Here is a 70,993-nt window from a genome sequence, read left to right as displayed (position 1 = left end):
AATCTTAACAACATTTTTCAATTTAAATATATATATATATTTTTAGTGAAATAGTCTATCTTTTAAAATATTTATCAATAAAATAATGTACCTATTGTTCAAATTTTAGGATAAAACTTTACCTGTTCTTATTTAACAATAATGTATCCACAATGTTATTTTTGTATGAATATAATTTACCTACTTTTTGATTTTATATGAAACTAATTTACCTACTATGACAATAATGTATCTACAATACTACATAAAAGATTTACCTTTTTTAACAACAATAGTGTATCTACAATTTTGTTTTCGTATGAATATAATTTACCTACAATTTAACTTTTCAAAAAATGTATCTTCTATTTTATGTTTTACTATCATATGTATGTTTATGTGTTCGCAAAATAATTTATCTAAAGTTATGTAGTTAAGAGATATTTAATGCATTATATTAATCCATTATTACACTGGCAAAAGAAATTGTTAAAAACGTTAGCCATAATGGTTGTATGAGAACAGTTATAGAAAGTTGTGGCATAAATTGTAAATAACTTATATTAATAGGTTACTTGTTTTCTTATGTGGCAATTTATTTAAATTTTGGGTTTTTATTGGATGTTGATTCATAGGTGGGTTTTTATCCGAGATATATGAGTTGCATGGGCCTATATCTAAACAACCCTATTAATGTGACAGCCCGTCCCGGATTATTCGTACCGTAGGGGTAAAATGACAATTTTGCCCCTAGTGGTTTTGTTTCGTTGTGTGGTTATTTTGGTGTTTTGGTTGGCTGCATCTGGACCACACACACCCCTACACTCTCATTCTCATCTTCTGCCCTATCCCGTATCTCTCTCTCTCTCCCCCTCTTCTTCATCATTTACGTACGAACAAGAATCAAAACCTGTGAAAACGTTATGGATCAAAGTAGAAAACCATACCTTTGTGTTCATGAGGTTCTTATGAGTTCAACCATACTCATTTCAGGTAAGGAAACCTTTGTTTTCATGTCGAACTCGAGATCCCCGATTTGGTCACTGTTCATGCACACGTGAATTGTTGCATTTCAGGGAAAAAGCTTGTAAGAAGCTTGGTGAGGTCCTTAGGAAGCTCGGGGTGGTTCGTTTAAAGGTTTTGGATGTCGGGATCGTGAGTTGCAGGTTTGGCCGGAATTTGTGAAGTTTTTCCGGTGAGATTCCGTTGGTTTTAGGGCTCCAAAGTGGTAAGATTTTGTTCTACTTGTTGTAAGCTTCATTTTGGTACCAATTTCATGAAATTTGGTTGAAAAACGAGTGAGAAAAGAAGGTTTGAAGTTTTTCCAATTTTCCGGCGACAGCGACGCCCCTGGAGGTTGGCCGGAGAAGACCACAGAATATTCCGTCAGTTTAGACGGAATATTCCTAACGGCGTTAGGTTAACTTTAAAGAAATCTGTTAGTTTTAACGGAATATTCCTGACGACATTAACTGACACCGTTAGTGTGCCAGGCACGTGCCTGCGCGTGGGCGGCGAGTGTGGCCGTGCCTTGGCCGGCGTATGGGGGAGCGTGAGACGTCGAAAAATTATTTTGAAAATATGGGGATGTTCGTGAGGTTGAGTAGATCACGTTAATGTATTCAAACACCCCATTTGAGCATTGTATGAGAAGTTATTACTGATGCGATGATTATACGCACACAAATTAAACCCTCTTTTTGACAATTGTAGTAAAGATGTAAGTAGGGATCGTTCTGGACCGGGGATTAGGAGGGATTGTTAATCACTTGGATTTTGACTCAAAAACGTAAAAACAAGTTTAAAACACTATATTAAACTCGAAGAATGCAAAACTAAAAGTAAGAAAGATTAAGACTAAAACTTAAACAAAATATGGGAGGGGGGATTTAGGTTTGGACGAGATTAAACTAAAATGGATAGATTGCAAAGAAAACAAATTGTAAATACGAAATTGACGGAAATGAATGGATGGGAAGCTAGCTAAGGGGTTCATCTCCACACATGTTATACTTGCATACAAAATGGTTTCTAATTGCTTTTCAATAAACCATGAATTCTCAACGCCCCGGGTTAATTAGGTCCGCTTAAATTAACCGTCAAGTTTTCCTTAAGTTAATGAATTGGATGATTGCATACGACAACCCAAAGCATTCCTCACAAGTTCCCTACATGAATTGCATAATAGAGATACAAGCAAGAATCATTAAGCAACATGAAAACTATAAGTGTTGACGAGGCATTCGTTACTATGATTGCATGAAACTTATGTCAAGAATATGTTTAACGCGATTGTTTATAAGCAACCTCCACTACTTGTGAATATAAGTTCATAACTATTACGTGAAACTCACTTATATTCTAGCGTCAAATTCATGCATGAAAATTAAGCGTGCACTCTCAATAAACATACATAAATAGGTTATCAATCAAACAGTTAAACGAATTGAATTCACAACTTATGAAACGTAATTAGAAGTAATCAAATCATATTGCAAGCATAAACATATATTTCGAATCACCCCCTAGCTAAGGGGGGTTTAGTTCCTCATACTTACAAAACAAAGAGAATTGAAATTAAACATTGAAATCAAAGAAACACCTAAACATTCCAACAACTCAAACTTGAATTGTATGAACGTTTAGGCCCTCTTCTCTTCCTCTTTATTGTGGCACAAGGTCTAAGAACAGTTGGTTTGGGTTGGAATGGAAGTGTGGAATGGAGTGGAGAGGAATGGAAATGGAAGAGGATAGATAGAAAATGGAAAGAAACCCACGGCAAGGAAGGGAATTTGTTGTGTTGTGGTGTGTTGTGGATGGAATTAGATGATGTGAATTGAATGAAATGAGGTGTTTATTTATAGGTAAATAAGGGGGAACATGACAGCTAGGAGGTGGGTGGAAATGTGGCTGCAAGGTGAGTGAATGATTATGATTGAATGCATGTGGATGTGGCTAGGTTGGAAAGCTGGAATGGTGATGATTTGCACGGCAAAGGGTGGAGAAAAGGTGTGTGAATGTGGCTGATTTATGAAGGGAATGCATGTGCATTAAAGGGGGAAATGTTAGGTGGGAAATGCATGTGAAGGTGTTTGTATGTTGACAGATTTGAAAAGGAATGCACGGCATGGTTGATTTCTGGTGGTTGTGAGGTGGAAAGCTAGGTGGAAAGCTGGAAATGGCATGTGAAGGTGCTGGAAATGGGAATGAATGCCACGGCAAAGGTGTTTTCTTGCTGGAAATGCATGTGAATGCATGGCATTTGAAGTGATTGTTGTTTGGAAATGAATGTGATGCATGTGAAAGCTGGAAATGCATGTGTTTATGCTGGAAATGGGAGTGAATGCCACGACAAAGGTTGGAGAAAAGGTGTGTGAATGGGGTGATTGAATGATTAAAGTGCATATGGGTTAGAAATGTGGCTGAAATGATGAGAGATTATGCACGGCAAGGGAGAATATGAATGCATGTGGCTGATTTAAAAGTGACATGCAAAAGGGGAAATCTGCAAATGGGAGATGGAATGGGATGTACGTGAATTAGGTTGGAAAGGCTATGAATGTGCATGGCACAAAGGTGTGGATGGTTTATGAGTGCATGTGGGTGAATGATTTGTGGTGCAATGATGAAGAGTTGCATGTGAGTTGGTGGGAACAAAGGGGGAAACAAGGCACAAGGGTGCTTAAGTGAATGATTGAATGTGCATGTGGATTAATGAATGAATGGAATGCATGTGTTGATGAATGTGATTGTGGAGATGCACGGCATGGGGTGTTTGTTTGTCTGAAATGTTTGTGAATGCATGTGGATGACAACTAGGAAAGTGGGAATGCATGTGGAAGAAATTGCATGTGGAAAGGTTGGAAATGGGATGGGATAAAGGATGTATAAGCACGGCACAAGTGTTTTGTAAAGGGGAAGATGGTGTGTGTAATTGCATGTGTGTGCATGTGGGTGAATGTGAAGGGAAGACCATGTGCACGGCAAAGAATGATTTGTGGTCAAATGGATGAATGATTAAGAGTGCATGTGGGTGATTTGTGGTGCAATGATGAAGTGGATGGGAGTGATAAGTGATAAGTGATAAGTGAATGGTTTGATAAGTGATAAGTGAATGGAAGTGATAAGTGAATGGTTTGATCTTCAATTTCATCCAACACTTGGGCTCCAAGCATAAGCTATCCATCCTTAGCCCAATAGTGCTCCAAAAGGCCCCAAAACACTCCATAATGCATCCTTTCGTCAAACACGTCTTATGATCCTGAAAACACACAAAAGAAGCATAAAGGACTAAAATAACTAAAGAAACATAACGTAAATGTACGAGAACAAGCCATTTAAGTCGCATGAATATGCTCCTATCAATTACTTAGTTTTGGTTGTGTGCTTTAAATTAACGTTTTTATAGTTGTTTCGCATATAGGTGAGACCTATCCCGAGGATGAGCACAGTCACTCGAGACAAGGGGGTTACGACCCTTCCACATACCAGTGAGTGGGCTTTTGGTTTTCAATATATACCTATATACTTGTGGATTTTTCCCAGAAAATGAAATGGAATGTTTATATGTTTTGAATGCCATGCGTGCGTTTGCCTATTTATTTATGCATTAGTAGTTGCATATATGTATGTTTGGTGCTGCGGATGCACATGTAAGTGCTAGGTAAGTTATGGTTTATGTTTGTGATTAGTAATGATGTGAAATGCATAGAGAGCTCATAACCTGCACCTCAGGTGTTAGAGCTCATAACCTGCACCCTCGATGTTAGAGCTCATAACCTTCACCTCTCGCACCACACGCTCATCTTGGATCCAAGTTAGGTGCATAGTCCTGTCGTACAGACCACTTTAGGTGGTTCCGAATCGTAAGTGACCCGCGATTATTCCCCCAGTCTTCACGTGATCGTAGCACTTGAGCGTATTTATTTACACCCAGTCCTATCGTAGATACCACTTTAGGTGGTTCCGACTCGTGTGCAGGTATAGTTAGTGAGTTGGAGATTTGAGCTTTAGATTCAGCCGTACAGGTCACGTTAAGTGACTCCGGCTGACGGATTACATGGCATTGATTGATATTACTTGAGTACTTACATTTTATGTAGAGGCATTCGACATGGCATATTTCTGAGCATGTTTTCTATATATATGTGTATATTCTATTTTCTGGGAAACTATACAGGTTTTACGGCGAGGGGTTAGAACTTTTGTTAATGAAATGATTTTGAAAAGCTTTGCTTTTGCCCACTCATACTTTCTGTTTTGCACCCCTCTAGGTTCTAGTTTGGATTGCTCTTTTGATGGCTCTCGAGGAATTCACGGCATATCTGACAAATTATCACCAGTGTAGGACCACCTCTGGGTGTGTTTTAGTTGGTGTTTGTTCCTCAACTGCACTTGGTTTTCTATGCTCTGAGTATTGTTTTTCACACTTACGCTTGCACATGTATATTAATTACTCTGTGTGTAGTTTGATTTTTATTTGTTTGTACTTTTATTATTATTCTTAGCTTCCGCACTGTGCACATGGTTACGTCACCCTTGTATAACGGCCAGCATGCCCTGATTTCGGTCGGGATGTGTCAATTAATATAGTTAAAAATTAAATGTAATCTAGCAGAAAAATGGAACATCAGGAGTAGATAATAATCCAAGATACACTGCTAGAACAAATCAACAATTTTTGAGATAAATAGATGAATACTAAACAAAGAGGAATTTACCACATGATGTTATAGAGGACTATGGTTAAACCACCTAGAAAAAAATAGGATACCAAACTTAAGGAGAATTTAACAAAATTAATATAGCAGGTAATATATTAAATTTAGATAATATAGATTAAAAAATTAGGAGAAAACAATAGAGAGATGAGAAAAAAGTTGGGTTCATGCAATATTAATGTTAAATTTTAGTACTCACAAAACAGGCTAGATTATTTTGAGCATACTTTAGATGGCTTTATTTATTATTATTTCAACCATGAAAAGTTCAATATCTAGAACAACATCAGGTAACTAAAACAAATTTTGACATAGATGTTTTGTTGCTTTAATTAAACAAGAATTTTTAGATCATAATATTTAGAGGAAGTGAATAAAAACAAATAAGAGCTATTAGAAATTTAGAACTACAAATTTATGATTTACAGTAGATAGCTGATTATAATTTAGACTTCTTTAAATTTTTGGAAAGTACAAGAATTAGTGATATTAATTTATTACATAAGATAAATAGTATGATTAGGTTTGGTAAGGAGAAGCTATTAATATACAAGTCAAGTCCAACTACAATATCCCCATAAACAAAAATATGGACCTCAAAAGTAACCCAAAGTCCAAAACAAAGTTTGGCCCATGACAAAAAAAAACAGAAAACCTAAACCTAAATGCTTTCTTCTAGCTCTTTCGCCAAAAATCGTCATCGCAGTAGCACATCTTGACGATCTCGAACCATCACCACCAACTATTATCAGGAGCCATCACCTCATAGGTGGAAAGAAGATGGATTCCAACTTCCAAACGATAGCATCTCGTCAAACAACACCATCAAAGCAAAGAAGCTTGTGGGATTACCACAAGCAACACTACCAGAAAAGGCAGACATAGAGAATGAGGTGGTGTTGCCACCTGAGTCAGTGTGAACACTGGAACTCTACACACTTCTCAGTTGGTGACTGCAACAGTTCGTGGTCAAAATTGGTTAAAGGTCTGAATAGAGATGGAATCAGTGGAATCCTAAAGAAAGACTTGTAGATGGGTGAATGGATGAAAGGATCTGAGAGTTCGATGAGTGGATATGAGTGGATGGAGAGATTAGTGATTGTCAATGGTGAAAACAAAAGAAAAAGGTTGCAAAGGGAAAGAAGAAAGGGTTGCCACCAACCCTAATCAGAATTAGGATCAGTGGCAAAGGAAAATTCTAGGGTCTGTTGCTGCTCTCACTCACAGAGAGAAAAACTCTCACTTTCAAAGAGAAAGGCTCTCACATTTCGAGGTGAACCTTGAGACATCTAGAGATCTCTACACCGAAAAAAACAAAAAACATCGACAAAACAATGAAAGAAAATAATTCACTTTATTGATACACATGAAAGATAGAAAGTATTAGTAATTTTTTTCCATATATTAGTACTCGAAAGATTTGTCGTGTCAAGTTTTAATTGTCCTACGTTTCAAACAATAACTATCTCTTGTTTAACAATCACATTATTGGATCGTTTATGCATATTCGTATTTTTTTTATACAACGATATATCTATAAAGATGGGAAAATAAGTTAATAGCGAACTCGGTATTCACAAATGGAAATATATACCACTACACTGTAATGGTAAATGACTTAAACAAATTTGTGTTAAGTAATGATTAAAATCTACTAACTCATGTTTAAAATTGTCATCTTATTCAACAAATGTACAAGGAGTTTAGAAAATTTTTGTTACTCACATGAAAAGTATCTATAGTAAGAAACAAAGTGTAATGGTTTGAGGTTTCGGAACAACTTGCATGAAATAAGTTTATCGCTATATGACGTTTTAGTTTTATACACATGATCAACGGCAAATTCAGGATTGGAACTTTGGAAGTCCCAATGTTAATGGTCCAAGTTTTTTAGATAAAAGCATAGCGCAAATCGCTGCAAACAAATTTCAATTTATTCACGGAGACATTTCATCGAACACTTGATGGGTGTATTATTGGCAACTCAACCATGTTAAGCATATGTCAATGGAAACCGACATAAGATGAAGCAATATGATAAGTGCTATTAAGAGCATTTGTCGAGTGTTGTCGACGCAATCTGCCGAGTGGCTATCGATATATGCTAGCATGCATTACGTCAAACAATTAGTGGGCACAAGAGGTACCCGTACAAAACTTTGAGAGGGTCCCTGAAGATCTTCACATGCTTATTTCCTAGGCTCCAGATGGTCCTTGTGACCACTTTGGTCCCATAGTGCATCCGTCCTTGTACATAATGTTATGTTATTAGACCAAAACGTTAGTGTGCTAGTAACCCGTTCATGTAAGTCCAAGTTTTTACCTTTCCAAAATTTGTAATTTTCCTCAAAAACCGATTTAACCCAGTAGAAAACCCCACTTCCTACACACCAGATCACGTCATCCTTCAACTCCATAACCATAATGCAAGAACAATGAATGATTAAGTGGTTAATCGCAAACTTAACCAATCAGTTAAATTAAATAATTATATTAGCGTAATAATAGAGACGTGAACTACACGGCCAGACCATTATCATCAGCGTACGCGAGAGGTACTCGTACGAGAGTGGAGTGCATACTGTGCAAACGCAGAAAGCGCTTCCCACAAAAGCCAAAAGCGATTCTTTAATTTCCTTCTATCACCGACTGGATACTTCTTTTCACAAAACGCTATCTTTCCAGCTTCCACAGGTAAAAGCTTTGCTCCTAACATTTAAAGCTCGCGAATTTTGATCAATCATTCATCTGGGTGTGCTTGTTTTTGTGCGCAAGAAGTAATTTTCTTGTTTAGGTCCTTTACTTCGATGAAATTCGCATCTGGGTTTTGATTGGATTTGTGGGTTTGCAGTATTTTATTCAATTGGGCTTCTGTTTGCTATTTTTTTGTGTTCTTTACTGTTTTATGCTAGTTTTTGTTCAGTTGGGGTTTTTGTTTGTCTTAATTGTTGAGTAGAAATAGCATTGGGAGAGTTGAATGTAGTATCTGGAGCACAAGAGGGTCTCACAGACTTTGTGTTTTATTGTTCCTTTTAGCAAGGATTCTACAGGTTGTATTTTTGTTCTCATGCTAAAATACTATAAAGAGTAGGTTCAAATGCTAGGGATTGCATATGTAACATACGAAAATGGAATATGCTTCGAGCACTGGAATTCAAAGTGCAACGCCATCACTAATTTCTAGTGCTGCATCGTAGAAAAAGTTCATACGTTCTGTGGTTTTTGGTCGCTGTAATTCATAGCATGAGATTTCTGGACTGCTGGCATCATGGGCGGTAGCTTCTACAGAAAACTGGCACCATAAGCATGGGCATTAAACACTTCAAGCTAAATGTCATACTTTGGTGAATATGGCGACTGAGAATTTAACAGATGGGTACTTGTGATAACCCCCTTTCTTTTATAGTTGCAGTTCTTATTTGATTGCAATTAGCAATATAAAATCCCATTTAAAATTTTTGGGTTCATGAAACTGTCAGTTTTACAGAGTCTGAAAAGCTAATTACATCATCTCTTCAGAATTTACCAATTATTTTGTTCGCTGGTTGATAATTTTGCAGTTTACTTTTTTCCGACATATTTCTGCCTGCTTGAGACCATATTTTGCGCCTGCCAACTCTTATTTCTTATTCTTGCCTCTTTGCGAGGGTTAATTAAATATTTTAAGCACTTTGTTGTGGCTTCTTTTAGGTTTAGTAACATAATATCCTTTTAATGTAGTAGTATATAATCTTCTTAACTCATAGTAACATATTAATTATCTTCAATCTATAGCAATTGACTTAGTCGCCTATGATGCCAAATAACAGGAAGCAATGCCCCTATATACACTTGTGTTGGGTGTTTAAGAAGAATAACTGCAGAGAATGGGAGGTTGTTGCTGTTCTTGCAGAAAAGCTCATCTGCATGGGGCACCTGTATATATCTATGTACGTGTATCTCCCTTCCCACTCCAACATCCCTTTTGTTATTATAGTTTGCTTTGCATTGAGTACCCAACTGTTTAGGGCTGATGGTGGAAATAATTTTATCACATGATATTAGGAGAGTTTCTTGTTTTTTTCTAATATATATAAGTTTACTGTATGCATTAAGATTTGATTCTTAATTCTTATTCTTTTCTTTTCTTAAAACTCTTTTCTTCAGTGTCCTCCTGTTTTGGAAGAGCAAGAGTCCTTAAGATCTCATGATGTCACAGCCTCCGCAATCAGTGCAGGACTCCTGGTTCATTGGGATCTGGAAACATCAATACCAGACACTTACAGACCACCTCCTCCACCTTTGCCATATGATATGGTCTTTGGATGTTTACGATCAACAGATTCTGATTCTGCCAGGGAAACAATTAGTTGCAGTAGTTTTGATACTTCAGCAACTTGTGGAGATCTTGGGGAATCAGACTGCAAAGTTCAAGAAAGTTCTTTGGATATCTCACCGAAGAAGTTAGAACTTTCAAAATCAAATGAACCTCATGTTTTAGAAAAGGAAGACGAAGATGTTTGTCCCATTTGTCTCGAAGGTGCTTTACCATCAATAGCTCAGGGAACTAATTTTTTTGTTGTATGATTATTTTTCATCTCGATTATGGGAAACTAAGAGACACCATTTTTGCATCGCTTTTCTATTTTGAACTGTAGGTAGCTAATGATTAATCTTGTTTCTCCACTTGTAGAGTTTGAAACAGAGAATCCAAAGTTTATCACAAAATGCGAACACCACTATCATCTCTCGTGTATCCTTGAGTGGATGGAAAGAAGTGATTCCTGTCCTATATGTGATCAGGTTTGCCTTCTGCAACAAGTGATGTGTGCAGTTATTTATAGTTTTCATCATATTGTCATGGAAAGGAGTTCGTTTTTCTAGATACTGACTTTGGTACTCATCTGTCAACAATGCTTGCATAGGAAGTCATTTCACCAACGAAGAAGGTAAAAGGAGAGTAAAAATTACTGAAGCACCTTTGATTTTTGGTGGAATGATGATTTCGGAACAGTCACAATCTTAACGGTGAGCCTAGTTAATTGTTGACTTGATGAACCCTAGGTCCAAATTATTGAACAATCGGATCTCTGATTGCATTTTTGTATGTAGTTTTTAAAGCCCTTATGTTTGCAACTGAAGTTTCTCCTCTGATTTTTCAGGAAGTGGTAGTCGAACATACCTTTAGTTTGTAGCTCTCTAGTGCTTTTACAAAACCAAAGTTTATTTGCTTCTTGAAGTCAGAGATTGCCAACTTAGTAGACTCTGGACCGACAGTAGCACTTTGTTTTGAAACTTGCCAGGGATGTGCGGCCTGCAAATCCATTTATAATTTCGGTCATGCTCAATTGAAGATTGCACCGAATCTCTTTAGTTAGCAGTTTTAGCAGGTCAATTGATGGCAAAAGTTTCCTTCCCTATGTGTATAGCTTGATTCCAATTCTCAGACAGGTCTCTGGATTTTAAATGGAGCAATCAAGAGGTTAAGAACAAGGCCTTCCTATGGAACCAAGGTAACGACGGTTCCGCTTTCCACGTAGGTGGTTTGCTACACTTTTTGTGCAGATCTCTTAGTTTGTTGTAGGAATCCTTCTGTACCATTTGTTGTTATCTGCTGCATGATTTGATTACACACTGCAGCCCTTAAATTTGTAAGTTGTGTAAATCCCATTTCTTTTGCTCTCTGGGTGGATTTGATTTGGAGCATTTGTTTCATGTGTGAAAGCATGCAATTATCAAGAAATGTAGTCCTGAAAAGTGTATCACATAAAGTTGATCATTTTAAAAATAGGGACTAGTTGTGGGGCCTACGTTTTGATACACACAAGAGGATACAAAATGATTTGCGCATGAACCACTTTTGTTCCCGCAATGTTGAGAAGTTGATAGCCCCCTACCATATGTTACCATAAAACTCAACCAATTAGGTCAGTGGGGCTTTCTTTCTAGGGCATGATTATGTTTTCAACTTTATTTTTTTAAGTATAAGAGGTATTCCACCGCACATTGTGATGGTAGACTAATTCTTCTCTCCCATGTAGTTCCCACGGCAATGCCTCCAAATTAAATTGTACACAAAATCAGAGTCGGTAATCCCAATGAATGCAATTGTGTGAGTTCGAACTGGGGTAAGGAGCTCCAAACGTTGCCTTTCAACTTCAATTTTGTTTAAATGCCTATTTCAACTTTCAAGAATTGGGAAACATTTGGAATCCTTGTCTAACTTCTCTATGATTTACAAGTATGCAATTCGGAAATTTGTATCAAACGCATACTAAACAATGAAACACTTGGTTCTTGTGAAAACAAGGAGTTGTCTGCTAGTCAATTGCTCTTTGGCCCTATATACACGCTTTTTCTTTTTTTATACAAGCGATATTGGAAAGAGAGACTAACATTAAAGGGAAAGGGGTGGACTTGGCCTCACAATTGGCTAATAATAATGTGGTTCGAATTCGCCTTTGGCAAGAATTGAACCTAAAACGTCTCACTTACAAGTGAAGAAGAATATCACTAGACCATAGTACTAAGTGGGCGCTTAAGTGTTTTATTAAGCGTGCACTCAAATAATGGAATTGGAGGATTGAAATGCTTTTTAGTGCTGAGAAATGATTAACCCTTAGGCCAGCTCCAATGGATAGGGTATATTTAAACTCTTCGATTGGAAACGGTACATGAGTATCTGACACTATTCATTTAAAAATAATTTTTTTGGGACTATAATCATGGATAAGACTATGTTTAGCTATTACAGTTGAAGAAGGCGTTAGGCCTCGTTTGGTGGGCTAGATGAAATAGGTTGTGATTGAGGGCTTGAGTCCAGTCCATTATTTGTTGTGTCAAAATGTAAGATTGAAAGGATTGGACATGATAGGTTATGATTCCACAATAGAGTGGGTTATCAAATATATTCTTATACATGGGTTATAAATCATGTGTAACAAGTTCATGTCTATCAAATCTCATCCTTAAGGCCCAATCTCATCCATCACGAGTTAAACACAACCTAAATATATTCTCAATCATTGAATAAATGAACACACAACTCAACGATATAGGTTAAGTGTTTTGTTTGGGAATTGGATCCGCTCTTGATCTTAATATCCGGAGTCTAAGGATCAATTCATCCGGACCATTGATTGGTGTGTAAAAGAAATCAGAGTTGTTGGCTTGTGTGTGGTGGGCCAGCGAAATAAATTAATGAAACCATATGATTCAATTTGTGCGGCCCAGATAAGTTAATCCTTAGGCTTTGACACTAAAGTCTGGAGCAGATCCAATTCCTTTTGTTTGAAGAAAACTCAATGATGGCTGGACCCGGCCGAACTACTTAATTCTTAACCTTTAAAATCAAATGATTATTAGTGTGATGAATTTTATAACGCAAATAAAATTTCTTAATAAAATTTCTTACCATGTTAAGCCTCTTAAATGTAAATAAAACTCAATGAGACTATATGAAAACACATTTTCCTCTTCCACTACTTTGTCTTCGTTGATTCAAATTTTATTATTAGACAATAGAAAATTCAAATATTTCTCAAAAAAAAAAAAAAAGGTAGAATTTTTTTTTTTCATTAAGACCCCACATATTGTTGAATACTTTCCACAAAAAATTATAGGGAATTGTTATTGACACTCTAAATTATTATCTATTAATATCTTTTTAAACCTAAATTACCACCTAAGTTACCCCACAAACCCAATCCAATATGTTAATTAATCTTTACCCCCAATTAAAAAATAAAAATAAAAAAAAAAACGAAATTAACCCCAAAGGTCTCAAAGTTGTCAAAGCAAGATAAACGTTAAAACGGTGCTAAGCATGACCTTGGATTGTAGGAACAATCCGGGCCATCGCGGCAAAAGATTAGAGGAACACAAGGCGAGTGATTAGAAGCTATGAACTGGAATGTAGCGGATGTCTTGTTGTCAAAAAGTTAGGCAAAGATTGTCAAATACGGTTGGCATATTTGAGTATGACCCAATGTGGGACAGCTCTAAAACTTCAAAATCATCATTTGTTCATAAAAAAAAATAAAAAAAAAGAAAGAGTTTTTTTTTCTCTATAAAAGCGTATTAGGGTTTTGGTAACTAACTTATGTAGGAGGAGGTAGACAAAGAAAGGTTTTAGTCATAATAGGACGTAGGAAAAAAAGTTGTGTGATTGTAAGGGTTTGGCTATTGAATGTGGGTTAATGGATAAATTTAAGTTTTATTGTTAGTTTAATCTTGTACTTTATTATTTTATTTTTTTTATAGTAAATAAAAAGCATTAAAGAGAGAATCCCCTTATACACCCAGAGCCATTATAGTCAAACATAAAAGCCATGTTAGCCTCCATTGGGAGACAGGCATCCCAAATACAAAGCTCCTTTTTCTTGAACCCACTTTATGGTAATTATGCAATAGGGTAAAAAAGACACTTTACATTTAAGGTTTAAGTTGGGTGTAGAAAGAGGTTATAGGGATTCAAATTAAATTTCCCTATGAGTAATTTGTTTAACATGTTAATTTTATTTTAAATTCAGAATCACATAGCAAATAGTTAATTACGCAATACCTTAGGTCATCTCAACCGAAAGGGCTAAATATAGTCTTGTCTAGAATTATAGCCTTGCAAAATATTATTTTTAAATGAACAGTGTCAGGCCATACTCATATATCATCTCCAACCGAAGAGGCTAAACATAGCTTTTCAATAATTTATTAGTTTTAAATTTATACTTTAAATTTATTAGTTAATCTAATTAAACTACCTTTAGATATTTTCAAGTCTAGCAGTTGAATTTGAATCAATTATTGTAACTGATGAGCTGGACCCCAAAAAGAGGCTAAGAAATGGGCTACATTTGGCCAACCTGATGCCCTTTTGGCCAAATAAAATAATGGCCTAGTGGGGTCCATAGAATTATAACCCAATCTTTGGTTGGAGATGAGTTATTGGGCAAATCAGATCATTTTTTGGTTTTTAGACCTTTAGCCTTCTCTATTGGAAATGACCTTACTGGTTTGGTGCTTTGCCTTGTTCTAGTTGGAATGCAACCATAGTTCCCCCAATTGCCGAATGTCAACACTTCTCAAATGGATTCAGGTGTATATAAGTCACCTAGGACCTGCAGGTCAAGGCGGGTACAAGCGGTTCGGGGCTAGTTTAGGGTAGGTCCAATATTGTTTTTACAAAAAACAGGACGGGGCGGGGCAAGGCGGGGCCTTACAAATTTCGAGGTGGGACATGTCTAAGTATTTGAGAACACAGGTCCCCGACCCAAACCGTATCCACCATCATTTCTCGATTCTTCTTTCCCAGACTAACCCTTCATTTCTCGTTTCTACTCTCAGACTTCTCAACCTCTCCCTCACAATCTCTTTCTCCTTAACTTACACTTTGTCCCCGTCTCCGTCGATCGAGGTCCAGTCCTACCCACCACTTGACCACCATCTCCGTCGATCGAGGTCCCTCCCACCCGCCATCAGGACGAGTTCGTCGACATTAAGAATTTGAGGTCGATGAGCCTTTCGTTGCAATCTTGCTTCCAACTTTTAAAAAACCCAGATTGGTTTTTATTTAGGTTTCCCGAGGGTTTTGGGATTTTGGTTGGGGTTGTTTGGTTTTTTGTGGGTTTTGGGGGAATTTTCTACTATGGGTTTTGGTTTGGGGGTATTTTTTATGTTGGATTTGCTTGATTTTGACTTCAAATTGAAGCTAATAATGTTAGATTAGCCATAGGAGATAGGATTTATGTGATTGTACAAATGTGCTTGATTTTGGGGGAATTTTCTGATATGGGTTTTGCTCATTGCTTGATTTTGACTTTCTTTCTCCATTCTCGTTCTCTTCTCCCTCCCACCCCTTGATTGTGAAGCTCCAGATCGAAGAAGACAATGGGCTCAACTCGACTGCTGCTGATTGGAGAAGACAAGATTGCGAAGCTCTAGATCGGAGAAGACAAAGATTGCACCCGTGGTCCCGGCCTGAATCGGCCCGTTTGAAATGGGTCGGGTTAGGTCCGGTTCCAATATTTGAAATTTCATTACTCACCCCGACCCGCGCCATTGCATTTTCATACAGGTCCGGTCCGGTCCCTCCAAATTTGGGCCCGGCCTTGCCCGTGCCTAGCCCTACTCACGGTACCTAAAATTTTAATATATATTTTATATATAATTATATTTATAAAATAGAATACTTTGTGAAACAAGTATAATTATAACTAAATCAAAGATAATAACATCTTCTTCATTATTAAGTCTAGTTATACTTAGAAACTATGTCATATAGTCTTAAAATGTTGTAATTATTTATTTTATTGTAAGTAATTATAGAGAACTTCAAGAGAAATAAGGCTAAGTGGCCACAATTATAGGGAATTTCAACGAAAATAAAGGTGGAATTTCGCAATTACAGGCAATTCAAAGAAAATAAAGGTTGAGTGGAGCAATTATAGGGAATTTAGAATGAAATAAAGGCTGAGTGAAGCAATTATAGGGAATTTAAAATGAAGTAAATGTTGAGTGAAGCAATTACTATAGGGAATTTAAAGGAATAGAATGACTAAATGAAGCTGCTATAGGGAATTTGTAGAGAAATAAAAGAGAAATATGATTATATGATGTTTATCTTGTTCTTTTTTGTTGGAATGTTATGAGAATATCCATAAAAATATGCTTATCTATAAATAATAAACACAAAAAGATGCTTATCTATCTATCTAATAAATAATATAAAAAATAAAAGTGAATAAAAAAAAGATAGCGGGGTAAGAAATGTTAGCAAAGTGGGGACTATTTAAATTTTAAAGAGAAAAAAATTATTGAAAAACAAAAAGTCAAGAGAAAAGAAAGCCCTTGCCATCTATCTTCTTCATCTTCTTCCCTGGTACGATTTTGCAACTTAGGTTCGTGGCTAGGCATGGCTTTGGTTTGGGTATTTTTACAAAAAAAAAAAAAAATAGGAAAATACAACTCTTGGACTCCCTGAGGCGCACTCCGGTGACACCATAGGCCACGCCTGGAAAACAAAGGCGGCAAGCTACCCGCCCAGCCTTTGAGGCTGCCTAGGTGCGCCCCGAGGCAAGCTTTTTAAAACACTGCTCCGGAGTCTCCATCCACATGCATACCTATTTGCCTATATGTTGTTTTTGTTGCTTTATGTCACGTTTTTGTTCATTTCTGATCAACATGCATGTCAAAAGTAATCCACAAAAGTTGGAACTTGAAAAATAGCTTAGGAGAGTCAGGACTGCCAAGTTTGCCTGCGATTAATTACCTTTCATCGGCCATAAGAATCCCCATTTTTCGACTCTCTCATTCACTATGAAAAACTTGTTTCTTGACTATTACTTGGCACGCTTTGGTTAGATGTTTCTGGTTAATCTACTGTTGGTTTGCACACTCAACATTGTTTCTCAATTATTATTTATTACTTAACATGAATTCGTCATAGTGTGCTACATTAATTGAGTACAACTGGTATACTCAACCAATCTATTTCACTATTGCTACTTCCTTTTTTCAGTTTAGAATTTTAGATGCATTTAGATTTTCAATTGCTCATTCGTATTTTATCTTCACTTAAGTTCAACTTGAATTATGATTGAAAAGATTATTGATGGATTTTCTGCTACGGCAGTTCTAGTTGCCCTTCATAATGAACCAAAGTGTTGGTTAAATTGCCTCACGATGGATACTTGCCGTTCTTCTTCTTAGGAGCTTCTTCATCTTTCCCTTAGAAAAAGAAAATTAAAATCCAAGGGTCCGCCATCAGACCAACGAGGACAAAATCAAAGATTCTATGTGTTTCTATTGATGATAGGAGCATATTTATGCAACTTTATTAGCTTGTTTCTTTGCATTTAGTGAGTTAGTTTCTATTTATTATAGTGATTTAAGCTATTTTCGTGTGTTTGTAGGTCCAATTGGCAAAGATGATAATAAATGGCCAAAGGGAGCAATTTGGAGCAGTTTTGGACTTGGATTGGATAGCATGTGTATGGAGCATAATGGATGGACGTTTTTGGTGACAAATGATGCTAAAAATGTGCTACAAATCTGGAAGAATTAAATTAAGGCTTGGAAGACAAGGAATCGGCTAAAAACAAGGAGATCTTATCCAATCTTATCTTATCTTATCCTATCTTATCTCATATATCCAAACATTATTCTATTTAATCCAACATTATTTAAACTCATCTCCAGCTGCAAAATGATTCCTTATCCTATTCTAAACCCTTCCCATTTGAATTTACGAGTCCTAATCATGTTTTAACAATGCATATCTGATTCTAGAAGTCCTGAAATCATGCAAACAATTTAATTACTTTTCTCCTAGAATTGTGCAGTGCCCTGATCCTTTTCCTCCACAAACACTGTCGTGTGTCTACCCTATATATACACACATTATGCCGCAATTTAGACAGAGAGAGAGTTTTAGAGAGAAATTCAGAGAAAAAATATAAAGAGTGCAGCAGCGTTGCAAGGAAGGAAAAAGAAAGAGAGCTTGGAGCCATGCCTGCCATCCAAGGCCTTTGGATTGCTGGACCATTTCTAGGTGTATTCTATCCTTTGTTTTAGTTCAATGTTTGTTTTAATTTGGTTATTAGTTATGATTGACATGTGGAAATAATTTCGTTTTAGTTAGAAGTGAATTCAAAGCCATGAACATATATCTGATATGAATTGATTTCCTCAAGTTATTGTTTCATAAAACATGAATGCAATTTACTTATCTGTTTGATTGATAACTTATTCTTGTATGTTGATTAAGGGTGCACACTTAGTTTGCATGCATGAATCTGATGCTAAAATATAAGGGAATTTCACCTAATGGTTATGAACTTATATTTATAAGTAGTGGAAATCACTAGTCATAATTGTGTTAAGTGAATCCATGAGAGGAGTATCATGCAATTCATAGTTACGAATGCTTTATCAATGCTTATGATTTTCATAAAACTTAATGATCTTTGATATGTATCTCTATTATGCAGTTCATACAGGAAACTTGATAAAAATAATTTGGTTGTGTCGCTGAGTCCAATTCAATGAATCTAGGAAAATCTGAGAGTTAATTTGTGCAGTTCACAATTAATTTGGAGCATTGTCATTTATGGTTTATAGGAATAATAACTGGAAATCGATTTGTATGCATATGTGTCATGTGTGGAGAAGGACCCTCTAGCTAGCCTTTCACCCTTTAATTCACCCAATTTCGTGCAACCTTTAGTTTGTTTCTGCAACTTACTTAGTTTTAGTTAAAATTCGTCAAAACAGCCCCCATTTAGTATTCTGAGTCTTTTTAGTTTAATTTTCATCCAAACTTCTCTTTAGCTCTTGTTTTGAGTCAATTTAACTTAGTTTTGTGTTATTTGAGTCAGTTTAGCTTGTTTTGAGTTGTTAGAGTCTAATTTTCTATTTTTGAGTCTAATTAGTGTATATTAGCATCTCTTCTAATCCCCGGCCTAGAACGATCCCTACTTTCATATACTACAACTATCAAAAAAAAAAAAGGGTTTAGTTTGTGTGTTAGTTTCTATCACATCAAATTTTGGCGCCGTTGCCGAGGATTAGCAAAATTGCTAATCTCCCCTTTGTTTCAGTTTTCTGTTTTTCTTGTGTTTCTGATTTTGTTTTGTTTTGTTTCTTTGTTTTAGGTAATAGTTTATGACTCAACGTTTTCAACCTATTCGTGCACATATATTGGAGTTTGACGATGATTTTGAACGAACTTTGAGAAGGAAGAGGAAGCAACTAGAACCCAATCCCCCTAGTTCTAGCTCTGAATCCGAAATTGAAGAATAAGAAGAGGAAGAGAAAGAACAAGACATGGTTGTGGACAATCGAACAATCAAGGAACTTTCAGCCTCGGGATTGGACAATGCCGTGCCTATTTGCATTCAATACCCTATGGCAACTCAAGGCAAGATTGATGAGTTTGAATTGAAGTCCAGTTTGCTGCATCATATTCCCAAATACCATGGGTTGTCCATGGAAGATCCGAACAAGCATTTGAAGGAATTCGAAGTGGTATGTTCGAGCATGACACCAATCAACGTGGATGGTAATATTCTAAAGATGAAAGCCTTTCCATTCTCTCTTTTGGAAAAGGCTAAGGATTGGCTCTTTGAATTAGCACCTGGAACTGTTACTTCTTGGGAAAGTATGAAAAAAACATTCTTAGAGAAATTCTTCCCAACTTCAAGAGTCATTCTTTTGAGGAAAAGAATTAGTGGAATTCAACAAGGCCAAGGAAAATCCTTTCCAGCGTATTATGAGTGTTTCAAGACCTTAGTTGCATCTTGTCCACAACATCAAATGAAGGAAGAGCTTCTAATTCAATATTTCTACGAAGGACATCTTTCAATTGAAAGATAAATGCTAGATGCTTCGGCATGTGATGCTTTCGTTAACAAAACCCCAGTTGCTGCCAAGATCCTAATAGCCAATTGAGCCTTGAATGCACAACAATACGAGGGAGTTAGACAAAGGGACCCCCCACGGCAAACCCAAGTGAATGAGGTAAGTGCAATTTCTGAACTTCAATCTCAAATGGCTAATCTTTCTGTTCTTCTATCACAGGTTGTTGATGGATCCAAAGTACAAGGAGCAAGTGTTTGTGGCATGTACACTATGCAAGGACATTCCACTAATCAATGTCCTCAATTGATAGAGAATGGAGGATGGGAAAATGCTAATCCCATAGGATATCAAGTCTAAAGTCAACCAAGGCATGACCCATTCTCTAACATCTACAATCCGGGCTGGAGAGATCATCCAAATATGAAGTGGAGGGAACCTCAACAAACTCATCAACAAGGCAGATATAGATAGCCACCTCCTGGGACTCTATTAAAGGCCATTTGTACCACCACAACTCCCACCATAATCTGCCCAACCAAATTCAGGTTCGTCATTAGATAATGATAAAATTCTTCAAGTACTAACTTCTTTGACGCAGGGCTTACAAAACCAAGCCAAGTAGATGGGCAAATTGAAGAATCAAATGGGGCAGATGGCGGAATTCATGGGACAATTTAGGCAAACTACCTAGTTCAACCGTTGTAAATCCGAATTGAGGTTTTGAAACCGCTAAGGTTATCACGTTGAGAAGTGGCAAAGAGGTTGGAACCAACCCACAAACATCCAAATCAAGTCAAAATAAGGACGAAAACCTGCTGCTCAAGGAAGAGGAGGATGCCAAAGCCACGACAAGGGTAAAACAACCTTTGCCGCAGCCACCTAAGGACCTTAAGCCGTCCAACTCAAGTAAGGTAGGTTCAAATTCAATTCTTTCTAACCCTATTCCACCAAATGTGCCTTTTCATAGTGGGTTCAAGCAATCTAAGAAAGAAGAGAATGAAAAAGACATTATGAAAACCTTCAGGAAAGTACAAGTCAATATCCCACTCCTTGATACAATCAAGCAAGTTCCAAAGTATGCCAAATTTTTTAAAGAGCTTTGCACAACAAGGAAAAGGGTTTCGAACAAGGAAGTTGTACGAGTAAGTGAGAATGTTTCAGCAGTTTTACAAATGAAACTGTCTCCTAAATGCAAAGATCCAGGTAGTTTCACTATCCCTTGTGTTATTGGCAATACTAAGTTTGAACATGCTACGCTAGATTTAGGTGCTTCCATTAATGTCATGCCTTACTCTATCTATGCATCTATGAACCTAGGAGAGCTTAAAAATGATGGTGTTATTATTCAACTAGCTGATCGTTCTAATGCACATCCGAAAGGAGTTTTGGAAGATGTTTTGGTGCAGGCTAACCACCTGATATTTCTAGTAGCTTTTTATGTGCTTGACATGGAAGATTTGGCCCATTTTACACCATTGCCGATCCTACTTGGTCTTTCATGAAAACAACTCGCGCCATGATAGATGTGTTCAAGGGGACGTTAACAATGGAATTTGATGGCGAGATTATTGATTTTAACATTTCTGAAGCTATAAGGTATCCTAAAGACGATCATTCTTGCTTTTCTATTGATGTATTCAATTCCTTGGCGAATGAATACCTTGAAGACCTAAATGGGGATGCTCTTGAAACAACCATTACAAAATGAATGAGACTTATGCACACTCACGGCAGGAATGATAATCTCCTTGCTGTGCCCAATTATAAAGAAGTGGCCAAGATGGTGGCTGCCTTTGAATCATTGCCACATCATGTTGGTAAGCCTTCAATCCCAATTCCAATTCCTGTTTCTACTAATAAGTTGTTACCCTCAGTGATTCAGGCACCCACCCTCGAGCTTAAAACTTTACCAAATCATTTGAAGTATATCTTCTTGGGAGATAAAGAGACTTTGCCCATCATAGTCTCTTCATCACTCACGGCAGTGAAAGAGGAAAAACTAGTTCAGGTGTTGCAAAAGTACAAAACAGTCATTAGATGAACTTTAGCCGATATTAAGGAGATAAGTCCTACAACATGCATGCATCACATACTTCTAGAGGAGGGAGCTAAACCAACTTGAGAGGCTTAACATCGACTTAACCCTCCAATGATGGAAGTTGTGAAAAAAGAGATTATCAAGCTTCTTGATTGTGCAGTGATTTATCCAATTTCGGAAAGTCGTTGGGTTTCACCGATTCAAGTTGTTCCAAAGAACCTGGAGTCACTGTGGTGAAGAATGCAGAGAATGAACTTGTGCCCACTTATATCCAAACAGGTTGGAGAGTTTGCATTGACTATAGGAAGCTCAACGCCACCACAAGGAAAGATCACTTCCCTTTGCCATTCATTGATCAAATGCTTGAAAAGTTAGTCGGTCATTCTTTTTATTGCTTTCTTGATGGTTATTCGGGATATAATCAGATTGTTATAGCTCCAAATGATCAAGAAAAAGACTACTTTTACTTGTCCATTTGGTACTTTTGCTTATCGTCGAATGTCATTTGATTTATGTAATGCACCAGCCACCTTTCAAAGATGCATGGTAAGTATCTTTTCAGATTTTGTTGAGAAGATTATTGAAGTTTTCATGGATGATTTTAGTGTTTTTGGTGATTCGTTTGATGATTGCTTAGCTAATCTCACATTAATCTTGAAACAATGCATTGAAACTAACCTTGTTTTAAATTGGGAAAAATGTCACTTCATGGTAAAATAAGGCATAATTTTAGGTCATATAGTTTCAAAAAAGGGAATTGAAGTTGATAAATCAAAAATAGATCTTGTACGCTACTTACCATCTCCCACTTCGGTGAGGGAGGTTCGTTCTTTCTTTGGACATGCAAGATTCTATAGACGTTTTATCAAAGATTTCTCAAAGATCTCTACACCCCTATGCCGACTCCTACAAAAGAATGTGCCATTTGTGTTTGATGAAGAATGTGAGAAGGCCTTCAATCACCTCAAGGAGATGTTCACTTCGGCACACATCATAGTGCCACCAGATTGGAGTCTTCCTTTTAAGCTTATGTGTGATGCCTCAGATTATGCGTTAAGGGCTGTTTTGGGACAAAAGAAGAACAAACAGCCGCATGTCATCTATTATGCATCTCGAACCTTGAATGACGCGCAATTGAACTACTCCACCACTAAAAATGAACTCCTTGCTGTTGTGTTTGCCTTAGATAAGTTTCATTCTTATTTACTTGGAACTAAAGCCATCATTTATTCTGATCATGCAGCTTTGAAATATTTACTCACAAAGAAAGAGGCCAAACCAAGGCTTATTCGCTGGATGCTTCTTCTCCAAGAGTTCGATATCAAAATCCGGGACAAGAAAGGAAGTGAGAATGTGGTGGCTAACCACTTGAGCTGTTTGGTACATGATGAGGAGCCATTACCCATTCTAGAAGCATTCCCAGACGAGCAGCTGATGTCCATTGAGGTAAGTGAGCCATGGTATGCCGATTTAGTGAATTATTTGGTGTCTAAACAAGTTTCAAGCACCCTAAACAAGCACCAACGTGATAAACTTAGAAATGATGCATAGTTTTATATGTTGGATAACCCATACTTGTGGAAATATTGCCCTGATTAGATTCTTCATAGGTGTGTGCATGAATCGGAGTTTAATTCAATTTTAACTTTTGTCACACTTATGCATGTAGGGGTCATTTTGGCACTCAAAGAACATCACTTAAAGTTCTAGAATGTGGATTTTATTGGCCTACTATATTTAAGGATGCTAGAACTTTTTGCATACCCTGTGATCGTTGTCAAAGAATAGGGAATATAGGTCCAAGAAACCAAATGCCACAGACCCAATCTATTCTGTCGAAATTTTTGATGTTTGGGGTATCGATTTCATGGGTCATTTTCCTTCATCTCACGGTTTCAATTATATTTTACTTGCGGTTAATTATGTATCGAAATGGGTGGAAGCAAAAGCCACCTCTACTAATGATTCTAAAGTGGTTGTAGACTTTGTCAAAACTAACATATTTGCTAGATTTGGAATGCCAAGAGTACTTATAAGTGATGGGGGTTCCCATTTTTGCAATCAAACCATCGAGGCGTTGCTCAAGAAATATAACGTCATGCATAAGGTTTCAACACCTTATCATCCTCAAACAATTAGGCAAGCCGAGGTTTCTAATAGAGAAATCAAGCAGATTTTGGAGAAGACAGTTAGGCCAACTCAGAAAGATTGGAGCTTGCGTTTAAATGATGCACTGTGGGCATATCGTACAGCCTACAAAACACCAATTGGGATGTCTCTATTTCGGCTCATCTATGGGAAACCGTGCCATCTTCTAGTTGAGTTGGAGCACAGAGCGCATTGGGCAGTCAAGACGTTCAATATGGACATAGATGCGGTTGGTCTTCATAGGAAACTTCAATTGAATGAGTTTGAGGAGATTCGGAATGAGGCTTATGAGAACGCTTATATTTACAAGGAGAAAACGAAGGCATTGCACGATAAGATGATTCGTAGTAAAACGTTCTCTGTAGGGCAGAAAGTGTTGATTTTCAACTCCTGCCTTCGATTGTTTCCAGGTAAGTTACGTTCTTAATGGGTTGGTCATTTTGTTGTTACTAATGTATTTCCTTATGGTGCATTCCAAATTCAAAGTTTAAAGACATAACATGAATTCAAAGTGAATGGACACCGTTTGAAGCCTGATTATGAGTATTTTCAGGAGCATGTCGTGGAGGATGTACCCCTCCATGCCGTTGGCCCTAGTGAAGCTTGAATGAAGGTATCGTCCGACTAGAAGACGTTAAAGCAAGCGCTTCTTGGGAGGCAACCTATGCGTTTAAATAAAGAAGACCTAGGAATCTTCAGCTCCAAAAGTAGATTTGCGTTCCTTAACCCTACTCTTTATTGCTTTTACTTTGCCATAATTGTCATGTTTGTTAGTTGTGTTGTTTGATTGTTTGCATGTGAGTCTACTTTTGAAACATTGAGGACAATGTTTGGTTTAAGTGTGGAGGCGTAAATAGATGCTTTTCATGACTTATTTTCGAATTTTATCACCTATACTTCTAAAAGTTGTTACTCACTGTTTCTAAGTGTTTTTATTGTGTTTTGAAGTATTTTAATGTAACCTATAACAGAAAATCCGAAAATTTTGAAAAAAAAAAATTACAAAAAAGCTTGAGAAAATACCAAAAAAGAGTCGTTTTTGTTTGTTTGTGTCTTAGGGTACCTTCCAACACAATGATAAGGATTTGGTTTTTAATTGCATGATTGTTAAGGAAAGTTACAAACATGGATGGAAGTTTGATATGCTCTTTGGTTTATGCTTAGTTGTAGTTATCGTTTACAAATTCACATGTAATCACAAAAGGAGAAAAATCAGTTTTTGTAACATGCTTGAGGGAAGAAACTCAAACTAACGCTACAACCCTAAGAAACTTGAGTTTATACTTTATTTGGAGAGTTATTAATCTGTGATGTTTTTGTTTTCTAAAGTCATTGCATGATCTCATTATTTCTTTGCTTGGTTGCTACTTAGAATGCGTTTTCATCATTTTAGTTCCAAATACTACAACTCATGCCCATTATAAAATTGAGTGCATAACAAATAACAAGATGAAGTTGTTTAGTTAAACCAGAGCCAAAAAGCCTTACCCTTTGCATATGTATTGTAGGTTTAACCCTTTGAGCCTTAGTTAGCCTAATTTTCTTTGTTACCCTACATTATCCTTACCTAGCTTAGTATAGGACTATCCATACCCTTGTTCTTAAAGAATAGTGGAGCATGACTTAGAGGGAGTTCCTTTTGATCTACAATTTGCAGAAAAACAAGTGTGGGAGAAGGTTTTTCGTTGAAAATCTATGAGGATGTACATTTAGTGTGCCAAAGAAAGAAAAGGGCACGAAAAGATAAAATAAAAATTAAAAAATAAAAAATAAAAAAAAGAGTTGAGAAATAAGTGAGATTAAACTCACAAGTATTGGTTGTTGAAGAAAGAGTCCAAAAGTTTGAATCTGGCCCTAAGTGATGTGTGAATCTCCCATGGGTGGTTAAAGTTGGTTGCTGCAATCAAAAGTTGAATTCTAAGTGTTTATTTCATTACTTTGCTTACTATCGCTTTAAGAACTTTTGTTTATCCTTACCTTTCTTTATTAGCAAATACCTTAGCCTCATTACAACACTTAGACTTCTATCTTGATTGTTATGTGTTTCAATATGTGGAGTTTGAAATTGGTACGAGCATATGGTATCCCTGGTTCTCGCTTCTAAGTAGTGGCATTCCATTCATAAGATCATATACATGTTGCATAAATAAATCAAGAAAGTGGCTTCTTTGTTATAACATATGTGAGTGCTAGTCTACATGTTTACATCAATCTTCTCACATATACCTAGTGTAGGGAGTGTAGTCAAAAAATCTGTGTGAAAATAGAGAGTATATTTGGTGAGGAATTGAGTGAATTCTCTAAGGCATGTTACTACATTCAAAATGTTGTTTTAATTGATTAAATGCGAGCTAGTGAGTGGTGACTGTGGTTAAGTGTATACTCAAGAGTAAGGATGGCTAAAATCTATGTCGGTAGTGATTTTTTAACATGTCATGTTTCATTGGAAATCCCTGAGGCAATTGTTGGAAGGTTTAGGTTTTATTTTGTTTTCTTTGTTTTGCTCAGGAACTAGCAAAAGCTAAGTGTAGGGGAATTTGATAGGAGCATATTTCTGCGACTTTGTTAGCTTGTTTCTTTGCATTTAGTGAGTTAGTTTCTATTTATTATAGTGATTTAAGTTATTTTCATGTGTTTGTAGGTCCAATTGGCAAAGATGACAATAAATGGCCAAAAGGAGCAATTTGGAGCAGTTTTGGACTTGGATTGGATAGCATGTGTATGGAGCATAATGGATGGACGTTTTTGGTGACAAATAATGCTAAAAATGTGCTACAAATCTAAAAGAATTAAATTAAGGCTTGGAAGACAAGGAATCAGCTGAAAACAAGAAGATCTTATCCAACCTTATCCTATCTTATCCAGTCTTTTCTTATCTTATCCCATATTATCCAAACATTATTCTATTTAATCCAACATTATCTAAACTCATCTTCAGCTGCAAAAGGAGTCCTTATCCTATTCTAAATCATTCCCATTTGAATTTCGGAGTCCTTATCATGTTTTAACAATGCATATCTGATTCTAGAAGTCCTGAAATCGTGCAAACAACTTAATTTCTTTCTCCTAGAATTGTATCGTGCCCTAATCCTTTTCCTCCACAAATAATGTCGTGTGTCTGCCCTATATATACACACATTGTGCCATAATTTAGACAGAAAGAGAGTTTTAGAGAGAAATTCAGAGAAAAAATATAAAGAGTGCAGCACTGTTGCAAGGAAGGAAGAAGAAGGAGAGCTTGGAGCCATGCCTACCATCCAAGGCCTTTGGATTGCTAGACCATTTCTAGGTGTATTCTATCCTTTGTTTTAGTTCAATGTTTGTTTTAATTTGGTTATCAGTTATGATAGACATGTGGAACTAATTTCGTTTTAGTTAGAGATGAATTCAAAGCCATGAACATATATGTGATATGAATTGATTTTCTCCAGTTATTGTTTCGTAAAACATGAATGCGATTTACTTATCTGTTTGATTGATAACTTATTCTTGTATGTTGATTAAGGGTGCACACTTAGTTTGCATGCATGAATCTGATGCTAAAATATAAGGGAAATTCACCTAATGGTTATGAACTTATATTTATAAGTAGTGGAAATCACTAGTCATGATTGTGTTAAGTGAATCCATGGTAGGAGTATCATGCAGTTCATAGTTACGAATACGTTGTCAATGCTTATGATTTTCAGTAGAACTTAATGATCTTTGATATGTATCTCTATTATGCAATTCTTATAGAGAACTTGATAAGAATAATTTGGTTGTGTCGCTGAGTCCAATTCAATGAATCTAGGAAAATCTGAGAGTTAATTTGTGCAGTTCACCATTAATTTAGGGCATTGTCATTCATGGTTTATAGGAATAATAACTGGAAATCGATTTGTATGCATATGTGTCATGTGTGGAAAATGACCCTCTAGCTAGCCTTTCACCCTTTAATTCACCCAATTTCTTGCAACCTTTAGTTTGTTTCTGCAACTTACTTAGTTTTAGTTAAAATTCATCAAAATAACCCCCATTTAGTATTCTAAATCTTTTTAGTTTAATTTTTGTCCAAACTTCTCTCTAGTTCTTGTTTTGAGTCAATTTAACTTAGTTTTGTGTTATTTGAGTCAGTTTAGCTTGTTTTGAGTTGTTAGAGTCTAGTTTTTTGTTTTTGAGTCTAATTAGTGTAGATTAGCATCCCTTTTAATCTCCGGCCTAGAACGATCCCTACTTTCATATACTACAACTATAAAAATAAAAATAAAAATAAAAATAAAAGGTTTAATTTGTGTGTTAGTTTCTATCACATCAATTGACCCTAAAAACTATTTAGCCTACGTGGCGTGTAAGCCAAGTAATAAATGAGCTAACCACATCCTTCGGTCGAATGTGGGGCGTGCTAACTCGTCGGCAGAGTTCGGCCAAGTAATTAATGAGCTAACTACGTCCTTCGGCAGTATGCAGGGTGTGCCAACTCATAGGCCGAGCTCAGTCAGGGAGTAAAATATACATTGATGTGGCGTTGGGTGCGCTGCGAACTTCTTGATCTCACAAGGAAAGAGCATGTCTCGGCCTTCAGGTTCTAGAGCCTAAAGATAAGGCTGCTAGTTTTGCAAATATCAATATTGAATTCGGCTTTCAATGTGCCAAATGTAGTAACCTGGTAACACCTCACTTTGCCAAGAATGCTGATGAGATGACCTCTTCCAACAAGAACTTGGAAATCCTTGTTGTCTGAGACTTAGATACATAACCAGTCGATCTTGAAGCAGTGCTGTTTATCCACACTGAAGGTGCTCCTTAGTCGACTGATTCTACAACTGTAGTGTTGTTTATCCAAACTGAAAATCTCGTTGGTTGCCTCCACAGTGCTGTTTATCTAAACTGAAGGTGGGTTAGCGGGAAAAAAGAAAATAAAAATCTCAAGGTGTTTAAGAAGTTGTTTGCGCAGGGCTGTTGTGTGTTGATTTGGAAGGGTTTTGAATGATGCATTCCCCTCTATATTTATAGTAGTAATTTCCCTAATAGCCAAGGTAAAATTTCACTCGGACTAGAATTCATCAACCCAATCTGATTAGGTTTCGACCAATCCTAACTCCATAGGATTCTAAACCAAGCTCTTTAATCATTCAGATTCAATCCCTTGATTCTCGGCATCTTTTCTGATTCGAAGCATCCTTAACTTCTTATTGCACTAGGATTCGACCACTTCACCCTTATCCATGGAAAACCATCTTCTGAGAGGATTCGACCAAACTCAACTAAAGTCGACCCATGGTAAAGAATATTCCCAATATTCTACCCAGTATACATAGGCAATAATAATAGATGAATTTGGAGGCAGAGGGAAATGTGTTAGATAAATATCAACAATCAATGATAAATTTATATATGCTAATAAATAATAAATGCGAATAGATAAATTAACAAAGTATGAACAAAAAAAAAATAATCAGACAACTTGAAGATCAAAGCTTGCGCACCGTAATGTCCTTGAAATAGAAATTTCATCTCTACTCAGTGCTTGTAGTTCTACGGACGTCTGCTTCACCAAGATTCAATGATCTAAATCAGAATTTCAACACCAAAAAACTGGACTTCTAGCGAATTTCTTTGTGGTTTTCTCAGTAAGAATGTTTAGAATTGTAGAAGAAGAATTTGATTTTTCTATGTTCTAAATGTCATGTAGATGGATGTATATATAGTAGGTTTATACCTGTTCGAAACAGGTATGAGCATGGGGTGCGTCTGTTGGAAATCTTGGCGATCTGGATGCTACTTCTCCTACAACAAATCACATAAGATAAATATTAATATATGATAATTTTCATTGCCACAATAAATTACATAAAACAAACAAAATAAGATAAAATAGTACTTATATTTTGTAGGTAGAAAACGCTCTTTGTCAATCCTTGATTAGAACAAAATTTTAGGTTGAGACGTTTAGTCACTATCCTTAAGAGTAGATTTCACCTCTCTTAGACAATGTCTCAGTGTAGCAAGTTATGGTGTCTACCCTCTAAGATACAACAACTTATGATTCTCGTAAGTATGCACTTGCAATACTTTGATCGGGTGAACAACTCGATTCTTCCTTTGGTATGAAAGAAGTGAAGAATATCATAACACTATCAAGAATGATGGAGAAAAAAAAGGAGAAAAAAGGCTGTCAAATTTTCATTCTATATTGAGAGATTTACTATCAAGAGACAACATAATGGTGGGACTCTTTTTCACACGGTAAGTTTTGTAGGATAGAAAGGACATATATATTAGATTAACATTGGTTATTTACTATGTATATAATGTTGGAGAGTTAAAGAAATAATTCTCACATTAATAACCAAATAAAGAGAGAAAAGGTTACAAAACTGCCAACGTCCCAAATCTTCTGAATTATGAGTAAATAATGCCAACGTTATTGGCTAGAATTTTAATTCAATTAATAAATAGATTTGAAGGAAAATAAATTGTCACAATGAGTATGGTTTGTATTTTGAAATACCAATCAAATATCCAACAATTCCTCACATATTTTAAAATACAAAGAAAAAACAGAATCAGAGAAACACAAGTATAATGAGAGGACAAGAAAATAGCAAAGGAAAGTAAGAATCTACCTCTCATATGCCAAAGGAAAGAAAAGATTACTCCATAAAAATTGACATTAACCTCAAAGAGAGGATGTTATTATTTGGGACAAATAGGCTATACGTGAAGGCCATTTAACAAGGTCTAGAACGTTGGCCATTATAACGACAACGATTGTAAATTAGTTAATGCTTCACTTTTTAGTTTTACAAATAAAAAACTGAAGTAAAGACTTTAAAACAAATTGAATAGTATTAAAGTTACGAATGAAGAATTGTATTTTGAAACATACCCAATTATAATTCCACATTTTTGACATTCCCTTTGGCTAGTTAGGGTGGTGGATTGTGTTGGAAAATTAGTTATTATTTTATTATTGTTTATGGTTTTTTTGTGAGTCAATGAATGATATTAGAGTTTCTTGTCTATTAAGGATTAGAGTTTTACTTTAGTTTTTACTATTTATAGTAGTGATTGTATTAATTTATTTTATCAAGTCAGTTAAGATGTAGTCTCTTCAATTCAGTTCATGTAACTTTTCTAGTAATTTCATTTATTAAAGTTTCATATTCAATTTGTTTGTTTGTTCGTGTCGCACGTATTCAACTTGGTATAAGAGCAGTTAATACTTCGGGATTTAATCTGCTTCGGTTGTTATCAATTTGTCTTCTGAAGCCATGCCGGTATTGAGCCACCAGAGCCGGGCCGTGCTGGAGCCATTCTGCACCGCTGTTTGTCAGTCATTGAACTCGCACCCTTGACATTGCATTCCTCGCCACCCGGCAATTACGACTCCACTACTTGAATCGATTCTGTCGCTGTCCACCGCCGTCCGCACCAGTACCCGCTGACTCCGCTGCTGCACTTGTTGTACCTGCATCCCCGCTGCCGCATCTGACTGACCCAACCCACCTGCTGCAACCCTGCCCCCTTGCAGAATCACCCGCTCCTGGATTTCATCGCTGCTGCTTGACTCACGTTCTGGAAGAAAAACCCCAGAAAATATTAAAAAAAAAAAAAAAAAAGAAGAAGAAGAAGAAGAAGAAGAAAAAGAAAGGAAAATAAAAATACAAAACGTTTGATGTTTGTTTAGAAAGGAAAGGCCCACACCGTGTGGATTTCTACTTTCTGATTTAGGGCCCATACGGGCAAGGAGAAAATCTGCTGTTTGTTTTTTTATGTTTGGGCTTTTTGAGGCCCACACGGATATCATGGAAATAACCTGCTGTTGGTGCTTGTTGTTGCAACGATTACTCGAGTACTTGAATTGGTGACCACTCGAGTGACGTTGTGTGCTGGTGAACTAAAGTTTTGTTTGATTGAAAGTTCGCACTGGTATTGGAATTGGAATCTTGCACTTGCACCACTTGGAATACTTTCGCTCGCTTGCCTGTTTGCTCGCTTGATTGCTTGCTCGCATGTCTTGTCCGTGTAATGGAGCTTGTCTTGTCCGCCTAATGGAGCTTGCCTTGTCGTGTCTACCTAACGGGGCTTGCATCCACATCTACTTGTTGGTAAACTCATGACGTGTACCGCCATGAATTTGACGAGGGGTGTTGGAAAATTAGTTATTATTTTATTATTGTTTATGGTTTTCTTGTGGGCCAAAGATATTAGAGTTTCTTGCCCGTTAAGAATTAGGGTTTTGCTTTAGTTTTCACTATATATAGTAGTGATTGTATTAGTTTATTTTATCAAGTCAGTCAAGATGTAGTCTCTTCAGTTCATGTGGGCTTCTTGGAAATTCCATTTATTAAAGTTTCATATTCAGTTTGTTCATTTGTTCGTCTCGCACTCTGATATTCAACTGATTGGATATAGATACAGGGAGATATTCCCTCTCACTTTTCTTGTACCTTTTTGCAAATGGTGATGCCTTTCCATAAACGTCATGGGATACTTTTGTGAATACTTATAAATAATAAATAAAATAAAATTATAATTGTAATTATTGAATGTTTCTTTTGTCAACGGCTGAAATGATCAATCAACTTTCAGGATCCACAATATTTGATACATATGTCATCACTGTTTAATTGATATATTGTTAATATTCGATCTATTATGTATTGATATTTGATTTTGATTAGCATTTTAATTGTGGATGCAAATTTCTTTCTTCTTCTTGGACAAAATTGCATCTACAAAACAAATAACACCTTAGGTCAAGGCCAAGAGCCTCACGCACCCACGATGAATTGGGAGGGGGGGCTTTAGCCGAAGAACCTCCGACACTAAAATTTTGAGGGAAAAGTGTTTGGAGAATTTAAAGAATTTCGAGTTTTGGAGAAAATGAGATGGTATATATAGGGGTGTGGCCGGCCCTTTTGGGAGGAGAAGGACCGGATTAGAAAGGAATGACTTGGGGTTACCTTTTGATGAGGATGGATGAAATAGGTTTTGAATAATTACCTGTTTTTGGGCACTTTTGACTTGATTGAAGGATGATTGCCCACTGCTTGCGCGTATAAATCCCGGTGTGCCTCGAAGGTAATCTTGTCTTTTTCACCCAAAAATCCACATGTTGCCTCCATATTTTTCTTGATTATTTTTTGCTCTACAAATGCCCCTACACTTGTTGGGCTGCTTGTAGGAAATGGCAGCAAGTGTAGAGACCTTCTTGCTTTAGGAAACATAGCATTGTTTCCTATTTTGATGTAGATTCCCTTTTTAATAAGAAATTAGATCCTTCTAGGAAAGGGAAAAAGATTTCTCTCAAATCCTATTTAAGTCCACCTTAAGTGGATTATTATATCAACTTTGGAGAGCGATTTATTCTACCCTACAAAAGAGAGAAAGCTAAAGGATATTTGTTCCCCCTCCCCTAGCAATCTGCTACACTTGCCCGTGCAAAGGACCATCTTTCGTTGCTTTCTTCGTCTTCTTCGTACTGCACTGAGGTAAGAAAAAATTAATTTTCCTTGTCTTCTTCTTAGATAGTGTTTTCGCGAGGCAGCCGTCGAGGTGGTGAGGCAAGTCAGCTGGTAGGGGCCAAGAATCGACTCGACATGAGCCGAAGAGGTGTTGTGGCAGGGACCACTTGGGGATGCCAAATCGGCAAATAATGTTCCTCCATATGAAGCGCTCTATGTCATCTGAGTCATGGTTGTCATGGTTATCATGCTCTGATTCTACCTATTTGGTGAAGTAATCGGTTGCCATGATCATCATGCCCCTACCCCTAGTAGCGAGCGGCATTAGCCCTACCAAGTCGATTGCCTACTGCATGAACGGCCAAGGACTCGTTTGTGGGTATAGCTCACTCACAGGCAGTGCTGGTATCGGCTTGTAGCGTTGGCAGCAATCGCATTTTTGCACTAACTCCTTAGCATCTTGATGCATGGTAGGCTAGTAGTAACTTGCGTTAAGAACCCTATGCACTAAGGATCAGTCTCTGAAGTGATTTCCACAAACGCCTTTATGGATTAAGCTTAGAACCTTGAGGTTGTCGAGATGCGCTAGGCATCGGATATGTGGTCCAGTGTAGGATATTCGAGTAAGAATGTCGTTCCATATGTAGTAGTGTGCTGCCTTTATTTGGAGCTTTCTAGACTCCAACGTTTCCTTGTGGAGTGTGCCATTGACCAAGTAGTATATAATAGAACTTTGCCAGTTTAGAGTTGTATTAACCTGTGACACTTCGGATGCCGACTCCGCCTCTATGCTTGGCTTGTCTAGATATTCCACCGGGATAAAGCGTTTGAGTTGGTGGTCGAGGGCGGAGCCTAGGTCGACTAGTGCATCCGCGTAGGTGTTATCTACTCGCGAAACTTGAGTGAGGGTGTAAGTCTAAAATGCCTCAAGTTTTTTGCGTACTTTCTCTAAGTATGACTTTATCCTTAGATGTTTTGTCGTGTACTCCCCAGTAGTATGGCTGGTGATTAGCTAGAAATCGGAATGAATTGCAAGCTTTTTCACCGCCAAGTATTTTGCCATTCGGAGGCCTGCTAGTAGGGCTTCGTACTCTACTTTGTTGTTGGATGCCTTGAAGCCTAGAGTAATCGCCTACTCGAGCATCGAATCATCTGGGGTCATAAGGACCATGCATGCTCCTGAGCCATTGTAGTTGGATGTGTCGTCGATGTACAAATGCCAGAAGTCTCCATCGAGTAAAGCAGGTGTGGTTAGGGCGTGCTCAGCTACTTTCGGAGCATTGTTGGGTCGCTCTATTACATCGCCTAGGCTAGGCGTGAAGGCACGATAGGGAGCCGTGGAGTTGGGGCCGTGTTACACATAGCAAGAAATGCTCAACTGCCAGTATCGGGCTGTTCTAGAGTTGAATTATGGAGCAAGGGTCGGCTGGTACATGTTACTTCTATATAGAATCTTTTGGGGTGACGAGGATAAAGCTTGCTTCCAAGTGTCCTTCTAGTGTTTGTCTGCCCTTGGTGTGCCTTTTAAGCTGAGTTGTTACGTTTATCAAAAAAATTTGCACCGCCAGTATCTGCACCTTTATCGTCACACGTCTAGATTGGGTGGAATAGTGCGTCATAAGGATGACTGCGTGCGTCTAAAGGTATAACTTGAGCTTTTGGGTTGCAACAATTATCGCCAAAGTTAGCTTTTGAATTTCTAGTAGCTGGTTTCCACATCGATGAGAGCTTTTGAACTATGTAATACAGGTAGTTGGGCCTCCAGCTCTTCTCGTGTGAAGGTTGAGCTTATTACTGCTTCAAATGCAGCTGCTCGTCCAGTCAGACCTTGAATCTCCTTTAAAGTAGTGGGGGACTTCATATTCAAGATTGCTCGGATTTGCCTTGAATGTGCATCAACGAACTTCGTCCCAAAGTGCATGTTTCTCTGCCAGAGCGAAAAAGTCTGCCAGAGTTAGACCTTCTTTCATGATCAATTCTCCGAACAGCGAGTGGTCTATTGGGAGTCCTTTTTGGAAAGCTGTTTTAGCTATCGAGTTGTTACATCCGACTATCTTTGCCTTCTTTGCTTTGAACCTCTAAACATAGTTGCAAAGTGACTCCTTTGGGTTCTTCTTGACGTTGAACAAGTGGTAGGACTTTTTCTTGATCGAGTGATAATATGAATATTCTTTGATAAAAACCAAAGAAAATTGTCGAAACTCCGAATAGATTGTGGCGGCAAGGTGTAGAACCAATCTTGCGCCTCGCCTTATAAAGTGGTGGTGAATATCTTGCACATCGTTGTTGTTTCGATAGAGGATCATTGCACTTTGGTAGTGCTTTAGGTGTCTCTCTAGGTCTCCATCCCCTTTGAAGGATGTGAAATGTGGCATATTGAACTTGCATAGAGGCTCTGCTTGCTCTATCTCGTCCGTGAAGGGTGACCTACTTATGTTGTTCATGTCTCATCGTAGTGCCTTGTTAGTTACCTTGTTGCGTTGGAAATCACACAATCACTCGGTCAGGGGCCTTTCTACTTCTTCCTGAATTTGCCTTTGTTGGGGTAACGAAGCTCTTGGCTGCCCTCGGTCGTGACCTACTGGTCTAAACTGCTCTTCTACATGCTATGCTCGTCTATGCCGCGGATGTGGTGCATATGGTTTGTTCCTAGCAGGCAAGGGAATTCTTCGCAGGCTGCTGGTTGAGCTTGAGCCAGACTAAGTGACTGCTTCTCTCCATCCTTCGTGCTGCCTACTCCAATGTAAGGTGGAGAATGCTCCTTGCGAGCCTAACCACAAATGAACACTTCGCCTGAAAGATTGCTCATGTTGATTATCAAATTGTGGCCCTAATCTATAGCCTAGTCTATAGTGCACGCTCCTCCGCGCGCTAAGACAGGAGTATACAATATCTCAGGGGCCCAATCAAGAGTGTACACTGCCCGAACACTCGGTTCATAGCTGGTCAAGTGGCTGTTTGCCAGGACGTTGCTAGAGAGGTTCTTCGTCTACCCTTGTCCTACTTCGGGACACCTCATCTGGGGCACATTGCATCTTGGTGCGCTGCAAAAGTTGATTCACCAAGGTCGTATGTTGTGCAAAGGCGCTCGTCAATTCTATGACTTGTTGAGACAAGTGTTGTTCTCCATTTGGGTTGGAGAAGCTTGGAAAGAATGCCTCTCTTTGAGCAGTGGAAGTGTGGTAGACTCCGGGCGCGAGATTTGAGTTGGGAAATGTCAAATCCACGGAAAAATGTGGTGAAAATGCCCCTGGTTCAATCGTAGGCCTAGAAATTTGAAGCCAAGACGGTTGAACTAATCTTGGACCAATTTGGGCTGCTTGGAATGCCACGAGAGCAGCCTGGGTCACGAGAGCAGGCTGGGCAACGGGAACAGGCTGGGCCACGAAAGCAGGCTGGGTCGCGAAAAAAGGTTGGGCCATGGGAGTGAGTTGCTCAACGTGTGGTGCACGTGGGTGGGAAGCTAGGGCTTGGCTTGGCAACGTGTTGGGTTCGTGTCGGGCTTAAGTAGCTCGGGCCGTCATGCCTTAGGCTTGGGCTCGTGTGGGCTTAAATGGAACAACTTGGGTCGTGATTGTGGCGCAGTGGGTAGCCACCGTGGTGTTTGCCACAGTGGTGCCACTCCACTCATCGTTGTATTGAGCCTTGTAAATTGTTGCAATCCTAATCCTTGAACATTAGAATTTTCGTTTGTCATGTTTCCGAATCTCTTGCCATTGTACTTTTCTTTTACGTTTTATCAAAGAATTTTTAGAAATAAAAATTCCAAGAATAAAAACGTACGAAAAATCTACAAATAAGCAAGGAAACAAAAAACCTTAGATGCGAAATTCTTCTACGAGTGTGTGACTCAATTCTCAATGAAAGCATCAATTTGTGGATGCAAATTTCTTCCTTCTTCTTCTTGGACAAAATTGCACCTACAAAACAAATAACACCTTAGGTCAAGGCCAAGAGCCTCACGCGTCCACGATGAATGGGGGGGCTTTGGCCGAAGAACCTCCGATGCCAAAGTTAAAATTTTGAAGGAAAAGTGTTTGGAGAATTTACACTATGTTTGGATGAAGAAATTTAAGATTACTAAGGAATTTTAAAATGACAGAAATTGAAATGACGAGATTTTATTTTCTAGAATTTGTGAATTTTCTTGTTTGGTAAACCTAAAAGAATAATGGAATTGAAGATGGAATTTGTTATTTTTAAACTCTAAATCAAAGAAATTGGGAAATGACACATATTTACATGGAATTTAAACTTGGGAATTGGAGGTCCCAAATCCCAAGTTTTTTTCCATGCGGAAATTCTAAATTTCTATGCTTATGAATCCAAACAAGGGAATTGGTGCATGTCAATTTATAAATTCTGATTTTTACCTAAATTCCAAGTTTATTTTCCTCATCCAAACATAGTTAGAGAATTTAGCAAGAGTGTAGAACTTGAGTTTTCGAGAAAATGAGATGGTTTATATAAGGGTGTGGCTGGCCCTTTTGGGAGGAGAATGACCGGCCACTTTGATGGTTTTTTGGGTAAGATTCATGATTTGTTAGCTAATTAATAAATTAATTAGGTAATAAATTAGGTAATAAATTAATTAATTAGCTAATTAATATAATTAGAAAGGAATGACTTGGGGGTTACCTTGTGGAGAAGATTTGACGAGGATGGATGAAATAGATTTTGAATAATTACCTATTTTGGGCACTTTTGACTTGATTGATGGATAATTGCCCACTGCTTGTGCGTAGAAATCTCGGTGTGCCTCGAGGGCAATCTTGTCTTTTTCACCCAAAAATCCACTTGTCACCTCCATATTTTTCTTGATTATTTATGGCTCCACATTAACCTATTGTGCTCATCTTGCCCATTTTTGTTGGAAATTTTGAGTAGAAATCTTTATTCTACGTTATCTCACATTGGTCACCACCAAAAGGTTCCCTCATTTTATAAGGTTTTGTCCCTATTAGAAAGTGATTGAAGTGTTGGACCTTGGAGAGTAAGATTGGGCTCAAACCTTGGGTTTTAGGCTTTGGATTGTGCTAATTAATTGATAATTAATATATAATTAATTATCAAAAGATAGGCCTTGGGGCTGAGCTCTAATAATTAAATTCTTTAATTAATTATTTTTTTAATTTTGAATTTATTTATTTATTTTTTTTTTATATCAACTGACTCATCTTGTTAGATGAAGTATGAAGTGATAAAAGAATGCTAGAGAGCAAAGCACCCCTCTGAGAAGATGTCTCCCAACATACACATCTCATTCTCATACTGTTACGAACAGGCATAAACCTATTATATAGCTGTAGGTATTATTGTGGGTCAATCTATTGAAGAACCAGTACATGCATCTGCATGGCATTTAGTACACAGAAAAATTAAATTCATCTTCTACAATCCCAAACCTTCTTACTGAGAGAACCACAAAGAAATTCGCCAAAATTTTAGTTTTCCGGTGCTGGAATCTTGACTTTGATCGTTGAATCCTAGTGAAGCAAACGTTCCTAGAACTACAAGCATAGAGTAGTGACGAAATTTCTGTTTCAAGGACATCGCGGTATGCAAGCCTCGATTTTGAGTTTGTCTGTTTAATATAATTTCGTTTTGTTTAGACTCTGTTAAATTATTTATTCGCATTTATTATTTATTAGCATATATAAATTTATAATTGATTGTTGATATTTATCCAACAATTTTTACTAATTTTTGTCCTCTTATAACCATATAGGGAACAGATATTTTCTCGAAAAAGAATTAAAAACAGAAAAACAAGAGAAAGATCTTGCTAACTAGATTGCTACGACAAACGTTCTGGAATTTTCAAAACTGATATGGTACATCCCACAATATTTATCTTAAATTAAACGGAGCAGTTTTTAGGTTTTATTGAAAGATCAACTCCACGAACATTCGCTTAATTCAGAATTCGTTTACAATCTAACGGTGAGACGAACACAGTGTTACGATAAACAATAAAATGTTCACATTAATAATCAAATAGTCAAATGATTTCCAATTTAAGTGATTTCTTAAAAGAATGATATATAAATATGATAACCTAAAAGCTAAACGGGTTGCGTCATAAAATTATTTGTAGACAGAGCATAGACGAATTGTTAGCGCTTGAGCGCTCGTGATGTTTTATGCTTTTAGTATCTTTGTTCTTGATTTAATATTATGTATATTGGTACCATGTTTATATGGTAGGTGACTTAGACTTCTTGTACCCAAACGGTTCAAGGCAATTGCAACTAAAATTCTGCTAGGAAATAATAACTGAAAACTGAACTACAAACTAAGACTCGGTCATCTTTTTCTGTCAGCTGATATCTTTGTATGGTCTTCCTCAATTCTAGCTATATTAGCAGCATTCTTAAGATTACTTCCCCATAAAAATAAAAAAATAATAATTAAAAATTACATAAAACAAGAAGAAACACAGAGATCAGAATCTCCTGAGTTTTCTTCAATCCCAAGCTTCCGAAGGTGAAGCGGAAAAAAATAAATTCGAAGGGTTGATTCAACAGTCTGCGAAAATAGGTACCCCGGAAGAAAATGTACCAGCTAAGGCGGAGGTCTCTGCTGGATCTTCTTCAGCGATGCTACAAATTCCAAAATTGATGATTGATGGAGAGGATGATGCAGTCTCAACCTTTGAACCTGCAGACCTCCACCATGCTCCTCCTGCGTTCATCGGGTCCAGTGACGGAGATTATCCGGTAATTCGGAGCTTCCAGGATGCCAAGAGCATCTGTTTTGTGGAGAGTACAAAGCTTTGGTCAATTGCAGGGCCTATTGCCTTTAACATATTGTGCAACTATGGTGTCAACTCCTTCACAAACATCTTTGTTGGGCATATAGGAAATGTGGAGCTCTCTGCTGTTGCAATTTCTCTCTCCGTCATTTCCAATTTTTCGTTCGGCTTCCTGGTTAGTTTCTTCTCCTTGCATTACAATTACACGAGGATTTTTCATACTCAACGTTCTTTTGTTGTGCATTCACAATCATTCGCGATGATTTAGTAGTGTAACTATGCACACAGTTTTGCATACTTGCACGACAAAGTTCAGTATTCTGAATGTGTCTCATGGTTTAAGGAGTTGGATTTTTAGAATTTTAGGGTTTCTCATGGGAAGTATTTATTTGCAACTACAAGTGAATCAGATGTACTAGATTTCTGACCTGAGCGTCGCCTGGTTGGGCAGGAATTGTATCACCTTATGCACCCTAAGTTCAAATTCTCCTCCCCGTCAGTTAGAATACATTAGAATATTGCTCAAATAAAAAAATACATACTATAATTCAATGGTTAGAACTAAGCAATCAATGTGGTATGAAATTGCAGCTTGGTATGGCAAGTGCACTTGAAACACTATGTGGGCAGGCATTTGGTGCTGGGCAAGTAGACATGCTAGGAGTGTACATGCAGCGCTCGTGGATAATCCTTTTCGCTGCCTGCATTGCTATACTACCCCTTTACATCTATTCCGCGCCAGTCCTAAAACTCCTAGGGCAAGAGGATGACATTGCAGACCTTGCCGGAAAATTCTCCATCCAAACCATCCCTCAAATGGTTTCCCTTGCCATCAACTTCCCAACTCAGAAGTTCTTGCAGGCACAGAGCAAGGTTGGAGTTCTTGCATGGATTGGTTTCATCACTCTGATAGCACACGTAGGAATCCTCTTTCTCTTCATCAAAGTTTTCGGGTGGGGAACCAGTGGTGCAGCTGCTGCGTACAATATCTCAGCCTGGGGGATGGCATTGGCTCAGGTGGTTTATATAGTCGGTTGGTGTACTAACGGCTGGAAGGGGTTGTCATGGCTGGCCTTCAAGGAATTGTGGTCTTTTGCAAAACTCTCCATTGCGTCAGCTGTCATGCTTTGCTTGGAGATTTGGTATTTCATGACCATAATCGTTCTCACTGGACACCTTGACAACCCTGTTATTGCAGTTGGCTCCCTTTCAATCTGGTAACGAAACCCCTTGTTCTTACCCCGTAAAAAGTGACTATAATTTTCCTCCCTCTATAATAATTTGTATATAAATAAGGTTTTGTACTGATCCCGAATCAATTTATTCTGATTTGTGTTTGATTTTCTGTTTCAGCATGAATGTGAACGGATGGGAAGGCATGTTGTTCATTGGGATCAATGCAGCAATAAGGTAAGGAACTTTCATTTTTGCTGCCAGTTCTTATTTTTGTAATAAACCGGTAAAAGTACTCCATTAGCTGACTACATGATGTGATAGTTATTTATATGTATGTAGCCAAATTATAAATAATACATCAAATGTCATATTATGCGATCAATATAATGTCATTGTTCGATGATTACTCTCTTATTAGCTCCTTGGAGTACACCTCCTCTAATTTTACTTCCTTGCAGCGTTCGAGTCTCCAACGAGCTAGGATCAGCACATCCTAGAGCTGCAAAATACTCAGTCATTATCACCATCCTCGAGTCTCTCCTCATTGGGATGATTTTTGCAGTGGTTATCTTGGCAGCCAAGGATCATTTTGCCATCATCTTTACTGAAAGCAAGGAGATGCAAAAAGCCGTCTCTCGTTTAGCCTTCCTACTCAGTGTTACAATGCTCCTCAATAGCGTTCAGCCGGTTATATCTGGTAAAATGTTCTCTTATCAGATAGTTTAATATAAGACAACGATATTATCAAATCATCGAAACCCTTGAGGTTATAACAATACAATTTTCACAGGTGTTGCTGTTGGAGGAGGTTGGCAAGCTTTGGTGGCTTACATAAATTTGTTTTGTTATTATATTGTTGGGCTACCTCTAGGGTTTCTTCTGGGTTACCGTACAAGTTTGAGAGTGGAGGTAAACTATCATTTCTCATTAGGTATCACTAACCAAGTTCAAGTAATTTTTAGTTCAAACCTTTCAACTAATGATTAACATAATGTAACGAAAAAAATTGTGATTAATTAACATGATAAAACACAATTTTATTTTCTTGATGAAACTAAGGAGCATTGTTTTTGTAGGGAATTTGGATTGGTATGATATTCGGGACATTATTGCAGACACTAATCCTCTTGTATATTGTTTATAATACCAACTGGAACAAAGAGGTAAAAGTATTCCAATGTTTTTTCTACCAACAAATTTAATTAAATATCTCATAAAATAATAAGGTTATAAATATATAATCCATATATATTTAGTGGTAAATTAAAACATTTAATTGAAATGAAATTGCAGGTAGAACAAGCCTCAGAAAGAATGCGGCAGTGGACCGGAGAAGAACTAGGTGATCCCAAACAATGGGGTGGCCAAGAAAATGGACTACAAAATCAAACCATATAGAATCAATTTCTTTTTGCTTTCAATGTAAATGTTTTCTGCACAATATGTACACTAACACTAAAGAATCTGTTAAAAAATGTGTGTAAAAGAAAAGGAAAGGAATGTCATTGTAAAAGAGACACTGTAAAAATTTGTAATTGCAGGATCTTTTGAGACTACAAGATCTCCTTCTTACTATCCCAAATCACAAAGAAATCATACACAAGGTCTACGTGGAGAGAATGTTTAGGTAGCGAGATGTGAGAAGGCTACGAGGAGGTAAGGGAGATTTTCGGAATGACCATATCGGAAACAAGGTTTTCAATTTTTATTCTAAAAATTTTTAATTGGATTGGATTGGAACACAATTTCTAAATTTGAAATATTTGGAATCAGAGCAATCTCATCAAAATTTTCAAAATTATAGTAATCTTGGTATTTTTCAAATTCATATATTTTACAAGTTTTCAAAATATTATTCGAAATTTTCAATTAATTTTGTAGTATACTACTATGTTTATCATTTTTAATATAAATGTGTAAAAAACTAACAATGAACATGATAAAAATATAATAGTTATTTACAAAGTACTTAATTCCTCGGAAAAGAAAAATAATTTTAGTAAAAATTTAAAAGAAAAATTAGAATTTTTTGGAATTTTTTTATTAGAATAAGTTAGAAACACTTGAAAAAATTCGGATCAGAAATTCAAAAATTTTGAAATATCTAAATACATTCTAATTTTCAATCCATCTTTTTTAGAAATTTTCAAACTTGCAATGGTACTTTCTCCTTCGGGAGATGGTTGGTGCCTTGCACACGACTGTTGACGAAGAGCTAATCTTGCCTAATCCATCTCTACAAAAAAAAAAAAAAAATTAAAAAAAAATGACCATTATAAATCATTTCCGTGATAATATCTTCTTATTGCATATCATAGACATTCTTGTGTTAGGGGAAGTATTGATCAACTTGTGAAAAAGTCAAGCCACATCTCAATTGATATGGGTAATGCTAAAGAGACTAAATTTTTAGATTAAATTTAGAAACTAAATTATGTGTTATCATTAAAAAATAAACACGTTAATCAATGCTTAAGTAACAATACAATCATCAACTTCTATGTCATTTAGTTTAAAAAATTTAGTCTCTTTAGCATTACCCAATTGACATATCCCTTTGAAGGGTTAGTTACACTAACACTCCTTGAAATTTATCGAGTTTTCACAAAACTCCCTTACGTTTGTAATATTACACTAACGTCCCCCTAGGTTTTAATTTCCTTTGATACAACTCATTGAGTGAAAATTTTGTATATAAATTTACTAATTTACCCTCATTAATTGCTTGAAACTAATAAAAAAAAGCTTTATAATTAAAAAAATTATAAAACATTAAATACTTATAAAGAAAAAAGAAGACCATGTGGAGAAAAACAAATTAAGAACAAAATTTAAATATTACTTTGAAAATAATACTTTATTTAAAAAAAAGTTCTTCTTTCCCTCCCATCCGAAAGAGCAACCACCTGTGTCTCCATCTCCTCCTTCTGTCTCCATCACCACCACCCATTCAAACTTTGAGCAACGATCTCCACCCGACCCTAGCCAACAATCTCATCTTCTTCCCATTGCAACCACCTCCATGTTGGAAATTTAATTAATAAGGAAATTTTAAATATTAAATTTCTTAAATTGAATGGAAATAAGAAAATTGCCCATTGGGTTTGTTTATGACTATAAGATCATGATTGATTTGGATGTGATGGGGGTTAATAATCCTACGGTACAAAATCTCAATTGGAAAGGAATGCAACTTTCCAGAAAGTTGTATATGGATCTATAACTTCCCTTGTGAAAAAAGTTACAGTCAAACTTGGATTAATTCAATGAACAAAGTAGTGGTGTCCCTGGCTTGATTTTGAAGAGGCATCAATTAAAGGTGGTGGTAATGCAGAAAGAATGAGGAGATGGAGATAGAGGTGGTCGTTCGATCGGTTGGGAGGAAAAGAAGAAGATGAACTTCTTTTTCTAATAAAATATTATTTTCAAAGTAATAATGAATTTTTTTTTTCTTAATTTGTTTTGTCCACATGGTCTCCTTCTTCTTTTTTAAGTGTTTAATGTTTTATAATCCTTTTTATATAATTAAAAAGCTTTTCTTTATTTGTTTTCAGTAATTAATCAGGGTAAATTAGAAAATTTATAAGTCAAATTTTGACTCAAGGGTTATATGAAAGGAAATTAAAACATAAGGGGGTATTTGTGTAATGTCTCAAATGTGAAGGGATTTTATGAAAACTCGATAAATCTCAAGGAGTGTTAGTGTAATTAACCCTCGATTTGAATATATATTCCTAGTATTTCTATGATAATTCAAAGATATTATTTAAAGATTTATAGATATTTTACGAAGGATGATAGTTAGGTACGTACAAATGATATTTTACGAAGGATTATATTTTGATCCAATGATATTTTAACACATGTTTTTATTGTTTTAAAAAAATATGTATTTAATTTTTTATTCAGTTTTGAAAATGAATATATAGGGTAATGAATGTTGAGTATCCAAGTATTATTCTTCTAGAAATCTTAACAATATCACTGAAACACAGATAAAATTTTGTTAGTTTAGCTAGTAAATATTGTCCGAAAATATTTTTAATAGCCCGTTTAACTTATCTAAACAACTCATCATTTTCATCCTTTGGCATCTCTCCCTCCCAAATTAGTATTTTTTTATGTTTACAGAGCTGTACACAAAAACAAAACAGAGTAAGACAAATGAGTCTCTTGGAGAACCGCTTTTTTTTCTAACTTTAGTTAAAATAGCTAAATAGCCTCATATAAAGTTAAAAAGGCTCTGGTAACCGGGTATAGAATTTTCTCACCTCTTAATTTTTTTTCCCTTCCCTCCTTTTCTATTTAAAAAAAAATTAAATTATGTTAATATTTTATTTGAATTTTTTATAAAAAGAAAAGTACAAAAATAAAAAAATAAAATGCATGGCCTACGATTACACCATCATTAGCAGAATGCTAAGGTCTGCTTACCAGAGGAACGCTAAGGTCCGCCTAGTATCCGATCCGACTACACCATCATTATCGATTTAGACTTTTTTTTATGTGCTATTCACACATCTTTTTAATTTTTGACCGTCAAATTAGATGAATTAAAGAAGATCTAAGGACAAAATGTAACAAGGAATGTATGAGAATTTGATGACCAACAACTAATCAAGCACCTCTCTAGTTTGTTGGAGGAAATCATAAGATATCATGAGATTTTATTCTTCGGCCAGCAAACACAAAATCACTAATGTCGAAGGTGCAAAAATTGGGTCCATGATCCGTACATTGTATTTGTTCATCATGATGGATTATAAAGTTGTCGAAATCTTCTATTTAGGTAAAATTTTGAAATAGGATGAGCATCCTTATACTGTTAGTCTTCTATATACGATGATTAGTTGCTACATATGGTGGTATATGTTAATTTAAAAGGATAAATTTTCATATTAGATAAGGAATGGAATTATTATTGAGTTATCTTGGATACAAGCGATTTTACGTACTCATTTCAATTATGTTAAAAGGATATTATACAAAGGGATATGAGGGAGTTTGAGAATCAAACTTGAGACATCAAGTACCACGGTAAAATCTTTTGACTATCCGAACTATAACCCTTTGGATTTTACGTGTATTAATTAAACTGAAGCAGTTACAGCACATACCTTGATAAGATCAAAGATGTCATTTTTTACCTCTTATCTTCCTTCTGAGATATAATAATAAATCAAGTTGGTAAATTTTAGTCGTTTTCCATACCTTAGTTAAATAGTCTTTGGCTCTCGTGGAGATAAATTATCTACTCGTGTGGATGGTAGCGCCAAACTTTATTGTTATGGTATAAGAAACTTGAATTCAAATCAGAAGTCGTGTGGGTAACAAATTTGTGAGACATTAAATTAGATTTATAAGATATTACACCTCAAGTGGAATAACACTTGCGGTCCCGGTACCACATATTGATGACAGACTAATTTCTTTCTTCATACTCTAATATCAAATAAGGCAGTAACGTACTTTTAGCCTCGGTGTCAAACGGTATTCTAAAAAAGAGTTAACGCCCCCAATGAATATATCAAGCGGGAGTTCAAACTCGGGTTAGAGATTCCCAACCTTTGCTCACTTTCCGCTAGACCAACCCTTTGGGTTTGGTACAACACGTGCCTTGTTGAAAAAAAAAGTTACATTTGTTATAAATCAAAATAGGAATAAGATGACAGGTGATGCTTTACCGCACTGGTAAAAAGTAATCATGCTTATGTACCTTGGTGCGAGTTCAATCCCACCAATTCCCCTTCCATGAACAAATAACTATCTAACCCACTAACGTTATTGCTCTACCAACACTATGCTACAAGGTGTGAAATCTATCGAATTTGTGTCGAGTAAGGGTTTAGCCAATACGACACTAAGTATTTCTCCAGTACAACGCTATAGTATACCAGGAGGATGTGGAGATGAGGTGGCAAATTTTGTACAAGACTAGATCGACGAAATCACACATGCAAGATAACAAACATTGTAAGCCTAATTGACAAACACCCGATAGAAAGGGGAAGCGTGTTCGCCACATGGACTCTGATACTTGAGTCAGAGAGATACTTTGAGAGAAACTATGAACTTGAGAGAGTTCTGAGTAGTAAGTGGCGATTATTGTTTTCCCTGTTTGACTTGGCTATTTATAAACTTGAAACCCTAGCAAGAAACCGGGAGGGGAAGTTGCAAGCCATATTAGGCAAACCTTAACATTCTGCTAATGATGGTGTAGTCGCCGCAGTCCTGACTACTAGTAGTCACAATGGTCCATGTTGGTAATGCCCAGATGCACCACACACCTAAGGGGAGACTCCCCATTAGGCTGAGTATGGCCCAGTGACAGGACATGTCATAGGTATGAAGCACCTTTGGTACGTTAGTGGCCCAAAGGCTTAGTACCCACAGGGCAACAGGTGCCACCTTCCTTCTAAGAGATCAAACAAGTGCCACGTTCCCTAAGGTAGCCTCTGGTCTGCTAACAACATCAAGGGTAAATCTGTTATAAAGAGCATAAAGTCCATATGTCATTCTCAAATACGCTATTTTGTCTTTTTAATTGAGATTATATTAAATAATTACTAGAAACTCATTAGGAGTATGTTTGTTTTGATTGCTCTCTTTGAAAAAGTGTTTTCTTTTAGTTTCGTCCTGGCGTTCAGATCTTTGTGTGAAAAGGGGTGAAGTTGTTTTATTTTTTGGATATATTTGACTTGGTGTTATGGGGTTATGGCAGTGATTAGGTGATGCAATTAGACCTATGAGCGTCATAATCTCTATCCTAATACAATTTGAGAGTTTTTTGTTCTCCCACAATCTTTGTGTAACACGAGATTTAGCGATTCTATTGATTCTTGTAATCTTGTGATTCTAGGTGAGCTCGGCTTTCAAAGAAGTGCTTGAAATCTACTTATTGATTTGCGGTTAATTGTGATTATTGTAATATTTTTAAATCTAGTTTGTAAAGACTTTTTTGGGATTTAGTCGTTACAAATCATATAGATAATTTTAATTATAATTTAAAAAACGATTTTCTCCAATACAACCACTTAAACCTAAAGGGTCAAGCCCATCGTAACTCAAGCACCTAGTAAATAATTAACCAAGGTTAGTGGGATGATGTGAACTATAAATATAGGGGAATAGTGGCCCTCCCTCAAAACCTATGAGCTTTTCAAAATCCCATTATTTTTCATCAAAAACTCTCTCACACCTCAACAAAAAAAAAAATAGAAGAGTTGGGTTTGGGGTGGGAAGTGGTGGTAACATATCAAAGAGAAAAGAAATGAGAGAGACTCTACTTTCTAGAGAGTAGAGAGAGAGAGAGAGATATAGAGGCCAAAAGCCCAAGGTGTCAAGCATCAAAGACTCAAAGAAGACAACCCCAAAGGGAAAGCAAAGGCTCAGTCACCAAAAATCAAATGCAAAAAAACCCTCTAAAAAATACAACACCAGTACTGGTATGGTTTCTCTTTTCACTCTCTCTCTCTCTCCCTCTCTCTCTCTCTCTCTCTCTCTCCCTCCTGTATGTATGTATTATTAGATTGACCTAAATTGTGGATTGTGGGTCTGTTTTTTTCTGTTCAAAAACATGGAAATTTTTATGCCGTCTCTTTCTCTCCCACACGCACACAATCGCACGCCCAATCATCAATCCCTGCAATAAAAGAAGGGCCGGGGCTGAACAAATTTCTGATTTTCATGGGGTCCAAACCCGGTAACGTTTTCTTATGGATATGGCTCTGTTTCTTTCCAGCCCTAGATATAGATCTATTTTCCCGCCAAAATTCTGTATTCCATCTTAATCCGTACCAATTTCATGTATTTCTCGTCAAAATCGATTCTTGTGTTTGAATTTTGAAGTGATTTTCTATTGCCCTCTGTGGTTTTGGGTTTTGTTTTTTGTTGGAAAGAAAAACAACCAGCGGATTGCTTTTTAGGGTTTGAATTCAGAATCCATGGCAGGGTGGTCGTGGGTAGCTGGTGAGTCCGCTTTAGATTGCGCCGAAACCCCGAAAGAGGACCGGACGGACGACTCCTCGGCCGATCTCGAACTACCTCCGAAAGCTCCAAAACGGTTCGTTTTAGACGTGCCCGATAAGCTACGATGCTGGTTCGATCAGTTCCTTGGGGTTTTTCTGAAAGAGATCTCTGCCCAAGACTTGCTCCGGCCTTTGCCTCCGATGATCGGTAATGGGCAACGGGTGGATTTGCTCAAGCTGTTTTGGATTGTGAGAAGGCGAGGTGGGTTTCGTGGTCTTTCGGAAACCGGGGTTTGGGACTCGGTGGCTGAAGAGTGTGACTTGGGTTTGCGTCTTGGCTGGGCTGTGAAATTGGTTTATGTTAAGTACTTGTATTTGCTAGAGAGGGTTATAGAAAAGAAGGATTTTGAATGGAGTTTGGCAAGTAGTGACATTGATTTGGGTGAGCATTTGATGGCCTTGCAGGACGAGTTTACAGAGTTCTTCTCAGATATGCCTGATCGAAAGTTGAAAGACGGGGGTTACCCGAATGTCGAATTGTCATCTAAGAGTTTTAAGGACAGTAATGAGGTGGGAAGTGCGGTAGCAAATTCAGATAGGCTCAAGAAAAGTGGTGTCAGTGACGAGTTTCTGGATTTGGATACAAGGAATGTGGCGAATGTTTTGAATGCTGGAAAATTTGGCAATGGTAATGTGCTTTTGTCAGGTGGTGGCATGTCATGTTTGGTTGTGGATTTAACGAATAGCATGGAGGATGTTGACAAGTTGCGTGACAATGATGAGGTAAAAAGTGAGATGGGGGAATCAGGTGGAGGGACGAAAAATGATGACGTTGATGAAGATGTCATGATTTTGGATCCCTCTGCTGTTGAAGAAGTGAACTCTTTCCGTAAAAGGAAGCGAGAGTTGGGTGGGAGCGAGGCGGGGGAATTGCTTAGAGGGAAGAAAAATGACAGCAGCGATGAACATGTAACGTTTTTGGATGCCTCAACAGTTGAAGACGCGAGTCCTTTTTGTGAAAAAGAGCAAGAGTCATTGTGTAGAATGTTGAATTGGGTTAGAATGATTGCAAAGGATCCTTGTGATCCTTCAGTTGGTTCATTACCAGAGAGGTCAAGGTGGAAGTCTTTCGGGAAGGAGGAGAACTGGGTGCAGGTTTTGCAGGCTCGAGAAGCTATATTTCTGAAGAGGCATACTGATTCAGGTCCTGAACAGTCTAACTGGCAGGTATATCAACATATGCTATGTGCTATAACTTTTTAGATAATTGGAAATATTTACTTGCATGTGTACATTTGATAATATCTTCAGGTTAAAGTTGTATACACGTATGTGTGTGCAAGCACGCATGCATCGTTTTAATTTAGTCATGTTTTTAATTTGATTGCCTTTATTGCTGGGACTGAATTATCTATTCGCATTTTTTGTCCCTTTGGGATATCGAAATGTTATTGTTTTGCTAATATTATGCCTTTCTTGATAAAATAGATTCACATTAATTTTATATATGCTATGCTGGTGAATACGCGAGTGTGCTAGTGTATTCTATTTTCAGGATGTATATTTTTTATTTTTAGAAAATATGCATATGTCCTTCCCTGCAATGCAGTTCAACAATCAAACCGTCTATATTGTAGCTCCTTCTTCAAGACCCTAAACTCTGTGGTCATTTAAAAATGTGCAAAAAAAAAAAAAAGTCACAATTAGGTAAAATTGAACGACAGTGAAGATAATTAAACTGCTAAGCTGTTGTTGATAATCCTTGCACGAGAAGCGAAAAACTGAATGGTTCCCATCATTGGATTACAACCTAGAAAAGGATGTCCTTATTTTTGCTTATACTGGAAAATGCTTCCTAGTATAATATTTAAACTGGTCTGACTAGTTATACCCAACTAGTTAATTGTGAATTGTTTGTAACATAATAGATATGCAACACTTATAGGGTAAATGGCTTCTTTTGTATTGACAAATTGTAAGACAATGTTTACCTTCAGATAAAAATAGATATATTGATGTAATCTCCATTTATGTTTGATAGTCTTTCTATCTGGTGCCGTGGTTGCTATATTCAGATATTGGTTAAACCGATAAACAACATACTTATCTTCATATTTTTTTTCCTTTTGACATTAAACCATGTTCCCACTTGTAGAAGAATCAGAGGATGCATCCAAGCATGTACGATGATAGTTTTGGCTCCGCTTACAATCTTAGAGAGAGGCTAAGGTTGGAGAAGAAGCTTCTTTCAGGAGGGAGAACGTCACAATCAGGAGCCTGTTCAGAGTCATCCTCGGCCAGTGACTTGGACAAAAATAGTCCTGGCATGGCAGGGATGGAGGATCAGTTGCGAGGAACTAGTGATTATTCTCCAAGCCATATTCTTCTGGGGTCAAATTATCAAGCTCAGTTGCCAGAATGGACTGGTAAGGCTTCTGAAAGTGAATCAAAGTGGTTGGGGTCCAGGATTTGGCCATTGGAAAAACCAGAGCACAGATATCTCATTGAGAGAGATCCTATTGGAAAGGGAAGACAAGAGTCTTGTGGATGTCAAGTGCCAGGTTCTATAGAATGCGTCAGATTTCACATTTCCGAGAAACGGCTAAGAGTTAAGCGAGAATTGGGGGCAGCTTTCTACCACTGGCAATTCAATCAGATGGGCGAGGAAGTTGGACTCACTTGGACAGAAGCAGAAGGAAAGAAGTTCGAGGCCATAGTAAAGTCAAATCCTTCATCTCTTGGATTGCATTTTTGGGATGAGATATATAAGTCTTTTACTAAGAAGAGCAGGAGACAATTGGTTAGCTACTATTTCAATGTCTTTCTCTTGCAGCGTAGAGGATACCAGAACAGGTTTACTCCAAACAACATTGATAGTGATGATGAAGATTTAGAGTCGGAATCAATGACTAACGGTTTTGGGAATGAAGAACACATGTCATCAAAATCAATATTAAAATCCCCACATAAGCCACATGCAAAACACAGATAGCTATTGGAAGGGCACTTTTTGGGGAGATTGTGAAGCCTGGTATGTCTGGGGAATGTTTCCTTAATGTGCCAGGAAAGAGGCATCAGGGCCTTTGAAATATAAAATTATGAGGTATAAAGATATCCATTTCCAGAAGTGATTTTGAAGCTTTTTAATGACGAACTCGGGCTTGGAAGCGCAGCTGTGGCAATTCAGAGCAGCAATGATGCTCTCTAAGTCTTGTTCGTTTACTCCACCTTCTGAGATGCAGGTTTTTCATTTTTTTTATGGACGTTTCTTTTAGGTTTTTGACAGCAAAAGCTGATTGAAAAAGAAGCCTTTGGGAATGAATACAGGGAACAGCGAAAATGGTTAGATGTAGTCTTGTAGATCCTAAACAGTGGTCTCAGTCACAGAACTTGTAATTGCAATTGCGGTGGTCTATGAAATTGGTTAATTGAATGGATTTTGCTCTCAGGCATTTTTGTTTTGGTTTATGCATTTGTCTGTTGATTGATCTTTTGATTATGTATGTGGTTGTCATTGTCTTCTTGTTGGATAGGCGGATCAATGCTTTTACTTGGTAACCTTGTTGGTACCTTGGCATGCATCTTGGTGCATGCAGGAATGTCTTGTTAAAGATGTTGCGACTTTTGACCTCTCATGCATCGTGATTTGTGAGTTGCACTTGCTCTGTTGATTTCTCTCCGGATCCTTTTTAAAAGGATTCTAGGAATCCATGAATCGTGTTCGTTTATTGTACATTGTGCAATCAACTTTCGTCGAGTACTGTTTGTGTTCAATTTTAAATAAAAAGATTTAAAATGATTTATGATCGTACGATGAACAGACACGATTCACGGATCTCCCGTTCCTTACAAAGAGGATCCGGATTCTTCTGTTGCATCCCATCTGTGCGTTTTTAGCACCTTTTCAACTTGTTTATTCAACTAACACCACAACCAAACATCACATAATCCACATTAGAGGAATAGAAGAAAAAGAAGAAAACAACAAGCGACTTGTAGAGGGCAGCCAGCCATCTTGATTTCATGTATTAATATGGATAATTATTATCTTATAGATCCAATGACTCAAAGGTTAGGCACTGTTAATTATTCAATATTATGGTTTGGTAGTATTCTTATTCATTTGTAAGTGAGATGTTTTAGGTTCGAATCTCATGGATGACGAAATCAATATCAAACTAAGTTGTCTATTGTGTGGCTTAATCGAACTTCTCCTCACTTAACGTAAAATATATCGTTGTAAAAAAATAAAAATGGTTAGGCATTGTTTGTGTACTTCTTGATATAGAATAGATATTTCCTTTTGACATCGAACAGAGAAGTCGAGCAAGCATGAAGAAGTTTGCACTCTCGGTTATTTCCCCAAGGCGGAAGACTATTTTTTGCGATGTCGCTATACTAATAGTTAATTGATACTGATCCGAAGTTTGATTTAGGCTTACATAAAAATCTGAAGCCCTTAAATAAAATAATGAACCTAATTGCTCAATACTATTTTCTTCCATCGTAATGATTGGTCACTGTACGCTTTAAGGAGGGATTTGGATCCTCTCCTCAGAGGGTCCGAATCCTGCTAACTAATAAATACGGACCGCTAGATCAAAATCTAATGATTACAAACAGAAAGATCTTCTAAAAGTTATAATAATTGTAATCGTTGGATTTTGATCCAACGGTTCGTATTTCTTGGTTAGCAGGATTCAGACCCTCTACTCAGGAGGGGATCCAAATCCTTTAAAGAGCACTTTGAAATGTGGAAGCAAGCAACTTGAAAGCTGTCCTTATTATGTAGGTGGGTTTATTGGGTAAAGTGGAAACTAAAATTTTAAATTTAATTTGTAAAATAAGTATGGTAATTAATGCTTAAGTAATAATTTAATTATCAACAATTACATCATTTGGTTGTAAATTTAGTTTTAAAAATTTGATCTCTCTAGTATTATCCTGATTTAAATTTAATTATTTATTCATTCTATAAGCTTGTTTTGCCATTTATTATACGTCACATTTCACTTGTTGAGCATTGGCTTGATTGGGACCAGGAGATTGGACCATGTGACAATAACTTGTTCCACTTTATCTTTCATGCTTAGATTTTAAGTTTTAGGACATTGGTGTGCCATGTTCTGTGATTAAGAAATGAACATAAAAGTTGTGCTATGCCATGATCAATTGTTCAAGCAATTATATTGAGTTGTGCGTGTTCGTGTGAGTGCGGATTCTGACGCTCAATTAGTAAGATTTTTGAAAAATCAGTGGTCAGAAATCGCTGACACGTAAAACGTTGCCAAAACTTGCCCCAGGCAGGGTTTGGTTGGGCAAAGAGGAAAGGGTGAGTTAGGTTCTCTATGTCAAAATCCATCGTTTAATGTAAAGGAAGCCCCGTGAACTCCAAGATTGTGCTTCACCCACTTGCCAAGATATGCTTTAGGTGCCCTTTAAACTTATTTGACCCCACATCATCCTCTTCCCTTGCCTTACAGATCGTATCTAAGAAAATGGGTGTTATATTCTGTGTCTAAATAAAATTGTAAATTTCATTTTTAGTAGGTTTTTATTTCAATAAAAAGGAGATCAGTTTTTGACTTCGTCATGACAGTCAATCATTTTAGGGGTCGAAAAGACTCACAAAGACATTTTAGCCTTCTCCTGGCCATCGTGTGATTCACCAGTGCCAGAAATCGAACCTATGATGTTCCGTGTGGAATACAAGCCTAGAATTAGTCCCCAACCACTAAGCCACCTCGTGGTGGTTTCATTTTTGACAGTTTGATATATATATATATATATATAGGAGGTCTTTCCTAAAGAGATCCCTATTTTTTTTTTTAAATGGGGATCCATTGTGAGGCTCACACCACAATGAACTTCAATGATCCGCACCGTCTATTTTTTAAGTTGCATCTCTTAGATCATCCTTACAAAATATTAGCCAAATCGGAAATATTTGAGACATGTAATTGAGTTCAAGGAAATTGACACTAAAACTAAAAAAGGGGAGATTGGTTACTCTTACCACCAGTGCCAAAGCATACGCACAACCTCGAGTTGGAAGGGACGCGAGACACCTAACCGCCAAGAAATTAACAAACATTTTGTTCTATGAAATAATGAAATTTCATCGTTATAATAAAATAGGCAATGGTTTCGGATTAAATTAAATTTTTACAAGAATAATCTATGAATCAAGACTTTACAAAACAGACGATTCAGATTGTTAAAGTTCGTCATGTAATATATATATATATATATATATATGTTATATAGTTAAAGTGTTCATGTGACCAAGCCAAAATTAGAATTAAAATGTTTAAAAGTAACAATTTTGGTAATATAAAATACATGACAGCAGAACATTAAACCCTAAGTTAGAGATTTAAGTTAAAAACTCATCATAATGTTAAGGAAAAACAAATCACTCGTCCCAACCATTAAGTTTCTTTGTTCACATAGAATGTAAAAAGTGCCTCATATCAAAACATCATCTTTATTTATAATATCAAAGCAGATTAATCAATGCACGATGTTAAAGATTAATCGTGTTAAAGATTAATCGTGGCACAATGATCATTCATTTTTCTTCTTTTTTAAAAGGAAAGACAATTGATGACATAATGATCAGTCATGAATAGACATATTTATGATTTGTCATTTTTTTAATTTATAACCTTGAAAAGGACAAGAATTAATGATGTCATGGGGAATTTGGAAGGAGGCGTTGAGTAATGTTTAATTAATCTGTTTGAATTGGCAATTACGTGTGGTTGGGAAGAGTAATTTTATATGAAAACTATTGAAAATTGGTTTGAAAACTCTGAGTTTTAAAGATAAAGAAAAAGTAAATGGTAAAGTGAATAGTATCAAGATTGATTTTTTGATGTAAAAATATGATTTTTCGTTAAAATAAACAGTATTATAAAATTTTTCTTAAAATTCTCAAATTTTATTGGAATGAATAGAATTGTTTGACAAAGAAGGAATCTTTCGAGAAAGTGCAACCAATGTAAAGCGATCAGTATAAAAATTTAAAAAGTGGGTCCTGCAAGAAAATTTCAGCCATCATTTTTATTTGATTATCTTCTACTTTTCACTTATTGTTTGTCTAAACCGTTTTCTAGTTCTCTCAGTTTGCAAGAAACTCCTCTCTCTCTCTCTCTCTCTCTCTCTCTCTCTCTCTCAGAACTCATAGCACAGAAGAACACAGAAATTGACTTGCCCCAACACCATGTCTTCCCCAAGCAAACGCAGAGAGATGGACTTGATGAAACTGTGAATTTTCTGATTATATAATTCTTAATATTCTGTGTTTTTCTCAGATTAATATTGTTTTATCTTAATTTTCCTTCCTGTTTTCTTTTCCTTGTGTTCTATCAGGATGATGAGTGATTACAAGGTAGAAATGATCAATGATGGAATGCATGAGTTCTATGTGGATTTCCATGGACCCACTGACAGTATACCTTCAAAACCCTTGAGTTCTTTTTTTCTTCTAATTTTTAGAGCTACTCCATGATTTTTTTTTCTTGTATTTTTGTGCTGATTTTGATTATTTCTTGATTGAGCTAATTTTTGAATTTATAGATGTTATGAGTTGTAGATTCTTGATTGGAAATCTGGAAGAAATCTAGCACTTAATGATCAAAAAGAAATAAACTTGCTCTATGTTATAAATGTGTTTGATTTGATAACAAGTTCTAATGGAATTGCTCTAATTGGATTTGATAATTTGGGTTTGCAAAGTAGCTACTTGAATTGGCCTTTTCGTCGATATCATGGATTGTGGCAGGTATTTATCAGGGAGGTGTGTGGAGGATAAGAGTTGAGCTACCAGATGCTTATCCCTATAAATCTCCCTCAATAGGCTTTGTCAATAAGATGTACCACCCAAATGTTGATGAGATGTGAGTACTAAACTAACCATCATAAATTCCTACTATTCTGAATTGTGTTGCGCTGTCGATTAAACGATAAGAGGAATCTAATTTCAGGTCTGGCTCAGTTTGTTTAGATGTTATCAATCAGACGTGGAGCCCCATGTTTGGTAAACACATTTAACCAGCCTTACTTTTTATACCGAAATCCAAGTTTTATTGTTGAAATTATTGGTCTTACATCTGCCTGTGTTTCCAGATCTGGTAAACGTATTTGAAGTGTTCTTGCCACAGCTTCTCCTGTATCCCAATCCGTCTGACCCTTTAAACGGAGAGGCTGCAGCTTTGATGATGCGTGACCGACCTGCTTATGAACAAAGAGTTAAAGGTATTTTTTAGCTTCTTGTCTCCCTAAAGTTTTGGCTTCAGTGTATCCTTGTCAAGATTACTAGGTTAGTGCTAATTAGTGTTAAACCTTTTGTTTGCGGGGTATAAACCTCAGAGTGTTGACATAATAATGCTTCTCTTATTCATACAGTGTGAACTGAAGTGTTATGTTTGAGAAGTAAACTTAAGACAAAAACAGAATAGTTATCAAACGGTCCCTGGATTTCTGCATTTATGGATTTTTCCAATTCCTCGCTAAACAAGACTGTTGCATTTTCTTGATCGATTATTCTTTGCGTTTTATTTCTTGATCGATTATTCTTTGCGTTTTATTTGACTGGTGAAATATGGATCTTGTGGAATTTGAACAGAAATTTACTTGAATCCTGAACTGGATTGGATTTGGGCAAGCTAAATCTCAATCGGCTCCGAGTTTAAGTCCAATTCAAATCACATTCTTCTAATTTAACTATTGGATTCGGCTATGTCAATGTGCAAGTATCGATACTTCATACATAGATTAGATCCTGTTGATATATACACAGCTGTTGCATTGAATTCCTGTAACTTTGGACGTGACTGCTATTGCTCAATCATACAGAATTCTGTCTGAAGTATGCCAAGGCTGAGGATATAGGAGCTGCCCCGGAAGAAGAATCAAGTGACGAGGAAATGAGTGATGCTGAATCTGATTCTTGCGACGATCAAGTTGCAGGACAAGCCGATCCATAGGGATTTCAGGTCCCTTGTTTTATAACCGTTTGCATCTCTGTACATGATGTTGTAGCCTTTTCTTAATTCATCCCAACTCCAAACAAGACTGGATATTGGGAAGGGAAAGAAAATTTCCCAGCTTGTATCAGTTTCCTTTGCCCTTGTGAATGTATGTACCATTTGTGTTCATGCATCAATCGTTCGTTTGCTTTATTTATCTGGTGTCTCGAATCAATGTTCTTAAACATGTTGGTCCATAATCTGCACACGCATTCTCTAACTTCAGCCGGCGAAATCCGGACGACTTCCAGACCCCATGGCATGGGTACGCTCACTCTAGTGTCCCATGCTTATGATATCATGTCATAATATGTCAATTCATTGGCACGAATCGCCACAATGATAAACATGAAATCTTCAAGATTTGGTACCAAGGGAATGTCTTACTTTACAAAGGTCTGCTCTCCTCTCCTCTATCAGAGGGAGGGTAAGACCTGCGAGCCACGCAAGTTTTAAGAAACAACTACTGAGAATTTTACGAAAAAAAGGTGATGGTAAACCAAGACCTACACTGTATGAACAGTCTGGCTAACTGCGCTTATGCCACTAAATCTATGAACAAGATGGAGAAGAAGAAAAGGAGCGACGTCGTCTTCCAGCACATCATCTGTCAATCCTTATGCGGAGTCATAAATGGCTCGGGCGTCTCTTTCCAGAATCTGTCCTTAACCTCTTCACGGGATTGGCCCAACCGACCGACCCTCCACCCTTGTTCGTCGGCTGACCAGGCTGGTTAGCCCACCCTTGCGAATGGGGGTTCTGTTTTGGAACTGAATTTGGACCTGGACTTCTAATACTGCGACCCACGCTTGGGGGTGAAACAGGGCCAGCAGATCCAGTCCTGGTCTTCACCACGGACTTCTCCCTGTCTTTTCTCTTTTTCTTGCAGATAACCAGATCCCCTGGATGAGCAAGCGGTGGAGAATCATCCTGGTGATAGTGGTCCCGACTGTTACCACTTCCACTCCCAAGTCTTGATTCCTTCTGGAGCATATGGCTTCGCACCCTTGTGTCTTCGCCGTTGAAAATTGGTGCACGTTGTTGTGGCTTCTGTTGGGGGGTTGAGTCAGGCTCCACCTCATTTATCAGTTTGTGTCTCTTGCTTAGGCCAACAGTTGCCGCCCTAGGGGACGGAGCATTGCTGGTTAAAACTGGGCTAGTAAATGAGAGTGCACTTCTGGCTTCTCGAAAATCAGTCTCCGCAAAAGCTATTTTCAAGATATCAAAGAAAAGATCATGTACTTTCCTGGCTTCAGTTCTTACCTGTGCATCATTGTTAAACCCGAGGCTGTCAGTTCAATTTATTGGAAGACTGCAGACCATAAGTACATAAATGCATCTACTAACAGCAAAGGAAGGAAATCTGTCACTTGCACATACAATTGAAAAATACAGGCATTCATAAACTATCAAAAGTTTAGGGTTTTTGTGGCCCTCAAACCTTTAAACACTTTACACACTTTGGCTACAACACTATCAACAGGTTACTTTTCTGTAGCCATGTTTTAACCAAATCCAGTTTTCTGGATGTTGTACAAGATGTATGTTTTAGCATACAGAGATGAGAGACAATAGTTAAAAAAAATAAAAATAAAAGGTAATTAAGACAGAATGGAAATGCAGTGAATCAGTATACCAATGAACAAAGGCAGAACATCAAAACTTGAGCAACTTACCTCATAGTTAAACCCATAAAACTGCATTCCATTTTTCAACATAGACTGCACATCGGACACAAGCTCCATTACTCCAGCATACTCCAACCTCTCTATCCGCTGATCAATCTTTCGTAAATCCAAGAGATTATTTCCAGATCCACTTGCGTAACTAGAATTTTCAATGCGCTTCCACAAATCTGTTAGTAAAGGTACTATCTGAGGACCTTCCTTGTCTATTCTCCTTTGGAACTTGCTAATTACATTCTTGCACTGCAAATGTAGCAATATTAGTTAGACTTCAACAAAGAATTGCAAGAGAAAAACCATAGCCAAAACAAAATAAACAAAGAATAAAGGCCAACACGTGTTTACATTTACACGCCACACCACATCTACCAGTATAATTATATACTGATGTTTCAGACGTACTGCATAAACAGGAAGCAGGCACCTTATGACATATTATATATCTGTGTGTGCGCGCGTGTGCTAGTGCAAGTGCAAGCAGCAGATAAGGGCAGCATTTATCACCTCAAAAATCAGAACACAGCAGTAATTTCAAACAGAATATAGGAGACAAGTGCATACCTTTCTCTGGACGATCTCAGACATTTTTGTGCCATAAACAGAAGTTCCACTAGTATTCCCAACTTTTCCATCCCAATTTTCTCTGTGGGGTTCAGCAGCATCTTCCGCAGGATCAGACATGCCATTTGATCTGCCAGATTTAGGTGAAACATGCACTTTGGACATATTAGAGCCTCTCCTAGGCAAAATTCGCCTAGTTTTTGAAGATGAATCACTTTGGTCGTGCTTTACAGCATGGGGCTCTCCATATGTTTTGATTTCAGAATCAGCCCTTGACTGTGCTTGAGATTTATGGTCCACATGAAATGGCAACAGAGATGAATCTCCCCGTTGAAGAGATGGCGTCTCACTACCAGACTTCTCCTCTGGCCTCTCTATGGTATGACGAGGGCGAACCCGAAGGCTACGCTTCCTCTTGATCTTGGGTTGCAAAACCTGTTCATCTTCACCTTCATCACGGTCATGATTCGAACTTCCAGATTGTTGGTGGTCCAAATGGTCCACATGAGAATCACCCGATACGACAATCTCACCTTCCTCTACATCATCTTGCTGGAAAACACCAAGAGACATTAGTGAAATAGCACACACAAACAACCCAACTATAAAGAATCAATACAGAGAGATAAGACATACCATCCTCTTTGAAGCAGATCCCGGCCTACCATCTAAGGCAGACAGGGACCCAAATTTCTGAGAAGAAACGGGAGACACTGTCTGCATCAATCTCCGACTGTCTGAGGATGATCCTGAGGACCCAGCTTCTTCTAGTATGTGGTTGTTTCTAACTCTTTCTGAATCCTTGGGATATTCGTATCCACCATCACATTCAAGGACATCCTCTTCCACTTGTTCCTTAATAATTGGTGTTGCCTCAACAGCACCACTATATTCATCATCCTCTAACTCTTCAACTTCTCCCTCTTCTTCATTCTCATCAGAACTTGCTTCAAAGTATTCGCCATTGTCATCATCTAACTCCTTGTAGCTAGGATGATTTTTCTTGGGCCGCCCCCTCTTTCTTTCAGTTTTCGGAGATGAACCAGAGCCCATTTCAGTGGACTCCAAACCAGCATTGCCACCCAACAAAGTGGTCTTAGATGGTCTTTTTGATAAACTGGCAATCACAGCGTTTACTTCGTTTGTACTGGTTCGAAGCCATTTGGGGAGCTGGTTGTACCTTGTCATTTCTTCAATCCAGTCAAGTTCTTCGTCCATCTGATCAAACAATTCAACTTCTTCTTCACTTCTAGCAATCCTGCGATTTACCTCCTGTAATGAGGGAACATCATGAAGAGTTTCTTGGTACCTTTCTTCATCATGCAGTAAGGTTTCCAGAGTCATACGTCTCTCTTCATGAGTTGTTCTCTGGTCAAAACGCCCAGCATTGATAACCTCATCAGCCATGTCAATCTTGTACTGTTGAATATTGTTTCTTATGAGGCTCTCAATTGATCCGATATACCGGTCCTTACCAGCAAGGTCATCCTCTGAATCAACTGTACCTCCACTTCGTAGTTCATCCTCTTTCTGATGGCTAGCCATTTTGTCAACAACTGCTTCCAAATAGATGACCTTGACCTCTCTCTTCTGTCCAATGCGATGGGCTCTAGCAACTGCCTGCTCTTCATTTTTAGGGTTTGGATCAGGATCATATATGACAACTGTATCAGCAGACTGGAGATTAAGACCCCGACCCGCAGCACGAATACTAAGTAAGAAGATAAAGCAGTCTGAACCAGGTCTGTTGAAATCCACTATAGCTGACTCACGGTCTTCTAAACTGGTTGTTCCATCAATCCTTCTGAAGACAAGATGACGCCACTGCAAGTATTCTTCCAAAATATCAAGGAGTTTTGTCATGGTACTGAAAAGAAGTACTCGATGCCCTGTTTTTTGAAGTTTAACAAGGATCCTGTCCAGGATCCATAATTTCCCACAGGATCTTACAAGAAAATCCTTGGAAAAATCATTGAAGAACGGGTAATTGAGCAGCGGATGATTGCAAGTTTTTCGCAGTTCCATACATCTATTATTTAATGTTTTGTACACTTTGGGCTGGTATTGTGGATTTTTTTGAATCCTTAGCTTCTCTTCTTCAGGATCCACTCGAATAGTGCCTGTTGATTTGATCCAGTCATATACAGCACTTTGAATGGCTGACATTCTACACCTCAAAACGATGGAGATCTGCAAACAAGCATCATTGTTAGAAATCAACCACAGTAAGAAATGATTACTAAGGATAATCGCTAAAGCATACCTTAGATGGGAGTGCACCTTCCACATCTTCAACACGCCGCCTAAGCATAAAAGGCTCTAAAATTTGATGAAGTCGGTGAATGATGATAACTTTCTTTTCAGTTTCAAGCCAGTCATCTTCTGCATTTGGTGTAGGGGCTTCCTTTTGAAAGGGTTTTGAAAACCAGTCATGAAATGCTTTCCGATTATCAAATACTTCTGGAAGAAGCAGATTTAAAAGTGACCAGAGTTCCTTTAAATCATTCTGTAATTGAAAAGTTATTCCCACATCAGCTCAATTCAAAATAATAAAACAATAAAACAAGGATAAATACATACACATAAGCAACCAAATGATCAAACAGATCATTAATCTCATTCATGACTGACACTTCTAATTTATTTTGAACAGAATAACATTTCTAAGTTCAATGAATTAGGTTCTCTATTTTAACTTCATAGTATATTGGTTTTTCATGCCTTGTATTTTCAAATAAAATAAGAATAAATCGCATGCTTCCATTTATGAATAGACAAATTAATCAAAAAGGCTATCAAATCAAATCAGCAGCTAAATATTTTCAGCCATAACTTAGTTAGGTCTATCTATCAAAATAAAGCACATATTATGTTTGCATCTACAGAAAATTGCATCCTCATCAAGCATTTCTTGACTTCTTAAAAAGGAAGTTAAATAATGTACGTATACGAGTGTTGCGACCTCTCTTAACGAACCTGCAATGGTGTTCCTGTCAAAAGCAAGCGCCTTTGGCAACGATACCTATCAAGATCACGTGCTAGAACCGATTCCCTGTCTTTCATCCTTTGTGCTTCATCAATTATTATATACTTCCAATCAATTTTTGAGAGTTTAGACCGATCATACATAATGAACTCATAAGTTGTCACGAGGACATTAAACTTCAAGGCACAAACCTCCTACATACCAAATAGCAAAAGGAAGGTTAACATTGTTCTAGAATTCAAACATTTAAGTAGATAAAAAAATTGGTGAATCGTACTTGAGAAAACAATTTTGCCCGTTGATCCTTCCCACCAACATAATAAATGCATGACACGGATGGAAGCCAAGTATGCAACTCACTCTGTACAGGGAACTCAGTTAGGCATCATAGCAAATGGTAAGCAATGTAGATATTGTAGAAGTAGAACAGCAAATAAACTAACCTTCCAATTTACCAAGACAGCATTTGGAACAATTATGAGATGCGGCCCATAGTTCCCTTTGAACTCCATTAAATATGCAATCAATGCCATTACCTGCATGAGGATTATAGATCATTTAGGTAAACTCAGAGACTGCAAATGGAAACATGAGACTCACTCCCCCACATATGGCCAATACGAATATATGATATATCAACCGCAAAAGCTGTGCACCATAATAAGATTTGGCTTTTCATGTCTGAAGCAAGGCACTGAACAGAAGAGAAACTTACCTGTACTGTTTTCCCAAGACCCATTTCATCTGCTAATATTCCATTTAATTTGTTGTTATACAGAGAAAGCATCCATTGCAACCCAACCTGCGGAATCAAACAGACAGTCAAAAAAAGGTCTAGTATGCTACAAAAGCAATGGCGACTGAAGGCAAAACGTAAATAGTAAATATTCTTAATTGCAGAAACCTACAAGTTGATAGTCTCTTAAGTTTCCAGTCCGTAACATCGAGGGTTGCCTTATGACCCTTTCATTCACAGCATGTGCAAGACTATAATACCTGAAAATATTCATGAAGAATGAGAAACAAATAGTAGATATTGATTATTATACATATGAAAGTTCATTCACAACACATAAGAGAGCTCTTCTTTAAAATAAAAGTTTTTGAAACAAATGGATAGTGCAATATGAGAAGTACAAAATTAAGAAATATGAGAGATAGATATGGTAAGTTACTAGGCCACTTTAAAAGCAAGCACAAGCAAAAAAATACATCTCAAGAGCCAACCGCAATTCAAATTCTCTGTTATCAAGCGAAGCCAACGATAAACTTACTTGTTAACAGATGAACTGTCTCTAGGTGCATTCATCTCAATAAATCGATTTCTAATCATTACTTCCTCTCCAGCACAAGCCGCTGCCGTCCTAACTTCTTCCTCTGAGAGACCCTATTTGTAGACACAGATTCCAACATGGATAAGTAACAGAGAACAGGATCAGCATGGTTTACCACAAGAAGAAAAACTTCGTGGAGAACACTAGCAACCTTTGCACTAACCTTTGCATTTAAACCTTTTCACTTTGACAAATGCCACGTCATTTTTTTTCACAAAAATCAACTTTTAATGCTTTTGCTTTTGGCTGGGAATTAAAGATGGAAAACAGGAAATATAATTTCAAAGACATTACATGTCTTCATTACTTGTGTAAAAATGACACCTGGCATTTGTTAATGTGAGAAGATCCAGATGCAAAGGTTAGTGCAAAGATTGCTATCATTTCTCAAACTTTGTACCCATATAGGAACAGGGTTCTATTAAAAGATCATGTGAAAATAAAAATTCAAGAATGATAAAAATAAAAAGTCCAGTGGGGAGAATGAGGGAGACCAAACCTGTAAACGTGCAGCAGCTGCAGCAGCATTTGCTGCCTCTTCCACTTCTTGCTGATTCTTAGCTGATGTTATTTTACTTCCAAGTTTATGAAGATATTCCTCAGTCTGACTCAGGAAAGATGATAAAACAGCATATCTCTCTGCTGCATCCCCTGGGATACTAGTCTGCTGTTCCAGCAACATTTCCCTGTACCTTTCAACATCATTATTCTTCAGTGCTTCCATCCTTTTATTCCTATGATCATCCTTTCTCTTCGAAAATTCCCTCAACATTCTCTCATGATATTTGGCAACTCCCCTGTTACGTGCAGTCCGTGCATCGCGAATGGCCCAGTGAGCTTCTAGAAGCTTCTTACGCCATTGGAAAATAGATTTCAGTTGCTTCTCTCTCATTGCTTTCTGAGAGGCCTGCACTTGCCTAGACAGCTCCATCCGCTGACGTTCGCAAAGCCGAACAAACTTCCGATAAGGCCTGTCAGGCATTGCCATTATTTCCTGCTGATGTTGATCAATTTCATCTCTTAAGCGTGCCTGTAAATCTGAAAGTCGAAGCTTTTTTTCTTCAATTTGCAACCGCAAGACAAGATCGGGCCTAATCCGTTTCCTTTCCAAATTTACTGCCAAAAGACCACCAATCTTCTTGATATTTTCTGTCCTCTTCTTGTTAAGAACTTCCACACCTTCCTCAAAAACAAGATCTTTGACGTCATATGCCAATGTTAGATTATTGTTGTTGTTGTTGTTATTGTTTACCATCACCCCTGAACCTAAAGAGTCATGTTTCCTAGTGAAAAAGGGGAAATCAAAAAGAGGTCCATGATACTTTCTAGCAGAGCTAACATCTTTTGGCAGTGGTACAGTGCTTGCTTGTGCAGGCTTTTTAACTTGCATGACATCAGATACAGCGACCTGTGTGACCTGTGATGCAACAGACTTCCCCCTATCAACTTTAATCTCACTTCTAGCAGAAGCTTTTTGAATACCACGTTCAACTTCATGGTCTGACTTTACAGAAGATAAAGTCGAATGCTGCTCTTCTTTTCCAGAAGACACCAAAGGAGTAGGTTCCTTCACCACAGCGAGCGCTCCTTGCACATGGACTGTTGATACAATTGCTTTCTCTTCTCCGGCAAAAGCTTCCTCTTTTGCACCGTTCTGTGCATTCATTGATGCCACAGCCTGTGAATCTTTCTCATTGGACTCCATATGACGCACATGATCTTCTAAAGTTTTCCCAGAAGATTTATCATGAATATTTCCTCCTCCAGGAAGCAATTGCTGCTGTGGCTGCATCTCAAGAGGTGGTGGAGCAATAGCCCGTAGAAGTTCTTGAGGGAGTGTGCCTTCACCTTTCTATCAATCAATGGGAAATGGAAGTAAGCAACACGTTCATTAATCAACTCTAAAGCATCTGGAGTTTCATAAAATGTACAAACTAAACATACAATTGAAAATGCAAAAAGGAAGGGAGAAAAACAGAGAATAATGCACCTTGAGTCGCCTAAATGCTAGTATTTGTGCTTTAAGAACATGCAGCTGCTGTTTAGTGAACCCATGGCGTTGCTGTCCCATCTGAGTAGCCAGTCCACCTTGTGACTGGCTCTTGTTGCCAGAAACCCCATCATTAGGAACTACAGCTTGTGGAGAAGATCCACTCAACTGTCGATGGTATTGCATCTGCAAAGTTTCTGGATTGTTTTGTGAATTTTTTACATGAAAAGAGTGATCCACCCCCTGGCTTGTGTTTGCGGATGACACTGTGGGATAGGTAGAAGTCATTCCATTTCCAATAGGATTTGACTGCCTAGGTGGCATCTGGTTTTCTCTGCCATGAACAGAAAACTGCTGCATAGGGCCGTTACTATTGTTAAATATGCTACTATTTGAACCTGAACCAAACGGGTTAGCCGCAACTGTCTGCTTTGCTTTTGCAGAGCTAGACTGTCCAGATACATCACTTGATGTATTAGCACGAGGAGAACTCTCAATTGCTACTGGAGGAGAAGTAACCTGTTGCTTTGACACTGGAACAGGTGAGGATTGTGCCCCAATGTTGCTTTCATTAGCTTTTTGTTGAGCAGAAATCCTCGACTGCAACAGTGGAATGAGCTGTGACATTAAGTTTGCATTTCCAGGCTGTGAAAGATCAATGTTGTGCTCAAGTGCAAATGCTTGCAACTGATTAACCAACGCAATCTGGTTATTTGGCATGGTTTGGCCACTTGGCTGAGACTGTGGTGCCAACATTGGCCTTAACATGTTTCCGGGCATGAATTGACCCATGCCTGATGGTTGGGCTGAAGGCTTCGAGTCACTCCTTTGGTCAGAGACTGATGGCTGTCCTTGGCCAACCTGCTTTTCTCCACGAATAAAGTGTTCCGTCAAATTCTTAGAAGACGATGCTAGTGCCTGACTAGGTGCCTGATTAGACATGACTTCCTGCATTTTCATATTTCCCAATCGCATGTCCTGATCCTTTCCAGATGGCGGCCCCAACAATCCCATTTTAGCTTGCTGCTGAGGTTGCATTGTCAAACCTGACTTCTGCTGGGCAGCCTGAAAAGCATACTGAAGATATGCTTGATGAACTGGATTTACCGCTTGCTGGTCAACACCTTGACTACGACTCTGTCCATCCTGGGAGCCATGTTGTTGAGCCAAATCAATGAACTTCCTAGATTGTTGAGGCATTTGACTGGAGCCGCCCCCTCCCAAAACTCCTTGCAGACCAGCAGCTTGATATGCTAAAAGAGCTTCATTCCCTTCAGGTTTTCTTAAAAATTGTTGTTGGTGTAATGGCTGCATGAACAATAAATTATGAAAACCTTAGTCACATTATCAGTTCATACAAGAACCTGCTTACAGTAGTGACAGGGCCAAAAATCCAAATAACAAATATCCCCCAATACCGTTCACATAACTTCAATTCAATGATAAAGAACTATGCAAGTCTAGCAGATGATTGATATCTTTTAAGTTAAAACAAAGACTTGAACAAATTCCCGGAACCTGAAAAGATTTCCATTACAAATGTGATCCTACCAATGCACCAGAACAATGATTGTACATATCAGATTCAAAGTTCTGAAAGCCATGCCATTTGTACTTAGTGCTAGCTGTACCCGCCATAGAGCTAGTCATGTAAAACTAATAACCAAAAAGTTAAAATAAAAGAAAATGTCCACCATAACAACATAACATGACCAAAAGAACCCAAGGCTCATCCTAAAAGAAAGTTATAGGAAAAAAGGCTTATCTTAGCTTAGCTAAAAAGGTGGACTAAGCAAATTAAACCACATGGTTCCTCTTTTAAACATAAAAATCAAACTTATCATAAACTTTAAGAGCAGTAAAGCAGATGAAACAAATACGAGCTGGACAGGGTCATCCATAATTGAACACCATATATAAGGAATGGATGACAGTAAAACAAAACCAGAAGCAGACGCCACCTCGTCGTCGTTAAACTCTTCTGAATTTAATGGAAGCAAAAGTCCATTTCAAGTTACAGTTAAGCAGCTAAAAGTGCAATGTCGCAATCAGTTCCCATTACAACCTGCCTAGTTTGACTCCTCGAAACCCTAAACAGCTCTAATTTAAGAAATCATGTAAGCAAACCAGCTAACTTACCATACCCACAACACACAGATGCATCAAAAACAACATTTCACTGCCTCCCATTTGGAACAACACTCCCAATTAGAAACCCAAATAATGCAACAATCATTAACCAGGCCAAAAATGACAAAATTAATAATGACCCATCTGCAGAAACACTCCAAACTCCAAAACCCACATTCCAATTCAACTAAATTCTCACCAAAACAAAAAACAAAATTTCCAGCCACACATATCAATCATTACCTGTCTAGACCCCAATTGCTGCTGCTGCTGTTGTTGCTGCTGCTGATGTTGTTGATGCTGCACCGAATCAAAACCCAGTTGCGGCGTGGACACGGCCGAGGACGATGAAGATGGCGAAGCAGCCGATGACGTCGATCCGGCACGGCCAGCAGGGCCCACTCCCCGGCCGGGCCCGCCTCCCCCTCCGCCACCAGACTGCATGCACCTCAACCCAAATTCACACGCATCCAACAAAAACCCAAATCACCAAAAATAAGAAATTGGAAAAAAATGAAAAACCCAAAAAGGCTCAAAAAAAAAATCAAATCCCACCAAAATAAAATTCCAACTGAAACCCTATCAGGACCCTCGGATCCCAACGTTCAAAAACACCCCCCGAGCTCAAAGCGCTCTCTCTCGAAAACTCTCTCCCTACAAAAACCCAAAAAATTAACGCGAAAATTTCTCAGTGGGGGCTACAGACCGACGGATCCTAGAGAATCGAAGTTGACGGGTGGAATCGGCGACTCACCTCACTCCTCTTCCAATTTTTGGCGTCAAACCCTAGCGATTTTATTTTCTTTTTTTTCGAAAATTTTATTTAAAACTCATTTTTCTTTGTTTTTTGGATTTAATTCTTTACCATTTCACTCCTCTCTCTTATTTTGTGCTCAGAGCTTTTGGTGGTGGAAGCACTTCTCTGCTTTATATGGGTCTTTTCTAACTGTGCGGGGTTTCGTCCGGTTGACTGCCGTTAGGTATTTCCGTAGAGGGGTAGAACTCGCAATTGACCCCTGTTTGGGTTGTTATTACGGAAGTGCCACAATTGGCGCATGAATTTATTACTCTCTGAATTTATTACGGAAGTGCCACAATTGGCGCATGATTTTATTTCTAACATGCTGATAAAATAATAGAAACTTCATTTTAATTCTTAGTAAATATGACTTTTAGATTAAAACTATAAGTAAATCAAAATTTAATTTTAGTCTCTTGATACATTAATAACTTTATTTATTAATTATATTTTGATTTTTTAAATTATTTCTCTTTTTCTTCCTAATTTTTAATATATTAATTTTATTTAATTATAATTTTCATTTCATTTATCGTAATATATTTTGTTGTAAACATTTAGATAAACTAATTTTTGTTATACAATATATTTCGATGTACTTTGTTTTCTTTATTTAGATACGTTAAATTCATTATAATAGATTCTCGTGTATACATTTAAGTACACATATTTCGGTACATACATTTCGATACAAACATTTAGGTACATTAATTCAATATAATACATTTCGGTACTAACATTTTGGTGCATACATTTCGGTACACATATTTAGGTACATTAATTTAATATAATACATTTCAGTGCATATATTTCAATACATACATTTCGGTTCTAACATTTAAATGCATTAGTTCAATATAATATATTTCGGTATACACATTTCGGTACATGAAAAAGATGCACAAACT

The 70,993-nt window shown here is 37.4% G+C and overlaps 5 protein-coding genes across 8 annotated transcripts; 4 read left to right on the top strand and 1 right to left on the bottom strand.

Moving 5' to 3' along the window:
* The first annotated feature begins 8,238 nt into the window (after positions 1-8,238).
* Positions 8,239-11,485, top strand: LOC103940815 (probable E3 ubiquitin-protein ligase RHB1A). Of its 2 annotated transcripts, XM_048565805.1 has the most exons (7): positions 8,256-8,393; positions 8,897-9,075; positions 9,509-9,628; positions 9,846-10,218; positions 10,372-10,481; positions 10,604-10,706; positions 10,841-11,485. In XM_048565805.1, the coding sequence occupies exons 3-6, from the start codon at positions 9,566-9,568 to the stop codon at positions 10,640-10,642; spliced, it is 585 nt and encodes a 194-aa protein (XP_048421762.1). In that variant the 5' UTR covers positions 8,256-8,393; positions 8,897-9,075; positions 9,509-9,565; the 3' UTR covers positions 10,643-10,706; positions 10,841-11,485. The 2 variants fall into 2 exon arrangements, with proteins under 2 accessions (XP_009349268.2, XP_048421762.1); XM_009350993.3 differs by lacking the exon at positions 8,897-9,075 and having other exon boundaries at positions 8,239-8,393.
* A 28,785-nt stretch (positions 11,486-40,270) lies between these two features.
* Positions 40,271-42,999, top strand: LOC103940814 (protein DETOXIFICATION 34-like). The gene is made up of 7 exons (XM_009350992.3): positions 40,271-40,600; positions 41,017-41,642; positions 41,779-41,835; positions 42,060-42,298; positions 42,392-42,510; positions 42,678-42,764; positions 42,895-42,999. Exons 1-7 carry the CDS (start codon positions 40,271-40,273, stop codon positions 42,997-42,999), a joined length of 1,563 nt encoding a protein of 520 aa, XP_009349267.2.
* A 5,766-nt stretch (positions 43,000-48,765) lies between these two features.
* Positions 48,766-53,016, top strand: LOC103940810 (AT-rich interactive domain-containing protein 1-like). 3 transcript variants are annotated; one of them, XM_048565424.1, is made up of 3 exons: positions 48,766-49,046; positions 49,540-50,795; positions 51,724-53,016. In XM_048565424.1, exons 2-3 carry the CDS (start codon positions 49,545-49,547, stop codon positions 52,558-52,560), a joined length of 2,088 nt encoding a protein of 695 aa, XP_048421381.1. In that variant the 5' UTR covers positions 48,766-49,046; positions 49,540-49,544; the 3' UTR covers positions 52,561-53,016. The 3 variants fall into 3 exon arrangements, with proteins under 3 accessions (XP_048421381.1, XP_048421380.1, XP_018501416.2); XM_048565423.1 differs by having other exon boundaries at positions 49,527-50,795; XM_018645900.2 differs by lacking the exon at positions 48,766-49,046 and having other exon boundaries at positions 49,053-50,795.
* A 3,659-nt stretch (positions 53,017-56,675) lies between these two features.
* Positions 56,676-58,753, top strand: LOC103940811 (ubiquitin-conjugating enzyme E2-23 kDa-like). Its single transcript, XM_009350990.3, has 6 exons — positions 56,676-56,837; positions 56,943-57,022; positions 57,355-57,469; positions 57,557-57,609; positions 57,699-57,827; positions 58,428-58,753. Exons 1-6 carry the CDS (start codon positions 56,794-56,796, stop codon positions 58,556-58,558), a joined length of 552 nt encoding a protein of 183 aa, XP_009349265.1. The 5' UTR covers positions 56,676-56,793; the 3' UTR covers positions 58,559-58,753.
* Positions 58,754-58,940: 187 nt separating this feature from the next.
* LOC103940813 (ATP-dependent helicase BRM) lies at positions 58,941-70,203 on the bottom strand. The gene is made up of 14 exons (XM_048565170.1): positions 69,530-70,203; positions 67,157-68,464; positions 65,666-67,018; positions 65,107-65,219; positions 64,741-64,828; positions 64,548-64,634; positions 64,276-64,368; positions 64,110-64,193; positions 63,823-64,026; positions 63,110-63,352; positions 61,483-63,036; positions 60,847-61,398; positions 60,277-60,528; positions 58,941-59,863 (listed from the first exon to the last, which is right to left on the bottom strand). Exons 1-14 carry the CDS (start codon positions 69,728-69,730, stop codon positions 59,228-59,230), a joined length of 6,768 nt encoding a protein of 2,255 aa, XP_048421127.1. The 5' UTR covers positions 69,731-70,203; the 3' UTR covers positions 58,941-59,227.
* Positions 70,204-70,993: the final 790 nt, after the last annotated feature.

The sequence above is a fragment of a genome, unplaced genomic scaffold (genome assembly GCF_019419815.1).
Source record: "Pyrus x bretschneideri cultivar Hongxiangsu unplaced genomic scaffold, Pyrus_bretschneideri_v1 Contig4, whole genome shotgun sequence".
Classification (NCBI taxonomy): Eukaryota; Viridiplantae; Streptophyta; class Magnoliopsida; order Rosales; family Rosaceae; genus Pyrus; species Pyrus x bretschneideri.
Note: the sequence above shows the minus strand (reverse complement) of the source record. Positions and strands in the feature narration are given on the sequence as shown.

Coding starts and splice junctions, on each gene's coding strand:
- LOC103940811 (XM_009350990.3), top strand. CDS start 56,794: ATGTCTTCCCCAAGCAAACGCAGAGAGATGGACTTGATGAAACT. Junction 57,470..57,556: donor CACCCAAATGTTGATGAGAT/GTGAGTACTAAA, acceptor ATCTAATTTCAG/GTCTGGCTCAGTTTGTTTAG. Junction 57,828..58,427: donor TTATGAACAAAGAGTTAAAG/GTATTTTTTAGC, acceptor TCAATCATACAG/AATTCTGTCTGAAGTATGCC.
- LOC103940815 (XM_009350993.3), top strand. CDS start 9,566: ATGGGAGGTTGTTGCTGTTCTTGCAGAAAAGCTCATCTGCATGGGGCA. Junction 9,629..9,845: donor GGGCACCTGTATATATCTAT/GTACGTGTATCT, acceptor TCTTTTCTTCAG/TGTCCTCCTGTTTTGGAAGA. Junction 10,482..10,603: donor CCTGTCCTATATGTGATCAG/GTTTGCCTTCTG, acceptor ATGCTTGCATAG/GAAGTCATTTCACCAACGAA.
- LOC103940814 (XM_009350992.3), top strand. CDS start 40,271: ATGCTACAAATTCCAAAATTGATGATTGATGGAGAGGATGATGCAGTC. Junction 42,299..42,391: donor CGTTCAGCCGGTTATATCTG/GTAAAATGTTCT, acceptor CAATTTTCACAG/GTGTTGCTGTTGGAGGAGGT. Junction 42,511..42,677: donor GTACAAGTTTGAGAGTGGAG/GTAAACTATCAT, acceptor TTGTTTTTGTAG/GGAATTTGGATTGGTATGAT.
- LOC103940810 (XM_048565423.1), top strand. CDS start 49,008: ATGCAAAAAAACCCTCTAAAAAATACAACACCAGTACTG. Junction 49,047..49,526: donor AAAATACAACACCAGTACTG/GTATGGTTTCTC, acceptor ATTGCTTTTTAG/GGTTTGAATTCAGAATCCAT. Junction 50,796..51,723: donor CTGAACAGTCTAACTGGCAG/GTATATCAACAT, acceptor TCCCACTTGTAG/AAGAATCAGAGGATGCATCC.
- LOC103940813 (XM_048565170.1), bottom strand. CDS start 69,730: ATGCAGTCTGGTGGCGGAGGGGGAGGCGGGCCCGGCCGGGGAGTGGGC. Junction 65,220..65,665: donor CAGCTGCTGCACGTTTACAG/GTTTGGTCTCCC, acceptor GTCTACAAATAG/GGTCTCTCAGAGGAAGAAGT. Junction 64,194..64,275: donor CTGTCTTGGTAAATTGGAAG/GTTAGTTTATTT, acceptor TTCCCTGTACAG/AGTGAGTTGCATACTTGGCT.